Source organism: Conger conger, chromosome 17 (assembly GCF_963514075.1).
Source record: "Conger conger chromosome 17, fConCon1.1, whole genome shotgun sequence".
Taxonomy (NCBI): domain Eukaryota; kingdom Metazoa; phylum Chordata; class Actinopteri; order Anguilliformes; family Congridae; genus Conger; species Conger conger.
In genome coordinates, this window is record NC_083776.1 from 15,119,060 (window position 1) to 15,186,549 (window position 67,490).

Genomic DNA, 67,490 nt, shown 5'->3' on the forward strand with positions numbered 1-67,490 from the left:
GCACTTTTCAGATGGCCTAAAAATTACAATTCGTTGCGAACATATAAATATTGTTTAAGAATAAATAATGTGCCTAATGGGTAACTGAAATATTATGCCTTAATGTTGTACAGTCCCACATCATAACGCGGTTGTTCTGGAATGTGTTACCATTGTCATTTTGAAGCTATTGACGAAATATATTGTTGAATTAAAATTGCGATGAAAAAAGCGTTGCGCCGCGTCCTCTGGGCTCCATAGATTAACGAACAGAACATCAGGCACATACGCTTAAACATTAGCGTTCAACCATTCCAACTAACACGACTGTTTAGATACAAAAAAATAGCCTACACATGCACAGAAACACATTGAAAACGTACTGTCAATGTGTAAATGTGATAGCCAGCGCCCAGTTATAGCAGTGAAGTAAGTTCCACACCTTATAAGTTCGTATGTATATACAAAACTAGTGCACACACAGACCGTCAATAGGAACTGGAGCGGGAGGGAGGGTCCAGGTGGTGAAGTATGGAAAGAGAAATGTGTTCCTTAACCTTGTGAACATTTCAGGAAAATACTCTGTGCTGTTATAAATAGTAAATGATTACCAATAACCTTAATACACCAAGGGTACAATACTTTGGTTTTTGTTAAGAAATCTGGGAAAGCTGAACTGCTAAAATAATATCAAGGTTTAGTAATGGTGAAAGAGACAACTGAGTATAACCAAACAGTTCAATGAAAGTGAAAAAACATAAAAATACTAAAATACAAAAAAGGCAACAGTCTAATCTAAATCAGTGTAATTTTATTTATTTCCCAGCTGCAGTTACATGTACATCAGAGTCAAAACATATGTGAAAGTGTGATAATGATGCCTCCCAACAAAGTTCTTATTCTCATGGTTTTCAAAATAAAAATCTCAAGGAGCTCTGCTTTCAAGCATGGAAAATCAAGTGCTGACCATAGCTTATTGTGGATCTCAACCAAGATGGACGTCAGTATACAGTACATGAGAACCACATGAGAACAATGAATAAGACATCAAAGCAAGGAGGACAAGAATAAAAAAAAAAATATATAAATAAAGTAAAAACACACCAAAAACACCACATTACAGTCACTCCAAATGCACAAAATGTTAACCAGATTTTAGCTGAAATGAATTAAGTTATTCTTATCTCAAGATGTCCACATATAATGTCCTTAGGGATTGCTTACTATCCTATTAGCTGAATTTAACGTTTAAAGCTATATGAAGAAAATAACCTTCACCTTTTTAGGAGCCTAGACTCTGACAAAAAAGCTTGCTAAAATTGTGAGAGTGAGTTCAATGTTTAAAAAAGAAGTATATTGCTGTTTTTGTGAATTACAATGATTTAAAAACAAAACAAAATTACACACAAATGAGCTACAGCTCATTACATAATCAGTGAACGGGAACCGCATTTTGCTAAATAGGCTGATATTAAACCGCGCAGTTAAAACACGTGTTTAGTGCTTTGAATATTATCACTGCGTGTGGTGATAACCATTTATCGTAAAAGCGTACATTCTGCATGTATCTTTGCAATGAGCTTCACTATTGCCGGGATAGAATGGCAACGTCGTGTGGGAGGCTCCACTCCATTTTTTATTTCTCCCAGAATTGTAATTATTTGTATGGCTGGGTGTTTGTCATGGAAGTCACAGGTGACTTTCTATTTTTTTGGCGGTCCCTTTAATTCCCAGTTTCTTCTCCGCGATTGTTTTCGAGGGTAACTAATCAAAACAAACGCACGCTCTTTCTGTGATGGACATTGATTTATTTTTACTTAAGTTACTGTCACTACAGTTGAGCACGTTATTCCAGTCGCTTCCAATTGCTTTGCATGTGATATTGCTTAATTTAATAAATTATTTGGTAAATATTTTCTGTGACAAACACCCAGCCTTAATTATTGCTTGGCTGACATCATTAAATGATATTTACTATTAATAATCTGTTTGATGATTTCTCGCTCGGGGGGTTGAAATAGTGGTCTTGCTGCAAAGATTATTTCAGTATATCTTCACAGCCTAGATCTGTGTTTCTGTCTTGTGTCTCAGTTTACGTTTGCTCTTTAGAGGTGGAGAAATTTCAGGTACAATTGGTTAACTTTTGTAAATTCAACGGAATACAGAATCAGCCACACTTATAATACCTCCTCCCTTTATTTGCGGGATCCATCACTGAACGCATACGCACTAACATAAGCTCAGCTTGCAATGAGTCACCTAGATCACATGCGTACTGCGGTTCTAGTCCCGTGCGGCAGTTTGATACATATGGCACATGTTTCCTTGGCAGAATGCGTCATATGTCGCTTAATACATTTTCTTTATAATCTTCCCTTTAGTTTATGAACAGCCATCTCCCATCTGAACACCACCACCTGCTATATAGAAGAGTTTTACTTTTGCAGTCAAGGCACTATTCCCCAAAAAACACAAATATATATGTAAATAAGATGCCCCCTCAGACGACCACCTTCATCTTCATCATCATCTCAGCACTCCATCAGCTTCAGGCCAGGCACATCTACATCCTAAACGAGTGACAAAATGTCAGTGAGGGATGCAATTATTCTACTGCATTAAACTAAATGACTGTTATATGATTCACATCCCTCATACTAGCATTTTTCCAGGACAGCCTTGTCAAGCATCTCCCAATACAATTTCTGTTGCCCAACTAAGGCTGCTTCAAAAATGCATTGATCTTCAAAGAGTTTACAAAGATGCATTCATGGATTTGAACACAGATACTACAAGTCAAACAACAGGCAAGGCTCCCATTCAATAAATCACCAATGTGAGTGTTGTGTCACGGAAACAGGCTATTCATCAGAGTGATGTCATATCTTCAAGGGAATTAAGAAGCTACTCTGTCATTGGTCGTGATGTACAGCCGACCAATCTGAAACTATCCATCCATCCATCCATCCATTATCTGAACCCGCTTATCCTGATCAGGGTCGGAGGGGGGCTGGAGCCTATCCCAGCATACATTGGGCGAAAGGCAGGAATACACCCTGGACAGGTCACCAGTCTATCGCAGGGCACACACACCATTCACTCACACACTCATACCTATGGGCAATTTAGACTCTCCAATCAGCCTAACGTGCATGTCTTTGGACTGTGGGAGGAAACCGGAGTACCCGGAGGAAACCCACGCAGACACAGGGAGAACATGCAAACTCCGCACAGAGAGGCCCCGGCCGACGGGGATTCGAACCCAGGACCTCCTTGCTTGTTCAGGATATGCAGGTTAAGATAATGGATGGATGGAATTTTATTTATTATGTTTTTTTCAAATGATAATCTGTGGATAAGGCACCAGATTGGTGGGGAAAAGGGCTGTGCTAGAGGATGGATGTTTACCCTTCGCTCAAGCGGGGACGTTTACACCACTCCTCAAAGCAGATCTTGGCTGCCTGAAAGTTTATGTCATCAGTCTTCTTGCAGTAGACCCGGATCAGTTGTTCAGCAAACGTCTTCGGAAGGAGCTGGGACACCTGTGGGCAAGACGGTCCACTGCCAGGCATCAGGAAATGCAAAAATGATGGACGGACATGATTCAAGGAAAATAGGATTCATCCTGTACTTCCTGTCTATCCAAAAATTTTCCGTAATTATACAGAAGCCCAAATAACCTCCTACCTCGTCTTCGTTGATGATTCTGGCATTTGTGGGGTCATTCTTGGTGTAAAAATACACGTTCTTGATCAGGTTATGGTTCTTCATCCCATAATCCATGTTAATAATCTGCAGGAGTAAAAAGGGAACAAAAGAGCACACACAGAAAGCATGCCAAAATTACTAAAAATTGTGTTATTAGCATGAAACGGAGACTATTATGCCAAGGCTGGCTCTAGCTGCATTGTGAACAAACAACATTCTCAAAAAAGAAAACCAGAGGACAGATAAGGAATTGACTCTGTATATATGACTCTGTCTCTGTAACAATAACATTGCCAAGAACAATGAAATCACTCGGATGAAAACAGAGAGTGAGACTTCACCCAATTATAAGACAAAGAAATATGGCTGGTAGGTGAACATTAAAAAGATATGGGATACTATAGCACAAAAAAAGCATAATTGGCAAGATGTGACAGACATGCGCTGAACTGAAAATCTGCTCTCACTCCACAATTTGGCAGTTTAATGACAAAGAGATTATACACACATATACAAACTCCTAATCTCATCCTCATGGAGATCTAGTGTCTTCTCCTCATCCTTCTCCTTCTTCTCTTTTTAATTTCATGCGGTTTCTGTTACTTTCCCATGCAAACTCTTTATTATTGTTGTTTATCGCCCCCCGGGTCCTTTGGGGAGCTTCTTGGATGAGATGGACATCCTCCTTAGCTCCTCACCAGTCAATGGCACTCCCCTGATCCTCCTGGGTGACTTCAACCTGGGGTGAGTCCCCCAGTCTTCTCTTTTGACCTTACCCTCACACTTTCCCCTCCCACCACAAAGCAGGCAACCTTCTTGACCTCATCTTCACAAGCTGCACTACAACCAACCTCTCTGTAACACCATTCCATATATCTGACCACTCCTTCATCTCTTTTTCTCTTCCACTCTCCTCTAACACCCATCCATCTCTCCCACCATCCACTATCACCTGTTGGCGGAACCTATGCCACCTGTCTACGTCCACCCTCTCATCTACGATCCTCTCCTCACTACCATCCGCGGAGTCTTTCTCTCGACTGTCTCCCGACGATGCTGCTACAACCCTGCTGCTACACCGCCCTCTGTTCCGGCACCATGCCCTCTTCCCTGAAGAGGGCCAGAGTCACTCCCCTGCTAAAAAAACCTACTCTTGACCCCTCTGCTCTGAGCAACTACCAGCTTGTCTCTCTTCTTCCCTTTCTTGCTAAAACTCTGGAAAGGGCGGTCTGCTCCAAACTGTCCACTTATCTTCTTCACAACAATCTCCACAATCCCAACCAGTCCGGCTTCAAGAGTGGCCACTCCACTGAGACCGCCCTGCTCGCGGTCACTGAGGCACTCCACTCTGCTAAAGCCAAATCCCTCTCCTCTGTCCTCATCTTCCTCGACCTGTCGGCTGCCTTCGATACAGCCAACCATGAGATTCTGCTCTCATCGATGTCTGGGATGGTTGTCACAGGATCTGTACTTGTTTGGTTTTCCTACTACCTCTCTGGTCGCTCCTACCAGGTGACTTGGAGGGGCTCAGTCTCTGACCCTCAACCCCTACAAACTGGAGTCCCAGAGGGCTCAGTTCTTGGTCCTCTCTTCTTCTCGCTATACACTCTGTCTCTTCCCATGGCTTTTCTTATCACTCTTACGCCGATGACACCCAACTCTTTATTTTCTTCCCCCCCGATACCCAGGTCACCACACAGATCTCTGCCTGCTTGGCTGATATCTCTCCGTGGATGACTTCCCACCACCTGAAGCTTAACCTTGCCAAAACTGAGCTTCTCTACATCCCTGCTAAGTCCTCTCTGACAATCGTCCTCTCACTGACTGTTGAGGACTTTTTAGTTACCTCCTCCCGTAAGGCAAAGAATCTTGGAGTGACTCTTGAACTGCCTCACCCTGGCTCCACAAGTATCCTCCACTGCCAGAACCTGCAGGTTCTTTCTCTACAATATACGCCGTATCCGTCATATCCTGGTGGAGAAAGCCACCCAGCTCCTAGTCCAGGCACTCGTCATTTCCCGCCTGGATTACTGCAACTCCCTCCTAGCCGGTCTCCCAGCTAATGCCATCAAGCCCCTCCAGCTGGTCCAAAATGCTGCAGCCCGCCTGATGACCAGTCAGCCCAGGTCGGCTCATGTCACCCCGCTCCTCATTGGCCTCCACTGGCTTCCTATTGCCGCACGCATCTGATTCAAGGCCCTAGTGTTGGCATTTCAGGCTGCTAAGGGGACTGCCCCACCTTTCATACAATCCTTAATCACTCCCTACTCCCCAGCTAGACCACTAGTCCCCAAGTCCCCAGTTGCCAGCTCTGGTCGCCTTATGGTTCCCTCACTACGAGCTCCTGGTGGTCGAGCTGCATGTTCACGCCTGTTTTCCGTTCTGGTTCCTCAGTAGTGGAATGACTTGCCTACCACTGTCAGGACAGCACAATCCCTCCCCCTATTTCGACGCAGACAAAAAACACACCTTTTCAAACTGTACCTTAGTCCTCCCTCCTGATTTCCCCCGCCCCCCTTTCTGATATCCCTATCCCTCTTGTCTACGCCCCCCCCCCCAAAAAACAAAACAAAAACAATTGCACTTCAATGATGACTATATGTTTAGAACAACTTCTAAACTTCATGTGTATTTTACTAGTTATGGATGTGATGCTTTAACTTGTGGAAGAACCTATGCACTTGTAAATTGCTTTGGAATAAAAGCGTCTGCCAAATGAGAAAAATAATTTAAAAAATAAAAACAGGGCTGGGTTTGGATTACAGCCCAGTTTTGCAATGTGGTGTGGCTGTGAGTATCTGAACCTTGAAAAGAGTATGCCATGAAATCAATTCTCAATGTAAACATTGTTTCTCACCTTGCCATATGACCAAGTATGCTCAAAGCCAACTCTAATCCAACAGAGATGAAATGTGTGCTTCACCATGCTTGATAAATATATTGTGATAAATTTAGCATAGCATCTTAGCATATTGACTGGTAACCACAGTCAAGGCTGACAAACATGAACATTTCAAAACATGGTTAAACGCAGGCCAAGCAGAAATGTAAAAGTAAATGGTTTCCAGGTATTCGCATTGTTAAATACAATAGTGCCATGATGTAGTATGAAGTATTTGGAAATGGAATTCTTATAATAATTATAACTGACCTGCATGGTGTACATAAGGTTTCAATCAGAGAACAGTTGCAAAGAGGCATTATTGTAGACATTTGACTCACAGTGACTTCGAAATCTTCAGCCTGAAGTGTTACACTTCTTCTGCTGTCAGGCAAGGCTTGAGCAATGCTGGCTGCCATCCTGGTGCACTCATCCTGAAGAAAAATGGACCACCCGAGTCAGAGTGATGAAAGACCTACTACAGAACAGTGACGCAAAGTAGACAGAGGTATAAAGGCACTGATTGTGTTAGAAATGCTCTGTCAAGGCTCCCTGTCATTCCCACCATCTCCTTCTTTCACTCTCTCCCCAATTTTACAGTGTCTACAGACTGGTTCATCTAGTCTCACCGATGTGTCTGCCACAGGATTCTTGGGTCGGATCTTGCCCAAAAACTTGTAGAGCTTGCGACAATTGATGTTTTGCAGGATGGCCCGAGCCTCAGCCAGCTCTGGAGACGAGGAGTTCAGGATCTCCTGGAAGATGTGGTCTGAAAAGGGAATGGGGGGGGGGGGGGGGGGTTCTTCTTCTTATTATTATTATCAGGTGTAGTCTTAATTCTTAAGCCTAAACGTTCTCAAGAGCTAAACAATTTTCAAAAACTTGGGCTGCATATAGGTGATGCAGATAGCACCTGCACTTTAGTAAATTTGATACCATTGTGTTTTAAAGGGCACTTAATTTGCTGCTCTTCCATTAAATCTCAGCAATATGAGAGCCTTCCATCACTAAATAACAGGTAAGTAAAGTGCCTAACCGGTGAGTTTGGTGTAAGCCTCCATATCCTCAATGGCAGTGGAGAGGGAGAAAGTCTTGCCATCAGAGCCTATGATCTTAAAGTGTTTGTCAGCCTTCACAAAAGCCTCTGTTATCCTGTAGACAAGAGAAGCCATCACTGTTTACATTTATATCATTATGGCAAAGCAATATTGGACATGGTTCCCCAGTATGAGCTGGGGTCTTTTTGGAAAAGTGTGAAGGTACTCACATTGTTGCGATGATGTTTCCCACTTTGTGCTGGCAGGCCCGGCGATGAAGGCTATACCGTGTGTAGAACATGTCGTACAAATTTCCCACTTCCTGGAACCAACAGAAATTGGCAAGGTGCTCACAAAACCATACGATTAACATACGCATCATAATGGCAAAACAAAAGTCCTAATAATATCAAAATAATAAATCATATCAGCAAAAGGGAAGTTTGGTGCAAGTATAATCCATGTGCAATGCATGAGACTTGTTTGATTCTAAAATACAAAGATACTTAAACTAGGTCTTCAGCTTCTGATGGGAATGGTGAGTATCTGTCCCAGTGAAAGTAATTTGCTTCGACCCCCCTGATAAAATCCTATCAAAAATCAAAGCAGGCCTTTGATTTTTGATAGGATTTTATCAGGGGGGTCGAAGCAAATTACTTTCACTGGGACAGATACTCACCATTCCCATCAGAAGCTGAAGACCTAGTTTAAGTATGTGCTTTTGTTTAGTGTCGTTTTTATATACTGGAGAATGTAGTCAGATTCCCAGGCACATAATGCATGTAGATTTTGTTGTGGTGTCTATAGCCAGACCCACATAGTGCGTATAGCCTTTGTCAGGTATGACTTTTAAGACAATTTGGTTTCTCTTGTAAAACTTTTATTTATATTTAATTTGGAATTGAATGTGATTAAGTAAGTAACCTGCCTGATAAAATACATTGTTGGTTACTCCCTAGAGTTGGTCTAGGGAGGTTGCAAATTTACGCTTAATGTATCATGGCATATTGCACCCGTAGGCCTCTGACAGTAAATCAATCGCCTCCGCTAGTCAGTTCATTCATGTCAAGAACAGTCATAGCTAATGTTGGTCTTCTTGGGTCCCTGAGCTGCCATCGCCTACACCCAAAAGCAGTTATTCCTGCGACCTCTGTAATGACTGGAGATATCTAGCCAGCTTGTGAGACATGCTGTAGCGTGGGAAGCTAAGCGGAGAGCCAGCTTGTAAGACATGCAGAGGACTATTCAGGGAGTCTGTTACGGTACAGGATTCCTTTAGCGATCAAGTCTAAATTATAAATAAGAAATCTACCAAACCTAGATAACTCATCTAAATTGTTATTAAAATGGAGTCAGATAATAAATACAAAGGTAGATTTATTGGCCCTATTGTGGAGATGCCCGGACCAGTAGAAAGCGGAAGGCAGAGTGTTGTTGAAATTATATATTCATGTGATTATTTTATTATTAATTACTTATCCTATTATTGTTGCTTATGCTGGAGTGATCCAGATCATACATAATTGTTAAAGTACCATAACTTTCTTTGTGCTAATGAATATTATTTTCTGTAACTGTGTGAGTGGAGATGTCTCTCCCTGTCTGTACCATGGGCCTCCAAGGCCACGGCCATTAACTGTGTGTTCTGGACTATCTTGTCTTGGTGCCTGAGAGCCTGCAGAACCAAAAACATAAGACCTCATGACGGAAGCTACCATGGGGATTATCTTCCTGGAAATAGGGAGTTAAAACAAGATAAGATAGATTTCTCAGACGCGCAGTTAATTGCACAGGCCCCTGCGTATACATCATGCTGGAATGTTTTGAGAACATGTATCTGCATAGACAGTACCTTGAAGGGGGAGATATGAATAAACAATCTGTTGTAAGGAGAAGAGTGGTGGATCGTCTTTGAATATTGATCATTGGGAATATTAATATTCAAAGGGGGCGTACATTTGTTGTGCTCTGCACATACAAATATCCAGACAAAGGAGAAAAACCTTTGTCCTTGTTTTTGCATGTAACTTGGACCCTATGCGCATAATACAGATTGGATTTTATGTACTGTCTCTGTCTCTGAGTGTTTTCTTACAGGAATAAATTAAAATTCCCACCACATAGAGTGGTACTACTGTCTTTGTAACTTGGTTTATTTATTGGCTGATGTAGTCATTAACCATTAACATTTAACCCTACTAACCTCATTCAGGTCAGAAGGACAAGCACACAGATACCTTCACCCTCGCTAAATTCTGTTGCTGGGTTCGTGCAAGGCTTATTCCAGATACAATAGATTCCATTTCACAATGTGGTGTGTGGGGTCCTAGTCTCTGCATGGTGGCACCAGTACCTTGTCTCTAGGGCAGATGTGCTTCAATCCGTCCACCTCACACACACGTAAAAATTTCAGGTAGCGTCGGTGGTCAAAGCTATTTTGCATGCCCAGGTAGTAGGAGTCTCTAATGGCAAAGAGAGAAGTTTGTAAAGATTATGGAAATTGGATATTGGTTAAAAAAATTTAATTAAATTAATCATTAACTGGCAAACAGACCCAACTGTCATGACATGCACGTTGCTTGTTCTGAGTAATTGACTCATTCATTGAAAGGGGCATGTTCAAAATAATAGCAGTGTGGATTTAAATAAAAACAGATGTCATTAATTGTCCTTTATTAAGGAAGAAGGGAAGCAAATGTTTCGCACATTGTCATAAAATATATTTCCTTCTGAATTGCTAAGAAACATTGTTTGGAGGACCAACGTCATTTTATTAAAAAGTTGGAGAGGGGAAAACGTATAAAGAAGTGCAGCAAATTATAGGATGCTTGGCTAAAATTATCTCAAATGCTTTAACATAGCAACAAAAACCCGAAACACATGGAAGAAAACGAGCAACTACTGTTAAAACGGATCGAAGAGTAGTCAGAATGGCGAAGATTCAGCCATTCATCAGTTCCAGAAAGATCAAAGATGATCTACAATTACAAGTGCTGTTAGTCAGGATGATCGAAGCTAAGCTATTAGCAAGAAGCCGCCCGTAAAGCACCATTGTTGAAAAAACCGCATGTGCACAATCGGTAAAAAATAGCCAAGGAACACATCGATTGGCCCAAAGGGAAATGGCGTAACATTCTGTGGACTGATGAGAGTAAAATTGTTATTTTCTGGTCTAGTGTTCATCGACAGTACTTCAGAAATGGGTGTTTCAACAAGACAACAACCCCAAACACATGAGTAAGTGAGCAACATCTTGGTTCCAGACAAAAAGGATTGAGATAATGGACTGGCCAGCTCAATCCCCCAACCTCAACCCCATTGAAAACTTGTGGGGTGACATTAAAAATGCAGTTTCTGAAGCAAAACCCAAAAATTCACAGGAACTGTGGAATGTAGTTTGTTCATCCTGGGCTGAAATACCTGTTTCTAGGTGGCAGAAGTTGGTTGACTCGATGCAACGCAGATGCACAGCAGTTATCAAAAACAATGGTTATGCAACTAAATATTAGTTCAGTCATTTAAAGTGAAGTTAAATCTTGAATGATTTCTTCAATTTATACAGTAAGTGGTTGAGTTTGAAGAGAAAAATGTAGACAGATTAATATTCCTTTTCTTTGCTTCCTGTAAAAGAATAATGCATACTTTTGAAATATGGGACTAAAAGCTATTTAAAAATATCTGCACTTTATTCACTTTTTTTAATGAACTGCTATTTATTTGGACACAACTGTATATATATATTTTAAGTGAGGACTGTAAACAGGCAGTTCTAAAGTGGTCATCAACTGATTATTCTGGGATGGATAAAACTATAGTTTATAATTGAATATTACTGTCAGAGAAATAACCAAAAAAGTACTAGTTCCATATGAATAAAAAATAATCTAAATTGGGGATGAACAATAACATCATCATTGAATAGTTATGAACTGATAATAGCTTAATAATCATTTAGTTTCAAGCTATATTTTTGTTAAAACACAGCAAGTACTTTTTGTGTAATTTCTCAGAGACCCACCAAGTATAAACTATGTAGAGTGAGGTCTGTAAGTATTTGGACAGTGGCACAATTGATTTTCTTTTGGCTCTGCAGCACATTGGATTTAAAATGAAACAATGAATAAAATGAGATTAAAATACAGACTGTCACCTTCAATTTGAAGGTACTGTATGTACGTCATCAGGTGATCTATATAGGAATTGCATCCTTTTTTATACATAGTTCCCCCATTTTAGGAAACCAAATGTAATTGGACAGTTGGCTTCTCAGCTGTTCTGATGTGATAGGTGTATTCAATCGCTTCCTTAGTGCAGGTATAAGAAAGATTTCAGTATCAAGTCTTGATTATAGGCTTTGGATTGCCTTTGGAGTCTGTCATTGGAATTTGTCAACATGAGGACCAGAGTTGTCAGTGACAGTTGACAGTCAAAGAAGCAATTATGAAGCTGAGAAATAGGAAAAGTCCAACAGAGATATATTAGGCTTACCAAAATAAACTAGTTGGAACATAATTAAGAACTGGTGAGCTCAGTAAAAGGAGCTGCCGAAGAAGAAAGGGGTGTACAGTTGATGACCAAATAAAGAAAAACCAAAAAAACACCTGTCTAGCAGATCAGAAACACTCTTCATCATGCAGGTGTGGATGTGACTACTGTCTGCAGAAGATAACAGAAATACAGAGGCCACACTGCAAGATGCAAACCATTAGTAAGCAGGAAAAACAGGATGGCCAGATTACAGCTTCCTAATAAGAACCTAAAGGAGACTGCAGAGTTCTGGAAAAAGGTATTTTGGAAAGATAAGATCAAGATTGACTTGTAACAGTGTGATGGCAAAAAGGGAGTAGGCCAAAAGTGGCCACCATCTGCCCACGATCCAAAGCAAACCCCCTCATCTGTGAAACATGGTGGTGGCGGTGTTACCATTTAGGCATGCATGGCTGCCACGTGTGCTGGCTCATTAACTCTGGTCCTCATGGTCACTCCAGTGGCAATCCTAGAATCAGGACTAGATACTGACCGATTTCACTGAGGAAGTGATTGAACACACAAGTAATCAGAAGAAGCGGAGAAGCCAAAACCTGGCATAAAGTTAAATAGTATCTATTTATAAATCCTGCCCTTCAAAACCTGGCTCCACTACACTATGTCCTGGCAAGCTATTCCACGCACTCTCTGCGTGAAATATATATTATCCTTTTCTAATTTCCAATTATGCCCCCTCATTCTGCTAACCAAACTCCTGAATAATTGCCTGTACTTCACTTAGTTAATCCCTTTAAGAAATGTAAAAGCCTCAATCAAATCACCCCTAAGTCTCATGATCTAGCTTATTAGTCCCCATGAAGTCTGAGTAATGGGTCCTTATTACACCCCTAAGTCTCCTTTTACCAATCTTAAAGAGATTAGGCATCTTGAATCTTTCTGATGTCAATCTTTCTTTAAGTCAATTGGGTAGCCGTTCTTTGAACCTTTTCAAGCACCACTATATCTTTCTTGTAGTGCAGAAGGTGGTGGGAACTTTGTTGTAGGAAATCAGCGTCTGAGAAGATATTGATATCAGCCCCAGAATTTCCATAAAGTGCACTTCTACCAAAATCACTCACCTAGCAAGATAATCGAACTTGTCCACATCAATTCCATTGTTGTTGTTGGCCACAATCTCATACAAGAAAGATTTTTCTTCCTGTCTTCCTTGATATGGCCACTGTAGAGATGAGAAAAAACAATATTTGGAACCTAGCACAGAAAAAGCCCATAGAGAAGAGATATGTCAGAATAAAGAGCAGGCCTATGTGTTTGGGTTACATTACATTACATTTGGCAGGCGCTCTTATCCAGAGCGACGTACAGTTGATTAGACTAAGCAGGAGACAATCCTCCCCTGGAGCAATGGAGGGTTAAGGGCTTTGCTCAAGGGCCCAACGGCTGTACGGATCTTATGGTGGCTACCTTGCCTATCCCAGTCATTTACCTTAACCACTACGCCACAGGCCGCCCCGGGTTATCGTAGAGACGCACCTGGCCGGGAGGAACATGGTTCCGCAGGGGTCCGGCGATCTGTTCCTTAATAAACACCAAATCCTCAGGCAGTTTCAGCCCATGATCCGGCAGCTTTGTCCTCAGATTGTTTTTGTCGAGCAGGTGATCTAACATTTGCACAGATGCAGTCTCATGCTAGAGCATGCACAGACAGACGGACAGACAGCATTAAGGATAAGCATAAGCATAAGCACCAGCATGAACCGATACGCATTGTGTGGTTTATAGAGTAATGTAAAAGCCAAAATACAGGCAACAAAAGAACAGGACACAAAAGAGTAGAAGTTGAAAAATACCTTCCACCCCAAACCCGGGCGTGCTTTTGGGATGAACATTCCATCGAACGTGTGGGAAAAAGGGCCATGTCCTGACCACAGCAAGAGAGATGAAAGAGGGGATAAGAACTGTCACTCAGAATAAAAATATATACGATAACAATTGGGGAAAAATAAAACCGAAAAAATAATAAAATATATTACAATAGGGAAGATGACGCTCCTTATAGCAGACCTTTAAAAATAGCAACAAAATCAACCAATAACGTGACTACATTATCCTCCAACTTCAATAAGGAAAGAGATGCAAATCAACAGACAGTGTAGGCTAATTAGTGTTCCGTTTCAACCTGACAGAAGATGCATGTTATGGCTCAGACACGGACACAGATTTGAGGACGTCTAGACAGATAACCGCACCCAGCACCAACAGGGCTGTTTCGACTGGACAGGATTCTGAATGCTTCAGGATTCTTCAGACAATATTGATGAACTCACATACTGTATGTGGTTTACAGTTGCTTTTTGTGAGGATGCTGTGATTTCTTCAAAACTAGCGAAGATTTATCCCAACAATAAGCCTTAGGTTAATAAGTCACTGGAGGGTTTATTGGCCAAAGAGAATTCCAATGATGAGGCTGCCGAAAGAGAAACCATCAATGTAAAAGGAAAAAATTGAGGGTAGGCTTGGTTCAAATTTGAGATTGGCTTGGAATGGAATGAAAACTATGGTTGGGCTGCAGGAGATGAAAATTGAGAATGTGGTGAACAGTAAGCTTGAGGTCCGTCCAACTTGGCGTGGATTCAGGGTACCCAAGCTCAAGTATAAGAGAACCATTAATCTGCCGAACAAGCACAAGTAATCATACTTTTTATTTATTTCATTATTTTATTTATTGATAATGCACCCTACATATTATATAAACTTAATATTAACTTGTGCATATTCAGTTTATTAACTTTATGGCTATAGGTCTACACTCACTGAGCACTTTATACAGTATTTATTAGACTTATTTTTTAGACTTCTACTGCTGTAGCCTATTCACTTAGTGCTGTGTGTTCAGAGATGCTCTTCTGCATACCACTGTTATAATGTGTGGTTATTTGCATTACTGTCACATTCCTGTCAGCTTTGACCAGTCTGGCCATTCTCCTCTCATTAACAAGGCATTTATGTCTGCAGAACTGCTCCTCACTGGATTATTTTTTTTTGCACCATTCTTTGCAAACTCTAGAGACTAGTGTGTGTGAAAATCCAAGGAGATCAGCAGTTTTTGAGATACTCAAACCACCCTGTCTGCCACCAATAATTCCACAGTCAAAGTCATTTAGATCACATTGTATATCATTCTGATGGTTGATGTGAACATTACCTGATGCTCCTGATCCATATCTACATGATTATATGCATTGCACTGCTGCCACACAATTGGCTGATCAGATAATCGCATGAGTATGTAGGTGTAATAAAGTAACGATGTTCCTAATAAAGTGCTTGGTGAGTGAATGTATTGCTGACTACCTTAGACCTGTCATTTTAAGTGTTCTTTCAACTTGTGTGTTCTGTGTTCTTTTAAATCTTTCTGCAAATTGCCCTTCGAGGGACAATAACAGAATTGTATTGCAGTGCATTCCCTGTACTGGTGAGGGAAACTGACTTGCATTATATTTACTTACCTGTCAGGTTCTCTGTTTTTCATTGTCAGTTTTTGTCTAAGTTGTTAGCTTTTCCATAGCTTTACCTTAGTCTGTTTCCTGGTTGTTCCATTCATTCATTAATTTCATCTGTGTTTTATTTAGTGTCTCCGCCTTCCCAGTCCTTATATGTACTTTTTTTTTGTATCCTGTCATTCCACTCACCTGTTCCTCATTATCATGCTTGTTATGTCCATGTATTAAACTCCCTTTGTTTCTGTCCTTTGTTGCCAGATTGTTGTGTGTCCTGACCATACTTTCTCATTTCTGATTGATCGCCATTACGGCCTGTTTTGTCTCCAGCTCTAGATTTATCCTCCAAAGTTTTTCGCCCCTGTTTGGCTTCTTGGTTTTTGTTTCCGGATTCTGTTTTTGTTTGGACTGCCCATGTGTTATCAACCCGTTCCCTGTGACTTTGACTTCATATTGGATTACTCCTGATATATCGGTTTGCTGGTGTACCAACCCATTGCATGGACTCTCGTTTACAAACTGCCTGTTCTCTGTTGCTACCGACCTTCGCCTGTTTACTCTGCTGCAAAGAAAATTAAGACTTGAAAGCTTACTCCTGTGGTCTCGCGACTGGGTTACTGTTCTGGTCCCTGACAATACCAACTGTTTAGGGTAAGAGGAAGATGTATTGACGGAGGGCCTGTGAAACATACCAAGGTCATGGCACAGTCCTGCTATCTGGACACACAGTATGTCGTTCTTAGTAATATTCAGCTCAGTCTGGCGCAGTTTCAGGGCATTCATCAGTTCTTCTGCCAGGTAGCACACCCTGCCAGAAAGACCACATTCTTTTACATTGTTTACAGTACATTATTTGGTAAGTGGATACCCAGAGGCAAATTGGATCCACCCAGTGGATCCACCCAATTTACACAGCTAGATGCCAATTTTCAATGATAGGATTTTAGAGGCCCACCCTGGGAATCAAATCATTTGGTTACAAACTCACCTTCTTGACAACTAGCACACACTGCTACTCTGTGCTATAAGCTCTTGACCCACACTCAAAAATATACTTACTGTGACACTTTTAAGAGCTGCCAAATCATACCCTGCTTTTATTTTTCAATGCATAATTGTTATGTTTTATGCTTCATTCGCGACTGTCGTAAAAATGCTATTAATTGAACATTTCCGAAATAATAAAATATTAAAATTGGTTAAGGTAATAAAAACCTTTGCCATGCAAGACCTAAATGGCACTTGAGCCCTTTTAAAGGGAACATGACGTACCCAATAGAGTGTTCAAAGCGGGTGTGGCAGGCTCCTGGATAAACAAAGTCTGTGGCTCCCAGCTGCTTGAGGTGGCGCAGACGCTGGAACTGAGGTGTGTCAATAATGCTCACCAGCAAAGGGTGCAATTCAATATGGCCGTGGATAGGGTCATTGAACACCTATAAGGATGTGAGGAATCATAGCAAAGGAAAATGCTGAAGACCAATCCATATTGAGTTCAACTTGAGTTTTCTTTATTGGCATGAATACAGTAGTGTGCTAAAGCCTAGATTAATGTTTTCTACATTTTGTCAGTAGAAAATAACAAATTTGAGACAGACATTAATTATTCAAAAGATTAAATGTTACGGAGGTTGCTAAAAACAACCTACCAGCCAATTTTCTGATTCAAGCACAAGACAGTTTACCTAAGAGATTTGATGTGGTTTTAAAGGTTAATGGTGGTCAAAATATATATTGATTTAGTTTAACTGTTTACTACTGTTTATAATACATTTTTCAATATTTAGAAACTTTTAATTTCATTATTCTGAAAGCATCTTCGCTTTACAGACTTTTTTTTACAAGTGCATAAGACTTTTGCACAACACTGTACATACAGCAAATATAGAGAAAGGGTAACACACAAGTAGTGCTGTAGAAGGTCATGAATACAGTAGTGTGCAGTGATGATTATACACTTAACACAATGAAGATAAATCATAAACCAAGGACGATTCAAGTATTTATTTCATGTAACATTGGTTCATGTAGAAGAAAATAAGTAAACAGATAAGACAATATATTAGTCTCTTTTGGAGAAAAAATTCAATATCTAGTGTGGCCAAAACCCTTTGCTTTGCATTTAATCGTTCACATATTTTTTATATGTCTTCACTTGTTAAACCATTCCATATGGTTTGAAGCTCATTCCAAAGAGATTCTTTCGATGTTACAACAGATGTATTTATCCAGCAAATCCCAGATTTGCTCAATTGGATTAAGGTCTGCACTTTGAGTGGGCCAAGTCATAACATTTATGTCATCAGAAGATTATTTTCATCAAGTGACCAACCGGCATCATGTAAGGCTACAATGCGGCTACGAACAATCTCAGAGAGCTCCTTCCGTCGTGCCATCGTGTTTAACACTGTGACACTGCTCAAAGTTTGTGTTACCTTAAATACAGGGACAGCTGACCATCAGAAGTAATATTGCAGAATAATGTTTCTTCAAGCCAGTTTAAACAAGTTGTTTAGCATCAACAATCATGGAATGAGCCTTCATTCATGCTATGCAAAAGTCAAAAAAGAAAAATGTAAATTAAAAAAATATATAATAATTTTCAGTGTTTCTGTTTATTAGCCATACTTTTACCCCAATGTAAATGGTAAATGGTTGGAATTTATATAGCGCCTTTATCCAAAGCGCTGTACAATTGAAGCTTTCTCGACTGCTCTTACCACCTGAGCCAGTGTCGCCCCCAATGTAATTGTGGGAATGAATTTTTTTGTTCTGTTTGCCCACAATAGTATTGATCAATACATTTTCACCAAAACATTTTAAAGAAGAAATATATTAGGACCCATTTTAGACAAACGTGGTGGTGTATAATCATCACTGCACATTACTGTACATTTGAACCATTTCAAACACAATAAACAATCACTCTCCTCTCTTGTGTATTCAATGTCTGCTCATCTGAGCAAAAAGTGCAGTTTTACCTTGCTGTCTTGCATCTTGATTGTCGATTGCCAAGGAATGCAGAAAGTAACTCACATACAGTAACACGACTTTGTCCGTGGCAGCCGAATCCAATGCTTGGGTTTTGTAGAACAAGTCTTGTCGAATTTATAAAGTCTTCCCACCGGCTTTTTAAACGCTGTGTAATCTGTCTTCCTGTTGGTCGACTGGTGAGCAACCGTCGAAAGATGCTGCGTCCCTTGTCAACTCAAGCTTTCAAGGGTGTGGCTGAAAGTCCCAACAGAGTATATATTATTTCCATAGAAACATATTTCCAAAGCAACACAAAATAAATATATTATTTCCATATATATTATTTCCAAATAAATAAGACGGTCCTACACAGGGGCATCACAGGAGCAAGATCCTACCGCCCTGCTATGAGTTATGAGCATTCAGCAGGCCTCACTTTCTGCTGGAGGAGAAAACACAATGTTATTCTTCTTCTGCACAAAAGCTCCAGAGAGAGCCAGCAGTGTCCATGGTGTGCAAACCCCCTCTATTGGGAAAGGACAATGTCAGGAGCCAGAGCTGCACATATGCATGCAGGGCAGGGATTCCATAGCAACACGGAATATTATCTATATCTTATGTTGGGGAAAGCTATATCCTTTTATTTCAACACATTTGCTCTCATGTTTTCTGAATCTCATGTTTTCTGAATACCACAGGTATAAGGTTGGCACCCCTAACAATTTTTGTAAATAAAATCAAACAAAGTGAAAACCTATTTTGGCAATACAATTTTACTTAATTTAGCTCATCTCAGTCTAATGGAACTATATTGTATCATTCTATCACTTCCTGTTTCACTAGAGTACAAAAATGAGGTAACATGTATGCAAAATCCCTTTGTCATCCATCAGCATGGGGAAAGCCAAAGAACGGTCAATTCATAACAGAAACGAGGTGCTTGACCATCACAAGTCTGGTAATTAGTACATTGTTTTTATTTTTATTTTTTTTCATTTTCTGTTTTGGAAGGGCGGGGGGGGTTACTGCTGATGCCTGTGACAGTCAGACCAATATCAACTCTCAGAAACCTGTAATATTGCAGTTCAAGCTAGGATGTGCCCAACAGACCAAAAGTTCAAAATGCAATTTATATCACCATCTGGTGGCTGTTTTGAAGAATTGCAATGTCATTTCCTCAACTCTGCTGGTGTCTGAATAATTTAAATAGATATGTGTAACAGATAATTCAGACATTGATTGATCTATGAAAAAAACAGTTATGCCTGTATGAGGCCACATAGTGAACCATCAACATTTTTGGCAACAAAACGGAATGCATACAAGGAGAAGCACCTCATACCTGTCAAATACAATGGATGTTTTTTGCAGGGGCACTAATGAATTTTGCAGGGGCACCTTATAATTGTGACTTGTGACGGCTAATTGCCATCTGTCTGTGATGGAATGACATTCATTCCTCATTAAAAAACATTGAAACATGAGAATACATGTATTGAAATAGCTTGAACATAAAATACAGTATGGATTATTATCTGAGTTGTTCACTAAATTTTGAATGGATCTCTATGGCAATTGGGGGGTGGGACTAGATTCAGCTGTAAATTATGCTGATACAGCATGGAACACATTTGTTGGCTAAATGGCTTTAAGTAATCATGAAGTGGCTGTTCCTCCAGTTCTGTTCTATGTTGTGCCTGAATTGTGACCTCACCCTCCCTAGGGGTGATCGCCGCGGTGATACTGGTGCTGATCTGCCTGGCTGTCGTGCTCCTCTGTTACATACACCAGCGCAAGGGAACCTACCGTACCAACAAAGCCAAAGGCACAGAGCGCCCAGAGACTCCTGACGCCGCACTGAAGAGAGAGCCAGGACTGGAAGGTTCCATGGACGACGGCAACAAGGAGTACTTCATTTAAATGGCGTGTCCGTGCCAGGTCTAAGCTAGAGACTCAACCTGTGCCTCAATCCATAGCACAAAGAAAACAGAACATTCTAAAATTAATTTAAAATTCCTATATATTAACTTCAGAAACTGACAAGTGTTCAAGCATGTAGCTCCTTCCACTCATATGTGAGGCATTGGGATGGCTCTTTTGACACCTACAAAAATGCAACACACACACACACGCACACACACACACACACACACACACAATTGTGCAAACAGTGAGACATATACACTCAGTGAGCACTTTATAAGGTATTTATTACTTTCTGCTGCTGCAGCCTTCTCTATTGACCTCTCTAATTAAGGCATTTTTGCCTGCAGAACTGCTGCTCATTGGATATTTTTAGTTTTCACTCCATTCTCTGCAAAGTCTAGAGACTGTTGTGTGTGAAAATCCCAGTAGATCAGAAGTTTCTCAGATATTCAAATCACCCTGTCTGGCACCAACAATTATTGTCAAAAGTCAAAAAGTCACCTTAAATTACATTTCTCCCCCATTCTGACATTTGGTCTTAAAAACAGCTGAACCTCTTGACTACATCAGCATGCTTTTATGCATTTAGCTGGTGTACAGGTAGACATAATAAAGTGCTCACTGAGTACATACAAACACACACACAAAACTGTGCAGACAGTGAGGCATCCACACACACACACACACACACACACACACACACACACACACTGTGCACAGTCGGAGACACTGCTGCCCCACTACCACAGTGTTGGCAATGGATATTCATGAGGGACAAAGGGTGCCAAAAACATGACCAACAGATGTAATGTCTGTGACTTTGTAGTAGGATATTTTTTGTTTTGTGATTTATTTCCTGAGAAATGTGAAGTGATGCCTGTTTTTGAAATCATCATCATCATCATCATCAATTCTATCACAACATTAGAATTCCCTCACTGGCTGATATTCTGCAGTATGTCAGGCATGCCTGTGTCCTGCAGTGCAGATCAATCAAATGCACATCACATTGTGCCAAGATTTGGGTTGCAAAGGAAATTTGACATTTGCCGTCATTTAGCTGACACTTTTATGCGAAGCGACTTACAGCTGATTAGACAAAGCAGGGGGGTAAACTAAGTTTGGGGCCTTGTTCATTGGCCCGACAGCTGCACTGATCTTGTTGTGGCTACACTGGGGCTTGTACCGAAATTTGGAGATAAGATGAAAATAGGCAAGCTGTCAACCAGCAAGACAATGCCTGGAAGCATTTGCTTTCAGTCGGGGTTACACAAGATGCTTTACTTCAATCAGCTTGCTGAAATATTATTATTTCCCTTTAAATAAAACATAAAGATGCACAGACTGACAATAGAAAGCGGTGTACCCTATGTGGCATTAATAGTTGAATTAATTGGCATTGGTTTGGAGTCAATTGGTTATGTGACTTTTAAGCTATTGGAATATTAATATAATACTTGAAACATCTGTAAAAACTCAAACATGAACTCCTGGGGGGATCCTCTTGATCCTAAATACATTGTCTGAACACTCTCAGCCCTGTGGTTCCCTGTGGATTATTTTATAATTTTACTTGATAACCATTTTTCAGACAACAAAGCACTTTTCAGATGGCCTAAAAATGACAATTCGTTGCGAACATATAAATATTGTTTAAGAATAAATAATATGCCTAATGTGTAACTGAAATGTTATGCCTTAATGTTGTACGGTCCCACATCATAACGCAGTTGTTCTGGAATGTGTTACCATTGTCATTTTGAAGCTATTGACGAAATATATTGTTGAATTAAAAGTGCGATGAAAAAAGCGTTGCGCCGCGTCCTCTGGGCTCCATTGATTAACAAACAGTTATTTTGAGCACTGTGCACAGTGTTTTGTGGAAGAGCTTAATAGCTTCAGTCCGAAAATTGAATATTAAACTTTACCGCACTTAAACGGCATCAGGCACATACGCTTAGACATTAGCGTTCAACCATTCCAACTAACACGACTGTTTAGATACAAAAAAATAGCCTACACGTGCACAGAAACACATTGAAAACGTACTGTCAATGTGTAAATGTGATAGCCAGCGTCCAGTTATAGCAGTGAAGTAAGTTCCACACCTTATAAGTTCGTATGTATATACAAAACTAGTGCACACACAGACCGCCAATTGGAACTGGAGAGGGAGGGAAGGTCCAGGTGGTGAAGTATGGAAAGAGAAATGTGTTCCACATTTCAGGAAAATACTCTGTGCTGTTATAAATAGTAAATGATTACCAATAATTATGAAACCTTAATACACCAAGGGTACAATACTTTAGAAATCTGGGAAAGCTGAACTGCTAAAATAATATCAAAGTTCAGTAATGGTGAAAGAGACAACTGAGTATAACCAAACAGCAGTCAGGCATTCAATGAAAGTGAAAAAACATAAAAATACAGGCAACAGTCGAATCTAAATCAGTGTAATTGTATTTATTTCCCAGCTGCAGTTACATGTACATCAGAGTCAAAACAGACAGACATATATGAAAGTGTGATAATGATACATTTTCTTTGTAATCTTCCCTTTAGTTTATGAACAGCCATCTCCCATCTGAACACCACCACCTGCTATATAGAAGAGTTTTACTTTTGCAGTCAAGGCACTATTCCCCAAAAAACACAAATAAATGTAAATAAGATGCCCCCAACAAAGTTCTTATTCTCATGGTTTTCAAAATAAAAATCTCAAGGAGCTTTGCTTTCAAGCATGAAAAATCAAGTGCTGACCATAGCTTATTGTGGATCTCAACCAAGATGGATATCAGTAGCAACTACATGAGAACCACATGAGAACAATGAATAAGACATCAAAGCAAGAATAAATAAATAAATATATAAATAAAATAAAAACACACCAAAAACACCACATTACGGTCACTCCAAATGCACAAAATGTAAACCAGATTTTAGCTGAAATTTATTAAGTTATCCTTATCTCAAGATGCCCACACATAATGTCCTTAGGGATTGCTTACTATCCTATTAGCTGAATTTAAAGTTTAAAGCTGATATGTAGAAAAGAACCTTCACCTTTTTCGGAGCCTAGACTCAAAAAAGCTTGCTATAATTGTGAGAGTGAGTTGAATGTTTAAAAAAGAAGAAGTATATTGCTGTTTTTGTGAATTACAATGATTTAAAAACAAAACAAAATTACACACAAATGAGCAACAGCTCATTACGTAATCAGTGAACGGAACTGCCCAGGAACCGCATTTTGCAAAATAGGCAGATCTTAAACCGCGCAGTTAAAACACGTGTTTAGTGCTTTGAATATTTTCACTGCGTGTGGTGATAACCATTTATCGTAAAAGCGTATATTCTGCATGTATCTTTGCAATGAGCTTCACTATTGCCGGGATAGAATGGGAACGTCGTGTGAGAGACTCCACTACATCTTTTATTTCTCACAGAAGTGTAATTATTTGTATGGCTGGGTGTTTGTCATGGAAGTCACAGGTGATTTTCGGACCCTTTAATTCCCAGTTTCTTCTCCGCGATTGTTTTCGAGGATAACTAATCAAAACAAACTCACGCTCTTTCTGTGATGGACATTTATTTATGGATTTATTTTTACTTCAGTTACTGTCACTACAGTTGAGCACGTTATTCCAGTCGCTTCCAATTGCCTTGCATGAGATATTGGTCAATTTAATAAAATATTTTCTGTGACAAACACCCAGCCTTAATTATTGCTTGGCTGACATCATTAAATAATATTTACTATTACTAATCTGTTTGATGATTTCTTGCTCTGGGGGTTGAAATAGTGTTCTTGCTGTGAAGATTATTTCAGTATATCTTCGCAGCCTATATCTATGTTTCTGTCTTGTGTCTCAGTTTACACCTGCTCTTTAGAGGTGGAGAAATTTCAGGTACAATTCGCTAATTTGCGTGAATTTTTGTAAATTCAACGGAATACATAATCAGCCACACGTATAATATCTCCTCCCTTTATTCGCGGGACACACCATTGAATGCATACACACTAACATAAGCGCAGTTGACAGTGAGTCACCTAGCTCACATGCATACTGCGGTTCTAGCCCCGTGCGGCAGTTTGATACATACGGCACATGTTTCCTGGGCAGAATGCATCATATGTCGCTTAGCACATCTTCTTTATAATCTTCCCTTTAGTTTATGAACAGCCATCTCCCATCTGAACACCACCACCTGCTATATAGAAGAGTTTTACTTTTGCAGTCAAGGCACTATTCCCCAAAAAACACAAATAAATATATATGTAAATAAGATGCCCCCTCAGACTACCACCTTCATCTTCATCATCATCTCAGCTCTCCATCAGCTCCAGGCCAAGCTGATCCTAAACGAGTGACAAAATGTCAGTGAGGGATGCAATTATTCTACTGCATTAAACTAAATGACTGTTATATGATTCACATTCCTAATACTAGCATTTTTCCAGGACAGCCTTGTCAAGCGTCTACCAATACAATTTATGTTGCCCAATTAAGGCTGCTTCAAAAATGCATTGATTTTCAAAGAGTTTACAAAGATGCATTCATGGATTTGGACACAGATACTACAAGTCAAACAACAGGCCTCCCTCCGCCTGCCTGAGAGACATCCAGAGTTGGATGGGCAACCACCATCTAAAGCTCAACCCAGGTAAAACGGAGGTCATCTTCATCCCTGCTTTTACCTCTCCCTTCTTTGATTTCTCCATCTCACTAGGGGATACCACAGTGACCTCATCCCCTAGTGCAATAAACCTTGGAGTGGTGATGGACAACAGGCTATCCTTCTCTGAGAACATCGCTACGGTGACCCGGGCATGCAGGTTCTTCCTGTACAACATCTGGAGAATCCGACCCTTTCTCACCACCTACTCCACTCAGCTCCTTGTTCAAGCAATGGTCCTGTCCCGTGTGGACTATTGCAATTCTCTGCTGGCTGGCCTTCCAGCATCTGCCATCAGAGCCCTACAACTCATCCAGAATGCTGCAGCCCGTCTGGTATTCAATGTTCCCAGACATTCACATGTCACCCCCCTGCTCCGCAACCTCCACTGGCTGCCTGTTATGGCTCGCATCAAATTTAAAACTTTGGTGCTCGCATACCAGGCAGTTAAACGATCAGCCCCTGTATATATTCAATCCCTTATCAAGACTTATACACAACACGACAAGACCCCTCCGTTCTGCCACTTCGTGCCGTCTGGCACCTCCTCCTTGCCACACCTGCACCTCGCGCTCACGACTGCTGTCTGTCCTGGTCCCACGGTGGTGGAATGACCTCCCGGTGGATGTCAGAATGACAGAGTCTCTGACCTCCTTCAAGTGCAGACTGAAGACCCATCTCTTCAGGCTACACCTTTCCCTCCCCAACTCACCACCATGATTAGCCTTAGACTGTAATGGCACTTATGTATAGATTGTATAGATATTGTTACTTGTATAGGTATTGTTATTTTTTGTATTCTAGCTGCAATAGGACTCGGAACTACACTGTCCTCTCAGGTCCTCTTTGCACTTGTTCTTGTGTTTAATTTGCACTTTGTTGTACGTCGCTCTGGATAAGAGCTCCTGCTAAATGCCATGTAATGTAATGTAACAGGCAAGGCTCCCATTCAATAAATCACCATTGTGAGTGCTGTGTCACGCAAACAGGCTATTCATCAGAGTGATGTCATATCTTCAAGGGAATTAAGAAGCCCGGTCTACTCTGTCATTGGTCGTGATGTACAGCCGACCAATCTGAAACTTCATTCCCCCAAAAGGAATACATAAGATAATTATATTTATTTTATTATTTTCAAATGATAATCTGTGGATAAAACACATATTGGTGGGGAAAAGGGCTGTGCAAGAGGGTGGATGTTTACCATTAGCTCAAAGGGGGGACGCCACTCCTTAAAGTAGATCTTGGCTGCCTCAAAGCTTGGTTCGTCAGTCTTCTTGCAGTAGACCCGGACCAGTTGTTCAGCAAACGTCTCCGGAAGGAGCAGGGACACCTGTGGGCAAGACGGTCCACTGCCAGGCATCAGGAAATGCACAAATGATGGACGGACATGATTTAAGGAAAATAGGATTCATCCTCAGAGTACTTCCTGTCGATCCAAAGTTTTTCATCTTGATTCTAAAACCGTAATTATACAGAAGCCCAAATAACCTCCTACCTGCTCTTTGCTGATCTTTGTGGCATTTGTGGGGTCATTCTTGGTGTAAAAATACACGTTATTGACCGGGTTATCCTTTTTCTTCCCATAATCCATGTTAATAATCTGCAGGAGTAAAAAGGGAACAAAAGAGCACAAGCAGAAAGCATGCCAAGGTTACTAAGACTTGTCTGAGTTTCACACAAGTCATTTTTACATTACATTAATGGCATTTGGCAGACGCTCTTATCCAGAGCGACATACAGTTGATTAGACAATCCTCCCCTGGAGCAATGCAGGGTTAAGGGCCTTGCTCAAGGGCCCAACGGCTGTGCGGTTCTTATTGTGGCTACACTGGGGATCGAACCACCGACCTTGCGAGTCCCAGTCATCTACCTTGACCACTACACTACAGACCCCGTCCACAAACCACAGACTATCATTTGCAGCAACAAATTCCTTTGTGACATCACTAGGTGTCTCTGGCCTCCGGAGGGAAAATAGTGTTATTAGCATGAAACGGAGACTATAAGGAATAAGGAATTTTTCAGTCTCTGTAAAAATAACACTACCAAGAACAGTGACCAATAATATATATAAAAAAACAAAAAACTATAGGACTGAAAAAAACTAAATCTCAAGAAGTTCTAAAAAGGTGGTTCTAAAAGCTTTATATATGGTAGCATTGTTGTTCTGATACTTGGAAAGAATTTGAATTTTGCTTCAAATTAAAAAAATTATAGAACACACTTGTCATGCCTCCCATTCACATTGACATGGTATCAAATTTTTTTACAATGTACATTATTGCTGGATTACTCGATGTTGTAATTGTTTTCAGTTACATTGGTGAATGGACAGGTATTAGTACAGGTATTGATGAATGCCCTCACATGCAAAGAGCATATGGGACAGCCATAATTACAGTATTTCATGTGTGGGCATGTTCTTTGAGCATTTCTTCACCTCTTCATATTAACTTCTTCAGCACCTTTAGGTTTTTTCCACAGTAAAATGTAAACACTTTCAAGTTTCCATGATTATTCAAAATGGAAACTTCACATACATCAGGTGCTAGAAATATGGCTGGTAGGTGAACATTAAAAAGATATGGGATACTATAGCACAAAATAAGCATAATTGGCAAGATGTGACAGACAGAACTAAAAATCTGCTCTCACTCCACAATTTGGCAGTTTAATGACGAAGCGATTATACACACACATTTGGACCACTTTGTCACAGATTTTAATATTTATCATACTGATTTGGCATTATAAGAAAGCCCTTGGAACCAAAATTACACATTTATTCCAGTTACAATAGACCTCATTTCACAATGTTGTGTGTGGGGTCCTGGTCTCTGCACTTGTCTCTAGGGCAGGGAATTTGACAAGCCCTACTTCCATTACAGTAGGACGAAGAGAGATAGTTATTTGATCAATGTATTTTAGGTTGTCACCAGCTCTATCATTTATGTTGTCCCCAAAATGAAAAAAACAATTAAATTGTGACCAAACTTAGGTTATAATGTCAACACCATCTCCAGAAAATTTGGTGTTGGATATTTGAGTCAATGCAGAGATATCATTACTGAAGCAGCATCAGACAGTTTTGGATTACCAATTCCTGGGTTTCCTTCCTTTACCTGGGAATCATGTGTGAAGACAGTCTGGCCAATCAGTAGCACTAATTAACCACGAGAAAAGAAAACCAGGGCTGGATTTGGATTACAGCCCAGTTTTACAATGTGGTGTGGCTGTGTTCATGCAGAAAATAACCTACCCTTCACAGCACAGAGTATCTGAACCTTGAAAAGAGTATGCCATGAAATCAATTCTCAATGTAAACATTGTTTCTCACCTTGCCATACTCTAATCCAACAGAGATGAAATGTGTGCTTCACAATGCTTGATAAACATATCTTGATAAACTTAGAATAGCATCTTAGCATCTTGACTGGTAACCACAGTCAAGGCTGACAAACATGAACATTTCAAAACATGGTTAAACGCAGGCCAAGCAGAAATGTAAAAGTAAATGGTTGACAGGTATTTGCATTGTTAAATACAATAGTGCCATGATGCTGTTACTTTGTATAAGGCAGGGGATGGTGGTTTTGTTTCATGAACATTTGTAGGTTGAATACAGTGGTCATTACGTGTGTATGGCATCATGAACAGTTGTTTATTCCAATGTCACACAATTAGGATCCAAGTTAATGTCACTGATATGACAAAGTATTTGTAATAATGATAATAATAATAATAATAATAATAATAATAATAATAATAATTTGACTTGCATGGTGTACATAAGGTTTCAATCAGAGAACAGTTGCAAAGAGGCATTATTGTAGACATTTGACTCACAGTGACTTCGAAATCTTCAGCCTGAAGTGTTACACCTGTTCTGCCGTCAGGCAAGGCTTGAGCAATGCTGGCTGCCATCCTGGTGCACTCATCCTGAAGAAAAATGGACCACCCGAGTCAGAGTGATGAAAGACCTACTACAGAACAGTGACACAAAGTAGACAGTGGTATAAAGGCACTGATTGTGTTAGAAATGCTCGACTCATATGCTCCGTCAAGGGTCCCTGTCATTCCCACCATCTGCTTCTTTCACTCTCTCCCCCTTTTTACAGCGTCTACAGACTGGTTAATCTCACCAATGTGTCTGCCACAGGATCCTTGGGCCGGACCTGGCCCAAATATTTGTAGAGTTTGCGATCAATGATGTTCTCCAGGATGGCCCGAGCCTCTGGAGACGAGGAGTACAGGATCTGCTGGAAGATGTAGTCTGAAAAGGGATTGGCGGGGAGGGGGGGGGGGGGGTTCTTATTATTATTATTATTATTATTATTATTATTATTATTATTATCAGGTGTACTCTTAAGCCTAAACATTCTCAAAAGCTACACAACTTTCAACAACTTGGGCTGCATATAGCCGATGCAGATAGCACCTGCTCTTTAGTAAATTAGCTACCATTGTGTTTTAACAGGCACTTAATTTGCAGCTCTTCCGTTAAATCTCGGCAATATGAGAGCCTTCCATCACTATATAACAGGTATGTAAAGTGCCTAACCGGTGAGTTTTGTATAAGCCTCCATATCGTCAATGGCAGTGGAGATGGTGAAAATCTGGCCATTGGAGCCTATGATCTGAATGTGGTTGTCAGCCATCACAAAAGCCTCTGTTATCCTGTAGACAAGAGAAGCCATCACTGTTTGCATTCATATCATTATGGCAAAGCAATATTGGACATGGTTCCCCAGTATGAGCTGGGGTCTTTTTGGAAAAGTGTGAAGGTACTCACATTGTTGCGATGATGTTTCCCACTTTGTGCTGGTAGGCCCGCCGATGAAGGCTATACCGTGTGTGAAACATGTCGTACAAATTTCCCACTTCCTGGAACCAACAGAAATGATTAACATACGCATCATAATGGCAAATCAGCAAAAGGGAGGTTTGGTGCAAGTATGGCGAGTATCTGTCCCAGTGAAAGTAATTTGCCTCGACCCCCCTGATCAAATCCTATCAAAAATCAAAGGCCAGGTTTGTGCTTTTATTTAGTGTAGTTTTTATATACTGGAGAATGTAGTCAGACTCCCATGCACATAATGCATGTAGATTTTTGTTGTGGTGTCTATAGCCAGACCCACATAGTGCATATAGCCTTTGACAGGTATGACTTTTAAGACTCTGCAATTTGGTTTCTCTTGTAAAACTTTTATTTATATTTAATTTGGAATTTAATGTGATTAAGTAAGTAACCTGCCTGGTAAAATACATTGTTGGTTACTCCCTAGAGTTGGTCTAGGGAGGTTGCAAATTTACGCTTAATGTATCATGGCATATTGCACCCGTAGGCCTCTGACAGTAAATCAATCGCCTCCGCTAGTCAGTTCATTCATGTCAAGAACAGTCATAGCTAATGTTGGTCTTCTTGGGTCCCTGAGCTGCCATCGCCTACACCCAAAAGCAGTTATTCCTGCGACCTCTGTAATGACTGTAGATATCTAGCCAGCTTGTGACACATGCACATAACGGCCGATGTGACAGGTGGCGGGACCAACAGAGGACTGTTCAGGGAGTATGTTACGGGACAGGATTCCTTTAGCCATCAAGTCTAAATTATAAATAAGAAATCTACCAAAGCTAGATAACTAATATAAATTATTATTAAAATGGAGTCAGATAATAAATACAAAGGTAGATTTGCCGTATTGTGGAGATGCCCAGACCAGTAGAAAGCGGAAGGCAGAGTGGTACTACTGTCTTGGTAACTTGGTTTATTTATTGGCTGATCTAGTTATTAACCATTAACATTTAACCCTACTAACCTCATTCAGATCAGAAGGACAAGCACACAGATACCTTCACCCTCGCTAAATTCTGTCGTTGGGTTCGTGCAAGGCTTACACATTTATTCCAGATACAATAGATCCCCTCGCACAATGTGGTGTGTGGGGTCGTTCTCTGCACGGTGGCACCAGTACCTTGTCTCTAGAGCAGATGTGCTTCATTCCGCCCGCCTTACACACACGTGAAAACTTCAGGAAGCGTTGGTGGTCAAAGCTATTTTGCATGCCCAGGTAGTAGGAGTCTCTAATGACAAAAAGAGAAGTTTGTAAAGATTCGATATTGGTTAAAAAAATGTAATAAAATTAATCAGTAACTGGCAAACAGACCCAACTGTCATGACATGCACACTGCATGTTCTGAGTAATTGACTCATTCATTGAAAGGGGCATGTTCAAAATAATAGCAGTGTGGATTTTAATAAAAACAGATGTCATTAATTGTCCTTTATTAAGGAAGAAGGGAAGAAAATGTTTCGCACATTGTTATAAAATATATTTCCTTCTGAATTGCAAAGAAACATTGTTCGCAGGACCAACGTCATTTAATTAAAAAGAGAGGGGAAAACATATAAAGAAGTGCAGCAAATTATAGGATGCTCAGCTAAAATTATCTCAAATGCTTTAAAATGGCAACAAAAACCTGAAACACGTGGAAGAAAACGAGCAACTACTGTTAAAATGGATTGAAGTGTAGTCAGAATAGCGAAGATTCAGCCATTCATCAGTTCCAGAAAGATCAAAGATGATCTACAATTACAAGTGCTGTTAGTCAGAAGACGTATGATCGAAGCTAAGCTATCAGCAAGAAGCCCCCTGTAAAGCACCATTGTTGAAAAAACCGCATGTGCAGAATCGGTAAAAATTTGCCAAGGAACACATCGATTGGCCCAAAGGGAAATGGGGTAACATTCTGTGGACTGATGAGACTAAAATAGTTATTTTCTGGTCTAGTGGTCATCGACAGTACTTCAGAAATGGGTGTTTCAACAAGACAACAACCCCAAACACATGAGTAAGTGAGCAACATCTTGGTTCCAGACAAAAAGGATTGAGGTAATGGCCAGCTCAATCCTCAACTCCATTGAAAACTTGTGGTGTGACATTAAAAATGCAGTTTCTGAAGCAAAACCCAAAAATTCACAGGAACTGTGGAATGTAGTTTGTTCATCCTGGGCTGAAATACCTGTTTCTAGGTGCCAGAAGTTGGTTGACTCGATGCAACGCAGATGGACAGCAGTTATCAAAAACAACGGTGATGCAACTAAATATTAGTTCAGTCATTTAAAGTGAAGTTAAATCTTGAAAAGTTTATTCTGTTTATACAGTAAGTGGTTGAGTTTGAAGAGAAAAATGTTGAGATTAATATTCCTTTTCTTTGCTTCCTGTAAAAGAATAATGCAGATTTTGTTTGTTAATGCTTTGATTTGGAAATATGGGACTAAAAGCTATTTAAAAATATCTGCACTTTATTCACTTTTTTTAATTAACTGCTATTTATTTGGACACAACTGTATATATATTTTAAGTGAGGACTGTAAACAGGCGGTACCATTTAGGCATGCATGGCTGCCAAGCGTGCTGGCTCATTAACTCTGGTCCTCATGGTCACTCCAATGGCAATCCTAGAATCAGGACTAGATACTGCCAGATTTCTTATACCTGCACTTAGGAAGTGATTGAACACACAAGTAATCAGAAAAAGCGGAGAAGCCAACTGTCCAATTACTTTTGGTCTTTTAAAATGGGGGGAATGTGTATGATGGACCATGATGATATGAGTAGTCCAATCATTGTCATTTCACAAGCAACTCCAGACTGCCAGTAAATAGTACCACTAAATAGTATCTATTTATAAATCCTGGCCTTCAAAACCCTGTGTTTCTGGCTCCACTACACTATGTCATGGCAAGCTATTCCACACACTCTCTGTGTGAAAAAAAAATATATTTTTTCAAATTATTTTCTAATTTCCAATTATGCCCCCTCGTTCTGCTAACCAAACTCCTGAATAATTGCCTGTACTTCACTTAGTTAATCCCTTTACGGAATGTAAAAGCCTCAATCAAATCACCCCTAAGTCTCATGATCTAGCTTTCCTTATTAGTCCCCATGAAGTCTGAGTAATGGGTCCTTATTACACCCCTAAGTCTCCAATTTTACCAATCTTAAAGAGATTAAGCATCTTGAATCTTTCTGATGTCAATCTTTCTTTAAGTCAATCTGGTTGCCCTTCTTTGAACCTTTTCGAGCACCACTATATCTTTCTTGTAGTGCAGAAGGTGGGAACTTTGTTGCAGGAAATCAGCCTCGTGTATGAGAAGATATTGATATCAGCCCCAGAATTTCCATAAAGTGCACTTCCATCCAAATCACTCACCGAGCAAGATAAGCAAATTTGTCCACATCAATGCCACTGTTTTTGTTGGCCACAATCTCATACAAGAAAGATTTTTCTTCCTGTCTTCCTTGATATGGCCACTGCAGAGATGAGAAAGTTGATTAGACTAAGCAGGAGACAATCCTCCCCTGTAGGGTCAAGGGCCTTGCTCAAGGGTCCAATGGCTGTGTGGATCTTATGGTGGCTAGACTGGGATTAGAACCACCTTAGATTAAAACCTTGCCTATCCCAGTCATTTACCTTAACCACTACGCCACAGGCCGCCCCGGGTTATCGTAGAGACGCACCTGGCCGGGAGGAACATGGTTCCGCAGGGGTCCGGCAATCTGTTCCTTAATAAACACCAAATCCTCAGGCAGTTTCAGCCCATGATCCGGCAGCTTTGTCCTCAGATTGTTTTTGTCGAGCAGGTGATCTAACATTTGCACAGATGCAGTCTCATGCTAGAGCACGCACAGACAGACGGACAGACAGCATTAAGGATAAGCATAAGCATAAGCACCAGCATGAACCGATACGCATTGTGTGGTTTATAGAGTAATGTAAAAGCAAAAATACAGGCAACAAAAGAACAGGACACAAAAGAGTAGAAGTTGAAAAATACCTTCCACCCCAAACCCGGGCGTGCTTTTGGGATGAACATTCCATCGAACGTGTGGGAAAAAGGGCCATGTCCTGACCACAGCAAGAGGGATGAAAGAGGGGATGAGAACTGTCACTCAGAATAAAAATATATACTATAACAATTGGGGAAAAATAAAACCCAAAGAATAATAAAATATATTACAATAGGGAAGATGACCCTCCTTATAGCACTTTTTTCAACTTTTAAAGATAGCAACAAAATCATAACGTGACTACATTATCCTCCAACCGAAAGAGATGCAAATCGACAGACAGTGTAGGCTAATTAGTGTTCTGTTTCAACCTGACAGAAGATGCATGTTATGGCTCAGACACGGACACAGATTTGAGGACGTCTGGATAGATGACCGCACCCAGCACCAACAGGGCTGTTTCGACTGGACAGGATTCTGAATGCGTCAGGATTCTTCTGACAATATTGATGAACTCACATATTGTATGTGGTTTACAGTTGCTTTTTGTGAGGATGATGTGATTCCTTCAAAACTAGAGAAGATTTAATCCCAACAATAAGCCTTAGGTTAATAAGTCACTGGAGGGTTTATTGGCCAAAGAGCATTCTAATGATGAGGCTGCCGAAAGAGAAACCATGAATGTATAAGGAAAAAATTGAGGGTAGGCTTGGTTCAAATTTGAGATTGGCTTGGAATGGAATGAAAACTATGGTTGGGCTGCAGGAGATGAAAATTGAGAATGTGGTGAACAGTAAGCTTGAGGTCCTTCCAACTTGGCGTGGATTCAGGGTACCCAAGCTCAAGTACAAGAGAACCAATTAACTCTATGGCTATAGCTCTACACTCACCGAGCACTTTATATGGTATTTAATAGACTTATTTTTTAGACTTCTACTGCTGTAGCCTATTCACTTAGTGCTGTGTGTTCAGAGATGCTCTTCTGCATACCACTGTTATAATGTGTGGTTATTTGCATTACTGTCACCTTCCTGTCAGCTTTGACCAGTCTGGCCATTCTCTTCTCATTAACAAGGCATTTATGTCTGCAGAACTGCTGCTCACTGGATTATTATTATTTTTGCACCATTCTTTGCAAACTCTAGAGACTAGTGTGTGTGAAAATCCAAGGAGATCAGCAGTTTTTGAGATACTCAAACCACCCTGTCTGCCATCAACAATTCCACGGTCAAAGTCATTTAGATAACATTTTTTATCATTCTGATGGTTGATGTGAACATTACCTGAAGCTCTTGATCCATATCTACATGATTATATGCATTGCACTGCTGCCACACGATTGGCTGATCAGATAATCGCATGAGTATGTAGGTGTAATAAAGTAACAATGTTCCTAATAAAGTGCTCGGTGAGTGTATGTATTGTTGACTACCTTAGACCTGTCATTTTAGGTGTTCTTTTAACTTGTGTGTTCTGTGTTCTTTTAAACCTTTCTACAAATTGCCCTTCGAGGGACAATAACAGAATTGTATTGCAGTGCATTCCCTGTACTGGTGAGGGCAACTGACTTGCATTATATTTACTTATGGCTAAAGCCAATACCTGTCAGGTTCTGTGTTTTTCATTGTCAGTTTTTGTCGAAGTTGTTAGCTTTTCTGTGTATTCATTCCCTCTGTATTTACCATAGTCTGTTTCCTAGTTATTCCATTCATTCATTCATTTCATCTGTGTTTTATTTCGTGTCTCCGCCTTCCCAGTCCTTATATGTATTTCCTTTCTGTCTCCTGTCATTCCACTAACTTCCTGGTTATCATGCTTGTTATGTCCATGTATTAAACTCCCTTTGTTTCTGTCTTTCATTGCCAGATTGTTATGTGTCCTGACCATACTCTCTTATTTCTGATTGATTGCCATTGCGGCCTGTTTTGTCTTAGACCTCCAGCTCGAGATTTATCCTTCTGTACTGATTTGACCCAAAGTTTTTCGGCCCTGTTTGGCTTCTCGGTTTTTGTTTCCGGATTCTGTTTTTGTTTGGACTGCCCATGTGTTATCAGCCCTTTGCCTGTGACTTTGACGTCATATTGGATTATCCATGATATACCGGCTTGCTGGTGTACCAACCCATTGCCTGTTCTCTGTTGCTACCTTTTGCTGGCTATCGACCTTCGCCTGATTATTCTGCTGCAAAGAAAATTAAGACTTGAAAGCTTACTCCTGTGGTCTCGCTACTGGGTTACTGTTCTGGTCCCTGACAATACCAACTGTTTAGGGTAAGAGGAAGATGTATTGACGGAGGGGCTGTGAAACATACCAAGGTCATGGCACAGTCCTGCTATCTTGACACACAGTACGTCGTTCTCAGTAATATTCAGCTCAGCCTGGCGCTGTTTCAGGGCATTGATCAGTTTGCCTGCCAGGTAGCACACCCTGCCAGAAAGACCACATTCTTTGACATTGTTTACAGTACATTATTTGGTAAGTGGATACCCAGAGCCAAATCAAACCCTACTTTTATTTTTCAATGCATAATTGTTATGTTTCATGCTTCATTCACGGCTGTCTTAAAAATGCTATTAATTGAACATTTCCAAACTAATAAAATGTTAAAATTGGTTCAGGTAATAAAAACCTTTGCCATGCAAGACCCAAATGGCACTTGAGACCTTTTAAAGGGAACATGACGTACCCAATAGAGTGTTCAAAGCGGGTGTGGCAGGCTCCCGGGAAAACAAAGTCTGTGGCTCCCAGCTGCTTGAGGTGGCGCAGACGCTGGAACTGAGGTGTGTCAATAATGCTCACCAGCAAAGGGTGCAATTCAATAGAGCCGTGGATAGGGTCATTGAACACCTATAAGGATGTGAGGAATCAAAGCAAAGGAAAATGCTGAAGACCAATCCATATTGAGTTCAACTTGAGTTTGCTTTATTGGCAAGAAATACAGTAGTGTGCAAAAGCCTAGATTAAAAAAAAAAAGTCTTATTAATTTTACTGTTTTCTACATTAGTTTGTCAGTAGAAAATACAAATTTGAGACAAACATTAATTATCCAAAAGATTAAATGTTCTGAGGTTGCTCAAAACAACCGACCAGCCAATTTTCTGATAAGACAGTTTACCTAAGAGATTTGATGTGGGTTTTAAAGGTTAATGGTCATCAAAATAAATATTGCTTTAGTTTAATTGTTTAATACTCTTTATAATACATTCAATATTTAGAAACTTTTAATTTCATTATTCTGAAAGCATCTTCGCTTTACATGCTTCTTTTTACAAGTGCATAAGACTTTTGCACAACATTGTACATACAGCAAATATAGAGAAAGGGTAACACACAAGTAGTAAATCATAAACCAAGTACTATTCAAGTATTTATTTCATGTAATATTGGGTCATGTGGATGAAAATAAGTAAACAGATAACAATATATTGTGAAAATAAAAAATAGTCTCTTTTGGAGAAAAAAGTCAATACCTAGTGTGGCCAAAACCCTTTGCTTTGCATTTAATCATTCACATATTTTTTATATTTCTTCACTTGTTAAACCATTCCATATGAAATGTTTTACACCAAATGAAACACCAAAGCTCAGAGCAATGCCAGGAAGAGACTTACAGTGCATCTAGAAAGTATTCACAGCGCTTCACTTTTCCCACATTTTGTTATGTTACAGCCTTATTCCAAAATGGAATAAATTCATTTTTTCCCTCAAAATTCTACACACAACACCCCGTAATGACAACATGAAAGAAGATTTTTTGAAATTTTTGCAAATTTATAAAAAAAAACAACAACTAAGAAATCACATGTACATAAGTATTCAATTTCTCCCCCATTCTGACATTTGGTCTGAAAAACAGCTGAACCTCTTGACCACATCAACATGCTTTTATGCATTTAGCTGGTGTACAGGTCTACCTAATAAAGTGCTCACTGAGTACATACAAACACACACACTGTGCAGACAGTGAGGCATACACATACACACACACACACACACACACACACAAACGTACTGTGCAGACAGTGAGGCATACACACACACACACACACACACACACACACACTGTGCAGAGAGTGGGAGACACTGCTGCCCCACTACCACAGTGTTGGCAATGGATATTCATGAGGTACAAAGGGTGCCAAAAACATGACCAACAGATCATATCTGTGACTTTGTAGTAGGATATTTTTGTTTTGTGATTTATTTCCTGAGAAATGTTAAGTGATGCCTGTTTTTGAAATCATCATCATCATCATCATCATCATCATCATCATCATCATCATCATCATCATCATCATAATCAATTCTATCACAAAAATAGAATTCCCTCACTGGCTGATATTCTGCAGTATGCCAGGCATACCTGTCTCCTGCAGTGCAGATCAATAAAATGCACATCACATTGTGCCAAGATCTGGGTTGCAAAGGAAATTTGACGTTTGCCGTCATTTAGCTGACACTTTTATGCAAAGCGGCTTACAGCTGATTAGACTAAGCATTCATAGGCCCAACAGATGCACTGATCTTGTTGTGGCTATACTGGGGCTTGAACCAACAACCATCCACCGACATTTGGAGATAAGATGAAAATAGGCAAGCCGTCAACCAGCAAGACAATGCCTGGAAGCATTTGCTTTCAGTTGGGGTTACACAAGATGCTTTACTTCAAAAGGTTGTGTGTGTTTGAAACTTCTGGCTGCTATAATAAAGGCCACCAACCAGCTTGCTGAAATACTATTTTTTCCCTTTAAATAAAACATAAAGACGCACAGACTGACAATATAAAGGGGTGTACCCTGTGTGGCATTAATAGTTGAATTAATTGGCATTGGTTTGGAGTCAATTGGTTATGTGACCCTTAAGCTATTGAAATATTACTATAATACTTTTAATATCTGTAAAAACTCAAACATGAACTCCTGGGGGGATCCTCTTGATCCTAAATACATTGTCTGAACACTCTCAGCCCTGTGGTTAAAAAGCGATTATTTTATTATTTTACTTGATAACATTTCAGACAACAAAGCACTTTTCAGATGGCCTAAAAATGACAATTCGTTGCGAACATATAAATATTGTTTAAGAATAAATTATGTGCCTAATGGGTAGCTGAAATATTATGCCTTAATGTTGTTCGGTCCCACATCATAACGCGGTTGTTCTGGAATGTGTTACCATTGTCATTTTGAAGCTATTGACGAAATATATTGTTGAATTAAAATTGCGATGAAAAAAGCGTTGCGCCGCGTCCTCTGGGCTCCATTGATTAACGAACAGTTATTTTGAGCACTGTGCACAGTGTTTTGTTGAAGAGCTTAATAGCTCAAGTCCGAAAATCGAATATTAAACTTTACCGCACTTAAACGGCATCAGGCACATACGCTTAAACATTAGCGTTCAACCATTCCAACTAACACGACTGTTTAGATACAAAAAAATAGCCTACACATGCACAGAAACACATTGAAAACGTACTGTCAATGTGTAAATGTGATATCCAGCGCCCAGTTATAGCAGTGAAGTAAGTTCCACACCTTATAAGTTCGTATGTATATACAAAACTAGTGCACACACAGACCGTCAGTAGGAACTGGAGCGGGAGGGAGGGTCCAGGTGGTGAAGTATGGAAAGAGAAATGTGTTCCTTAACCTTGTGAACATTTCAGGAAAATACTCTGTGCTGTTATAAATAGTAAATGATTACCAATAACCTTAATACACCAAGGGTACAATACTTTGGTTTTTGTTAAGAAATCTGGGAAAGCTGAACTGCTAAAATAATATCAAGGTTTAGTAATGGTGAAAGAGACAACTGAGTATAACCAAACAGTTCAATGAAAGTGAAAAAACATAAAAATACAAAAATACAAAAAAGGCAACAGTCTAATCTAAATCAGTGTAATTTTATTTATTTCCCAGCTGCAGTTACATGTACATCAGAGTCAAAACATATGTGAAAGTGTGATAATGATGCCTCCCAACAAAGTTCTTATTCTCATGGTTTTCAAAATAAAAATCTCAAGGAGCTCTGCTTTCAAGCATGGAAAATCAAGTGCTGACCATAGCTTATTGTGGATCTCAACCAAGATGGACGTCAGTATACAGTACATGAGAACCACATGAGAACAATGAATAAGACCTCAAAGCAAGGAGGACAAGAATAAAAAAAAATATATATATAAATAAAGTAAAAACACACCAAAAACACCACATTACGGTCACTCCAAATGCACAAAATGTTAACCAGATTTTAGCTGAAATGAATTAAGTTATTCTTATCTCAAGATGCCCACATATAATGTCCTTAGGGATTGCTTACTATCCTATTAGCTGAATTTAACGTTTAAAGCTATATGAAGAAAATAACCTTCACCTTTTTAGGAGCCTAGACTCTGACAAAAAAGCTTGCTAAAATTGTGAGAGTGAGTTCAATGTTTAAAAAAGAAGTATATTGCTGTTTTTGTGAATTACAATGATTTAAAAACAAAACAAAATTACACACAAATGAGCTACAGCTCATTACATAATCAGTGAACGGGAACCGCATTTTGCTAAATAGGCTGATATTAAACCGCGCAGTTAAAACACGTGTTTAGTGCTTTGAATATTATCACTGCGTGTGGTGATAACCATTTATCGTAAAGGCGTACATTCTGCATGTATCTTTGCATTGAGCTTCACTATTGCCGGGATAGAATGGCAACGTCGTGTGGGAGGCTCCACTCCATTTTTTATTTCTCCCAGAATTGTAATTATTTGTATGGCAGGGTGTTTGTCATGGAAGTCACAGGTGATTTTCTATTTTTTTGGCGGTCCCTTTAATTCCCAGTTTCTTCTCCGCGATTGTTTTCGAGGATAACTAATCAAAACAAACGCACGTTCTTTCTGTGATGGACATTGATTTATTTTTACTTCAGTTACTGTCACTACAGTTGAGCACGTTATTCCAGTCGCTTCCAATTGCTTTGCATGTGATATTGCTTAATTTAATAAATTATTTGGTAAATATTTTCTGTGACAAACACCCAGCCTTAATTATTGCTTGGCTGACATCATTAAATGATATTTACTATTAATAATCTGTTTGATGATTTCTCGCTCTGGGGGTTGAAATAGTGGTCTTGCTGCAAAGATTATTTCAGTATATCTTCACAGCCTAGATCTGTGTTTCTGTCTTGTGTCTCAGTTTACGTTTGCTCTTTAGAGGTGGAGAAATTTCAGGTACAATTGGTTAACTTTTGTAAATTCAACGGAATACAGAATCAGCCACACTTATAATACCTCCTCCCTTTATTTGCGGGATCCATCACTGACATAAGCATAAGCTCAGCTTGGAGTGAGTCACCTAGATCACATGCGTACTGCGGTTCTAGTCCCGTGCGGCAGTTTGATACATACGCCACATGTTTCCTGGGCAGAATGCGTCATATGTCGCTTAATACATTTTCTTTATAATCTTCCCTTTAGTTTATGAACAGCCATCTCCCATCTGAACACCACCACCTGCTATATAGAAGAGTTTTACTTTTGTAGTCAAGGCACTATTCCCCAAAAAACACAAATATATATGTAAATAAGATGCCCCCTCAGACGACCACCTTCATCTTCATCATCATCTCAGCACTCCATCAGCTTCAGGCCAGGCACATCTACATCCTAAACGAGTGACAAAATGTCAGTGAGGGATGCAATTATTCTACTGCATTAAACTAAATGACTGTTATATGATTCACATCCCTCATACTAGCATTTTTCCAGGACAGCCTTGTCAAGCATCTCCCAATACAATTTCTGTTGCCCAACTAAGGCTGCTTCAAAAATGCATTGATCTTCAAAGAGTTTACAAAGATGCATTCATGGATTTGAACACAGATACTACAAGTCAAACAACAGGCAAGGCTCCCATTCAATAAATCACCAATGTGAGTGCTGTGTCACGCAAACAGGCTATTCATCAGAGTGATGTCATATCTTCAAGGGAATTAAGAAGCTACTCTGTCATTGGTCGTGATGTACAGCCGACCAATCTGAAACTAGCACTAGTTAAAAAACTAAAAACACTTCATTCCCCCAAAAGTAATACATAAGATAATTATATTTATTAGGCGGCACGGATGGTGCAGTGGGTAGCACTGCCACCTCACAGCAAGGAGGTCCTGGGTTCGAATCCCCGTCAGCCTCTCTGTGCGGAGTTTGCATGTTCTCCCTGTGTCTGCGTGGGTTTCCTCCGGGTACTCAGGTTTCCTCCCACAGTCCAAAGACATGCAGGTTAGGCTGATTGGAGAGTCTAAATTGCCAGTGGGTATAAGTGTGTGAGTGAATGGTGTGTGTGCCCTGTGATGGACTGGCGACCTGTCCAGGGTGTATTCCTGCCTTTCGCCCAATGTATGCTTGGATAGGCTCCAGCCCCCCTGCGACCCTGTTCAGGATATGCGGGTTAAGATAATGGATGGATGGATGGAATTATGTTTATTATGTTGTTTTCAAATGATAATCTGTGGATAAGGCACCATATTGGTGGGGAAAAGGGCTGTGCTAGAGGATGGATGTTTAACCTTTGCTCAAGCAGGGACGTTTACGCCACTCCTCAAAGTAGCTCTTGGCTGCCTGAAAGTTTATGTCATCAGTCTTCTTGCAGTAGACCCGGACCAGTTGTTCAGCAAACGTCTTCGGAAGGAGCTGGGACACCTGTGGGCAAGACGGTCCACTGCCAGGCATCAGGAAATGCACAAATGATGGACGGACATGATTCAAGGAAAATAGGATTCATCCTGTACTTCCTGTCTATCCAAAAATTTTCCAGAATTATACAGAAGCCCAAATAACCTCCTACCTCGTCTTCGTTGATGATTCTGGCATTTGTGGGGTCATTATTGGTGTAAAAATACACGTTATTGATCAGGTTATGGTTTTTCATCCCATAATCCATGTTAATAATCTGCAGGAGTAAAAAGGGAAAAAAAGAGCACACACAGAAAGCATGCCAAAATTACTAAAAATTGTGTTATTAGCATGAAACGGAGACTATTATGCCAAGGCTGGCTCTAGCAGCATTGTGAACAAACAACATTCTCAAAAAAGAAAACCAGAGGACAGATAAGGAATTGACTCTGTATATTGTCAGTCTCTGTAAAAATAACATTGCCAAGAACAGTGAAATCACTCGGATGAAAACAGAGAGTGAGACTTCACCCAATTATAAAACAAAGAAATATGGCTGGTAGGTGAACATTAAAAAGATATGGGATACTATAGCACAAAAAAAGCATAATTGGCAAGATGTGACAGACATGCGCTGAACTGAAAATCTGCTCTCACGCCACAATTTGGCAGTTTAATGACAAAGAGATTATACACACACATACACACATTCGCGCCAACATGGCCGGAATATCTTGAACCTCATCTTCCCTCCCAGATCCGCTGGTGTTGATCTCTGTGTGGCTGGTAGCCTCTGGAACTGCCAGTCCGCCGTTCAGAAAGCAGACTTCATATCAGCCTATGCCTCCCACCTCAACCTTGACTTTCTTGCTTTAACTGAAATGTGGCTCTCACCAGAGAACACAGCCATCTCGGCTGCCCTTTGCTCTGCCTTCTGTGTTTCCCACACACCCAGAACCTCTGGCAGAGGAGGTGGCACAGGTCTCCTAATCTCATCCTCATGGAGATCTAGTGTCTTCTCCTCATCCTTCTCCTTCTTCTCTTTTTAATTTCATGCGGTTTCTGTTACTTTCCCATGCAAACTCTTTATTATTGTTGTTTATCGCCCCCCGGGTCCTTTGGGGAGCTTCTTGGATGAGATGGACATCCTCCTTAGCTCCTCACCAGTCAATGGCACTCCCCTGATCCTCCTGGGTGACTTCAACCTGGGGCCAGTCCCCCAGTCCACCTTTCTCTTTTGACCTTACCCTCACACTTTCCCCTCCCACCCACAAAGCAGGCAACCTTCTTGACCTCATCTTCACAAGCTGCACAACAACCAACCTCTCTGTAACACCATTCCATATATCTGACCACTCCTTCATCTCTTTTTCTCTTCCACTCTCCTCTAACACCCATCCATCTCTCCCACCATCCACTATCACCTGTTGGCGGAACCTATGCCACCTGTCTACCTCCACCCTCTCATCTACAATCCTCTGCTCACTACCATCCGCGGAGTCTTTCTCTCGACTGTCTCCCGACGATGCTGCTACAACCCTGCTGCTACACCGCCCTCTGTTCCGGCACCATGCCCTCTTCCCTGAAGAGGGCCAGAGTCACTCCCCTGCTAAAAAAACCTACTCTTGACCCCTCTGCTCTGGATTTCCTCCTACCTCTCTGGTCGCTCCTACCAGGTGACTTGGAGGGCTCAGAGGGCCAGAGGGCTCAGTCCCAGAGGGCTCAGTTCTTGGTCCTCTCTTCTTCTCGCTATACACTGTCTCTTCCCATGGCTTTTCTTATCACTCTTACGCCGATGACACCCAACTCTTGATTTTCTTCCCCCCCGATACCCAGGTCACCACACAGATCTCTGCCTGCTTGGCTGATATCTCTCCGTGGATGACTTCCCACCACCTGAAGCTTAACCTTGCCAAAACTGAGCTTCTCTACATCCCTGCTAAGTCCTCTCTGACAATCGTCCTCTCACTGACTGTTGAGGACTTTTTAGTTACCTCCTCCCGTACGGCAAAGAATCTTGGAGTGACTCTTGAACTGCCTCACCCTGGCTCCACAAGTATCCTCCACTGCCAGAACCTGCAGGTTCTTTCTCTACAATATACGCCGTATCCGTCATATCCTGGCGGAGAAAGCCACCCAGCTCCTAGTCCAGGCACTCGTCATTTCCCGCCTGGATTACTGTAACTCCCTCCTAGCCGGTCTCTCAGTTTATGCCATCAAGCCCCTCCAGCTGGTCCAAAATGCTGCAGCCCGCCTGATGACCAGTCAGCCCAGGTCGGCTCATGTCACCCCGCTCCTCATTGGCCTCCACTGGCTTCCTATTGCCGCACGCATCTGATTCAAGGCCCTAGTATTGGCATTTCAGGCTGCTAAGGGGACTGCCCCACCTTTCATACAATGCTTAATCACTCCCTACTCCCCAGCTAGACCACTAGTCCCCAAGTCCCCAGTTGCCAGCTCTGGTCGCCTTATGGCTCCCTCACTACGAGCTCCTGGTGGTCGAGCTGCATGTTCACGCCTGTTTTCCGTTCTGGTTCCTCAGTAGTGGAATGACTTGCCTACCACTGTCAGGACAGCAGAATCCCTCCCCCTATTTCGATGCAGACAAAAAACACACCTTTTCAAAATGTACCTTAGTCCTCCCTCCTGATTTCCCCCGCCCCCGTTTCTGATATCCCTATCCCTCTTGTCTACACCCCCGCCCCCCAAAAACAAAACAAAAACAATTGCACTTCAATGATGACTATATGTTTAGAACAACTTCTAAAATTCATGTGTATTTTACTAGTTATGGATGTGATGCTTTATCTTGTGGAAGAACCTATGCACTTGTAAATTGCTTTGGAATAAAAGCGTCTGCCAAATGAGAAAAATAATTAAAAAAATAAAAACAGGGCTGGGTTTGGATTACAGCCCAGTTTTGCAATGTGGTGTGGCTGTGAGTATCTGAACCTTGAAAAGAGTATGCCATGAAATCAATTCTCAATGTAAACATTGTTTCTCACCTTGCCATATGACCAAGTATGCTCAAAGCCAACTCTAATCCAACAGAGATGAAATGTGTGCTTCACAATGCTTGATAAATATATTGTGATAAATTTAGCATAGCATCTTAGCATCTTGACTGGTAACCACAGTCAAGGCTGACAAACATGAACATTTCAAAACATGGTTAAACGCAGGCCAAGCAGAAATGTAAAAGTAAATGGTTTCCAGGTATTCGCATTGTTAAATACAATAGTGCCATGATGTAGTATGAAGTATTTGGAAATGGAATTCTTATAATAATTATAACTGACCTGCATGGTGTACATAAGGTTTCAATCAGAGAACAGTTGCAAAGAGGCATTATTGTAGACATTTGACTCACAGTGACTTCGAAATCTTCAGCCTGAAGTGTTACACCTGTGCTGCTGTCAGGCAAGGCTTGAGCAATGCTTTCTGCTATCGCGGCGCGCACATCCTGAAGAAAAATGGACCACCCGAGTCAGAGTGATGAAAGACCTACTACAGAACAGTGACACAAAGTAGACAGAGGTATAAAGGCACTGATTGTGTTAGAAATGCTCTGTCAAGGCTCCCTGTCATTCCCACCATCTGATTCTTTCACTCTCTCCCCCATTTTACAGCGTCTACAGACTGGTTCATCTAGTCTCACCAATGTGTCTGCCACAGGATTCTTGAATCGGATCTTGCCCAAAAACTTGTAGATCTTGCGACAATTGATGTTTTGCAGGATGGCCCGAGCCACAGCCAGTTCTCGAGACGAGGAGTACAGGATCTGCTGGAAGATGTGGTCTGAACAGGGAATGGGGGGGGGGGGGGGTTTCTTCTTATTATTATTATTATCAGGTGTAGTCTTAATTCTTAAGCCTAAACGTTCTCAAGAGCTACACAATTTTCAAAAACTTGGGCTGCATATAGGTGATGCAGATAGCACCTGCACTTTAGTAAATTTGATACCATTGTGTTTTAAAGGGCACTTAATTTGCTGCTCTTCCATTAAATCTCAGCAATATGAGAGCCTTCCATCACTAAATAACAGGTAAGTAAAGTGCCTAACCGGTGAGTTTGGTATAAGCCTCCATATCCTCAATGGCAGTGGAGATGGAGAAAGTCTTGCCATCAGAGCCTATGATCTCAATGTGTTTGTCAGCCTTCACAAAAGCCTCTGTTATCCTGTAGACAAGAGAAGCCATCACTGTTTACATTCATATCATTATGCCAAAGCAATATTCGACATGGCTCCCCAGTATGAGCTGGGGTCTTTTTGGAGTGTGAAGGTACTCACATTGTTGCGATGATGTTTCCCACTTTGTGCCGGCAGGCCCGGCGATGAAGGCTATACCGTGTGTAGAACATGTCGTACAAATTTTCCATTTCCTGGAACCAACAGAAATTGGCACGGTGCTCACAAAACCATACGATTAACATACGCATCATAATGGCAAAACAAAAGTCCTAATAATATCAAAATAATAAATCATATCAGCAAAAGGGAAGTTTGGTGCAAGTATAATCCATGTGCAATGCATGAGACTTGTTTGATTCTAAAATACAAAGATACTTAAACTAGGTCTTCAGCTTCTGATGGGAATGGCGAGTATCTGTCCCAGTGAAAGTAATTTGCTTCGACCCCCCTGATCAAATCCTATCAAAAATCAAAGGCCTGGTTTGTGCTTTTATTTAGTGTAGTTTTTATATACTGGAGAATGTAGTCAGACTCCCATGCACATAATGCATGTAGATTTTGTTGTGGTGTCTATAGCCAGACCCACATAGTGCGTATAGCCTTTGTCAGGTATGACTTTTAAGACAATTTGGTTTCTCTTGTAAAACTTTTATTTATATTTAATTTGGAATTGAATGTGATTAAGTAAGTAACCTGCCTGGTAAAATACATTGTTGGTTACTCCCTAGAGTTGGTCTAGGGAGGTTGCAAATTTACGCTTAATGTATCATGGCATATTGCACCCGTAGGCAGTAAATCAATCGCCTCCGCTAGTCAGTTCATTCATGTCAAGAACAGTCATAGCTAATGTTGGTCTTCTTGGGTCCCTGAGCCGCCATCGGCTACACCCAATAGCAGTTATTTCTGCGACCTCTGTAATGACTGTAGATATCTAGCCAGCTTGTGAGACATGCAGAGGACTATTCAGGGAGTCTGTTACGGTACAGGATTCCTTTAGCGATCAAGTCTAAATTATAAATAAGAAATCTACCAAAGCTAGATAACTCATCTAAATTGTTATTAAAATGGAGTCAGATAATAAATACAAAGGTAGATTTATTGGCCCTATTGTGGAGATGCCCGGACCAGTAGAAAGCGGAAGGCAGAGTGTTGTTGAAATTATATATTCATGTGATTATTTTATGATGAATTACTTATCCTATTATTGTTGCTTATGCTGGAGTGATCCAGATCATACATAATTGTTAAAGTACCATAACTTTCTTTGTGCTAATGAATATTATTTTCTGTAACTGTGTGAGTGGAGATGTCTCTCCTTGTCTGTACCATGGGCCTCCAAGGCCACGGCCATTAACTGTGTGTTCTGGACTATCTTGTCTTGGTGCCTGAGAGCCTGCAGAACCAAAAACATAAGACCACATGACGGAAGCTACCATGGGGATTATCTTCCTGGAAATAGGGAGTTAAAACAAGATAAGATAGATTTCTCAGACGCGCAGTTAATTGCACAGGCCCCTGCGTATACATCATGCTGGAATGTTTTGAGAACATGTATCTGCATAGACAGTACCTTGAAGGGGGAGATATGAATAAACAATCTGTTGTAAGGAGAAGAGTGGTGGATTGTCTTTGAATATTGATCATTGGGAATATTAATATTCAAAGGGGGCGTACATTTGTTGCGCTCTGCACATACATATATCCAGACAAAGGAGAAAAACCTTTGTCCTTGTTTTTGCATGTAACTTGGACCCTATGTGCATAGTAAAAATTGGATTTTATGTACTGTCTCTGTCTCTGAGTGTTTTCTTAAAGGAATAAATTAAAATTCCCACCACATAGAGTGGTACTACTGTCTTTGTAACTTGGTTTATTTATTGGCTGATCTAGTCATTAACCATTAACATTTAACCCTACTAACCTCATTCAGGTCAGAAGGACAAGCACACAGATACCTTCACCCTCGCTAAATTCTGTAGTTGGGTTCGTGCAAGGCTTATTCCAGATACAATAGATTCCATTTCACAATGTGTTGTGTGGGGTCCTAGTCTCTGCACGGTGGCACCAGTACCTTGTCTCTAGGGCAGATGTGCTTCAATCCCTTCACCTCACACACACGTAAAAATTTCAGGTAGCGTCGGTGGTCAAAGCTATTTTTCATGCCCAGGTAGTAGGAGTCTCTAATGGCAAAGAGAGAAGTTTGTAAAGATTATGGAAATTGGATATTGGTTAAAAAAATTAAATTAAATTAATCATTAACCTGCAAACAGACCCAACTGTCATGACATGCACGTTGCTTGTTCTGAGTAATTGACTCATTCATTGAAAGGGGCATGTTCAAAATAATAGCAGTGTGGATTTAAATAAAAACAGATGTCATTAATTGTCCTTTATTAAGGAAGAAGGGAAGCAAATGTTTCGCACATTGTCATAAAATATATTTCCTTCTGAATTGCTAAGAAACATTGTTCGGAGGACCAACGTCATTTTATTAAAAAGTTGGAGAGGGGAAAACGTATAAAGAAGTGCAGCAAATTATAGGATGCTTGGCTAAAATTATCTCAAATGCTTTAAAATAGCAACAAAAACCCGAAACACATGGAAGAAAACGAGCAACTACTGTTAAAACGGATCGAAGAGTAGTCAGAATGGCGAAGATTCAGCCATTCATCAGTTCCAGAAAGATCAAAGATGATCTACAATTACAAGTGCTGTTAGTCAGGATGATCGAAGCTAAGCTATCAGCAAGAAGCCGCCCGTAAAGCACCATTGTTGAAAAAACCGCATGTGCACAATCGGTAAAAAATTGCCAAGGAACACATCGATTGGCCCAAAGGGAAATGGCGTAACATTCTGTGGACTGATGAGAGTAAAATTGTTATTTTCTGGTCTAGTGGTCATCGACAGTACTTCAGAAATGGGTGTTTCAACAAGACAACAACCCCAAACACATGAGTAAGTGAGCAACATCTTGGTTCCAGACAAAAAGGATTGAGATAATGGACTGGCCAGCTCAATCCCCCAACCTCAACCCCATTGAAAACTTGTGGGGTGACATTAAAAATGCAGTTTCTGAAGCAAAACCCAAAAATTCACAGGAACTGTGGAATGTAGTTTGTTCATCCTGGACTGAAATACCTGTTTCTAGGTGGCAGAAGTTGGTTGACTCGATGCAACGTAGATGCACAGCAGTTATCAAAAACAATGGTTATGCAACTAAATATTAGTTCAGTCATTTAAAGTGAAGTTAAATCTTGAATGATTTCTTCAATTTATACAGTAAGTGGTTGAGTTTGAAGAGAAAAATGTAGACAGATTAATATTCCTTTTCTTTGCTTCCTGTAAAAGAATAATGCATACATTTGAAATATGGGACTAAAAGCTATTTAAAAATATCTGCACTTTATTCACTTTTTTTAATGAACTGCTATTTATTTGGACACAACTGTATATATATATTTTAAGTGAGGACTGTAAACAGGCGGTTCTAAAGTGGTCATCAACTGATTATTCTGGGATGGATAGAACTATAGTTTATAATTGAATATTACTGTCAGAGAAATAACCAAAAAAGTACTAGTTCCATATGAATAAAAAATAATCTAAATTGGGGATGAACAATAACATCATCATTGAATAGTTATGAACTGATAATAGCTTAATAATCATTTAGTTTCATCCATCCATCCATCCATCCATCCATTATCTGAACCCGCTTATCCTGATCAGGGTCGCAGGGGGCTGGAGCCTATCCCAGCATACATTGGGCGAAAGGCAGGAATACACCCTGGACAGGTCGCCAGTCTATCGCAGGGCACACACACCATTCACTCACACACTCATACCTGCGGGCAATTTAGACTCTCCAATCAGCCTAACATGCATGTCTTTGGACTGTGGGAGGAAACCGGAGTACCCGGAGGAAACCCACGCAGACACGGGGAGAACATGCAAACTCCGCACAGAGAGGCCCCGGCCGACGGGGATTCGAACCCAGGACCTCCTTGCTGTGAGGCGGCAGTGCTACCCACTGCACCATCCGTGCCGCCACCATTTAGTTTCAAGTTATATTTTTGTTAAAACACAGCAAGTACTTTTTGTGTTATTTCTCAGAGACCCACCAAGTATAAACTATGTAGAGTGAGGTCTGTAAGTATTTGGACAGTGGCACAATTGATTTTCTTTTGGCTCTGCAGCACATTGGATTTAAAATGAAACAATGAATAAAATGAGATTAAAATACAGACTGTCACCTTCAATTTGAAGGTACTGTATGTACGTCATCAGGTGATCTATATAGGAATTGTATCCTTTTTTATACATAGTCCCCCCATTTTAGGAAACCAAATGTAATTGGACAGTTGGCTTCTCAGCTGTTCTGATGTGATAGGTGTATTCAATCGCTTCCTTAGTGCAGGTATAAGAAAGATTTCAGTATCAAGTCTTGATTATAGGCTTTGGATTGCCTTTGGAGTCTGTCATTGGAATTTGTCAACATGAGGACCAGAGTTGTCAGTGACAGTTGACAGTCAAAGAAGCAATTATGAAGCTGAGAAATAGGAAAAGTCCATCAGCGATATATTCGGCTTACCAAAATAAACAAGTTGGAACATAATTAAGAACTGGTGAGCTCAGTAAAAGGAGCTGCCGAAGAAGAAAGAGGTGTACAGTTGATGACCAAATAAAGAAAAACCAAAAAAACACCTGTCTAGCAGATCAGAAACACTCTTCATCATACAGGTGTGGATGTGACTACTGTCTGCAGAAGATAACAGAAATACAGAGGCCACACTGCAAGATGCAAACCATTAGTAAGCAGGAAAAACAGGATGGCCAGATTACAGCTTCCTAATAAGAACCTAAAGGAGACTGCAGAGTTCTGGAAAAAGGTATTTTGGAAAGACAAGATCAAGATTGACTTGTAACAATGTGATGGCAAAAAGGGAGTAGGCCAAAAGTGGCCACCATCTGCCCATGATCCAAAGCAAACCCCTTCATCTGTGTAACATGGTGGTGGCGGTGTTACCATTTAGGCTCATTAACTCTGGTCCTCATGGTCACTCCAATGGCAATCCTAGAATCAGGACTAGATACTGACCGATTTCACTAAGGACGTGATTGAACACACAAATAATCAGAAGAAGCAGAGAAGCCAAAACATGGCATAAAATTAAATAGTATCTATTTATAAATCCTGCCCTTCAAAACCTGGCTCCACTACACTATGTCTTGGCAAGCTATTCCACACACTCTCTGTGTGAAAATATATATATTTTTTTCAAATTCTTTTCTAAAAGACTCCTTTTCTAATTTCCAATTATGCCCCCTAGTTCACTTAGTTAATCCCTTTAAGAAATGTAAAAGCCTCAATCAAATCACCCCTAAGTCTCATGCTCTAGCTTTCCTTATTAGTCCCCATGAAGTCTGAGTAATGGGTCCTTATTACACCCCTAAGTCTCCTTTTACCAATCTTAAAGAGATTAAGCATCTTGAATCTTTCTGATGTCAATCTTTCTTTAAGTCAATTGGGTAGCCGTTCTTTGAACCTTTTCAAGCGCCACTATATCTTTCTTGTAGTGCAGAAGGTGGGAACTTTGTTGTAGGAAATCAGCCTTGCGTATGAGAAGATATTGATATCAGCCCCAGAATTTCCATAAAGTGCACTTCTCCCAAAATCACTCACCGAGCAAGATAATCGAACTTGTCCACATCAATTCCATTCTTGTGGTTGGCCACAATCTCATACAAGAAAGATTTGTCTTTCTCTCTTCCTTCATATGACCACTGGAGAGATGAGAAAGTAAGAACAATATTTGGAACTTAGAACAGAAAAAGCCCCTAGAGAAGAGATATGTAAGAATAGAGAGCAGGCCTGTGTGTTTGGGTTACATTACATTATCGGCATTTGGCAGACGCTCTTATCCAGAATGACGTACAGTTGATTAGACTAAGCAGGAGACAATCCTCTCCTGGAGCAATGCAGGGTTAAGGGCTTTGCTCAAAGGTCCAATGGCTGTGTGGAACTTATGGTGGCTACACTGGGATTAGAACCACCAACCTTGCCTATCCCAGTCATTTACCTCAACCACTTTGCTACAGTCTGCCCCAGGTTCTACCTCGCTGGAAGAGTCCACCTCGCTGGAAGGTTCCACTTCGCTGGAAGAGTCCACCTCGCTGGAAGGTTCCACCTCGTCGGAAGAGTCCACCCTGGGTCCGGCGATCAGTTCCTCAATAAACACCAAATCGGAAGGCTCCGTCTCGGTGATCTGTTCCTCAGACAGCTTCAGCCCATGACGCTTCATCACTGGCTCCAGTTTGTTTACCTCGATCAGGTAATTAAACATTTTCACAGACGCATCCTCATGCTAGGGCACGCACAGACAGACAGACAGACAGACAGACAGACGGACAGACAGACGGACAGACAGCATTAAGGATAAGCATAAGCATAAGCACCAGCATAAACCGATACGCATTGTGTGGTTTGTAGAATAATGTAAAAGCAAAAATACAGGCAACAAAAGAACAGGACACAAAAGAGTAGAAGTTGAAAAATACCGTCCATCTGAAATCCGGGCGTGCTCTTGGGATGAACATTCCATCGAACGTGTGGGAGAAAGGGCCATGTCCTGACCACAGCAAGAGAGATGAAAGAGGGGATAAGAACTGTCACTCAGAATAAAAATATATACGATAACAATTGGGGAAAAATAAAACCGAAAGAATAATAAAATATATTACAATAGGGAAGATGACCCTCCTTATAGCACTTTTTTCAACTTTTAAAGATAGCAACAAAATCATAACGTGACTACATTATCCTCCAACCGAAGGAGATGCAAATCGACAGACAGTGTAGGCTAATTAGTGTTCCGTTTCAACCTGACAGAAGATGCATGTTATGGCTCAGACACGGACACAGATTTGAGGACGTCTGGATAGATGACCGCACCCAGCACCAACAGGGCTGTTTCGACTGGACAGGATTCTGAATGCGTCAGGATTCTTCTGACAATATTGATGAACTCACATATTGTATGTGGTTTACAGTTGCTTTTTGTGAGGATGCTGTGATTCCTTCAAAACTAGAGAAGATTTATCCCAACAATAAGCCTTAGGTTAATAAGTCACTGGAGGGTTTATTGGCCAAAGAGCATTCCAATGATGAGGCTGCCGAAAGAGAAACCACGAATGTATAAGGAAAAAATTGAGGGTAGGCTTGGTTCAAATTTGAGATTGGCTTGGAATGGAATGAAAACTATGGTTGGGCTGCAGGAGATGAAAATTGAGAATGTGGTGAACAGTAAGCTTGAGGTCCTTCCAACTTGGCGTGGATTCAGGGTACCCAAGCTCAAGTACAAGAGAACCATTAATCCGCCGAACAAGCACAAGCAATCATATATTTTTTTAAATTTAAACCTGATAATGCACCCTACATATTATATAAACTTAATATTAACTTTTAGAACTGGTGCATATTCAGTTTATTAACTCTATGGCTATAGCTCTACACTCACCGAGCACTTTATATGGTATTTAATAGACTTATTTTTTAGACTTCTACTGCTGTAGCCTATTCACTTAGTGCTGTGTGTTCAGAGATGCTCTTCTGCATACCACTGTTATAATGTGTGATTATTTGCATTACTGTCACCTTCCTGTCAGCTTTGACCAGTCTGGCCATTCTCTTCTCATTAACAAGGCATTTATGTCTGCAGAACTGCTGCTCACTGGATTATTATTATTTTTGCACCATTCTTTGCAAACTCTAGAGACTAGTGTGTGTGAAAATCCAAGGAGATCAGCAGTTTTTGAGATACTCAAACCACCCTGTCTGCCATCAACAATTCCACAGTCAAAGTCATTTAGATCACATTTTTTATCATTCTGATGGTTGATGTGAACATTACCTGAAGCTCCTGATCCATATCTACATGATTATATGCATTGCACTGCTACCACACGATTGGCTGATCAGATAATCGCACGAGTATGAAGGTGTAATAAAGTAACAATGTTCCTAATAAAGTGCTCGGTGAGTGTAAGTATTGTTGACTACCTTAGACCTGTCATTTTAGGTGTTCTTTTAACTTGTGTGTTCTGTGTTCTTTTAAACCTTTCTGCAAATTGCCCTTTGAGGGACAATAACAGAATTGTATTGCAGTGCATTCCCTGTACTGGTGAGGGCAACTGACTTGCATTATATTTACTTATGGCTAAAGCCAATACCTGTCAGGTTCTGTGTTTTTCATTGTCAGTTTCTGTCGAAGTTGTTAGCTTTTCCGTGTATTCATTCCCTCTGTATTTACCATAGTCTGTTTCCTAGTTATTCCATTCATTCATTCATTTCATCGGTGTTTCATTTCGTGTCTCCGCCTTCCCAGTCCTTATATGTATTTCCTTTCTGTCTCCTGTCATTCCACTAACTTCCTGGTTATCATGCTTGTTATGTCCATGTATTAAACTCCCTTTGTTTCTGTCTTTCATTGCCAGATTGTTATGTGTCCTGACCATACTCTCTTATTTCTGATTGATTGCCATTACGGCCTGTTTTGTCTTAGACCTCCAGCTCGAGATTTATCCTTCTGTACTGATTTGACCCAAAGTTTTTCGGCCCTGTTTGGCTTCTCGGTTTTTGTTTCCGGATTCTGTTTTTGTTTGGACTGCCCATGTGTTATCAGCCCTTTGCCTGTGACTTTGACGTCATATTGGATTATCCATGATATACCGGCTTGCTGGTGTACCGACCCACTGCCGGTTCTCTGTTGCTACCTTTTGCTGGCTATCGACCTTCGCCTGTTTATTCTGCTGCAAAGAAAATTAAGACTTGAAAGCTTACTCCTGTGGTCTCGCTACTGGGTTACTGTTCTGGTCCCTGACAATACCAACTGTTTAGGGTAAGAGGAAGATGTATTGACAGAGGCGCTGTGAAACATACCAAGGTCATGGCACAGTCCTGCTATCTGGACACACAGTATGTCATTCTCAGTAATATTCAGCTCAGGCTGGCGCTGTTTCAGGGCTTTGATCAGTTCTCCTGCCAGGTAGCACACCCTGCCAGAAAGACCACATTCTTTTACATTGTTTACAGTACATTATTTGGGAAGTGGATACCCAGAGGCAAATTAGATCAAATCATTTGGTTACAAACTCACCTTCTTGACAACTAGCACACACTGCTACTCTGTGCTATAAGCTCTTGACCCACACTCAAAAATATACTTACTGTGACACTATTAAGAGCTACCAAATCATATCCTGCTTTTATTTTTCAATGCATAATTGTTATGTTTTATGCTTCATTCACGACTGTCTTAAAAATGCTATTAATTGAACATTTCCAAAGTAATAAAATGTTAAAATTGGTTAAGGTAATAAAAACCTTTGTCATGCAAGACCCAAATGGCACTTGAGACCTTTTAAAGGGAACATGACGTACCCAATAGAGTGTTCAAAGCGGGTATGGCAGGCTCCTGGGAAAACAAAGTCTGTGGCTCCCAGCTGCTTGAGGTGGCGCAGACGCTGGAACTGAGGTGTGTCAATAATGCTCACCAGCAAAGGGTGCAATTCAATACAGCCGTGGATAGGGTCATTGAACACCTATAAGGATGTGAGGAATCAGAGCAAAGGAAAATGCTGAAGACCAATCCATATTGAGTTCAACTTGAGTTTGCTTTATTGGCATGAAATACAGTAGTGTGCAAAAGCCTAGATTAAAAAAAAAAGTCTAATTTATTTTCTTGTTTTCTACATTAGTTTGTCAGTAGAAAATAACTAATTTGAGACAAACATTAATTATCCAAAAGATTAAATGTTACGGAGGTTGCTCAAAACAACCTACCAGCCAATTTTCTGATAAGACAGTTTACCTAAGAGATTTGATGTGGGTTTTAAGGTTATTGGTGGTCAAAATAAATATTGATTTAGTTTAACTGTTTACTACTCTTTATAATACATTTTTCTATATTTTTTCAACTTTTAATTTAATTATTCTAAAACCATCTTCGCTTTACATATGTTTTTTTACAAGTGCATAAGACTTTTGCACAACACTGTACATACAGCAAATATAGAGAAAGGGTAACACACAAGTAGTGCTGTAGAAGGTCATGAATACAGTAGTGTGCAGTGATGATTATACACTTAACACAATGAAGATAAATCATAAACCAAGTACTATTCAAGTATTTATTTAATGTAATATTGGTTCATGTAGATGAAAACAAGTAAACAGATAACAATATATTGTGAAAACAAAAAATAGTCTCTTTTGGAGAAAAAAGTCAATATCTAGTGTGGCCAAAACCCTTGCATTTACCCTTGCTTTGCATTTAATCGTTCACATATTTTTTATATTTCTTCCCTTGTTAAACCATTCCATATGGTTTGAAGTTAATTCCAAAGAGATTCTTTCGATGTTACAACAGATGTATTTATCTTGGTATCCAGCAAATCCCAGATTTGCTCAATCGGATTAAGGTCTGGACTGGGGGCCACGTCATAACTTTTGTCACCAGATGATTTGTTTCATCAAGTCACCAACCGGCATCATGTAAGGCTACAATGCAGCTACGAACAATCTCAGAGAGCTCCTTCCATCGTGCCATCGTGTTTAACACTGTGACACTGCTCAAAGTTTGTGTTACCTTAAAAGAAGTAATATTGCAGAATAATGTTGCTTCAAACCAGTTTAAACACATTGTTTAGCATCAACAATCATGGAATGAGCCTTCACACATGCATTCATGCAATTCATTTTTCTTAAAAAATTTAATTTTCAGTGTTTCTTTTTATTAGTCGTACTTTTACCCCAATGGTTGGCATTCATATAGCGCCTTTATCCAAAGCGCTGTACAATTGAAGCTCTCATTCACTCAGTCATACACCAACGGCAATTGGCTGCCATGCAAGGCACCAACCAGCTCATCAGCTTTGACATGCCCAAGGTGGGAATTGAACCGGCAACCCTCCGACTGCCAGACGACTGCTGACGACCACCTGAGCCAATGTCGCCCCCAATGTAATTGTGGGAATGATTTTTTTGTTCTCATTGCCTACAATAGTATTGTTCAATACATTTTCACCAAAACATTTTAAAGAAGTAATATATTTGGACCCATTTTAGACAAATGTGGAGGTGTATAATCATCACTGCACATTTGAACCATTTCAAACACAATAAACACAATCACTCTCCCCCTGTGTATTAAATGTCTGCTCATTTGAGCAAAAAGTGCAGTTTTACCTTGCTGTCTTGCATCTTGATTGTCGATTGCCAAGGAATGCAGAAGCTAACTAACTAATTCACATACAGTAACACGACTTCGTCCGTGGCAGCCGAATTCAATGCTTGGGCTTTGTAGATCAAGTCTTGTCGAATTTATAATGTCTTCCCACCGGCTATTTAAATGCTGTGTAATCCGTCCTCCTGTTTGTCGACGGGTGAGTAACCGTCGAAAGATGCTGCGCCCAATGTCAACTCAAGCTTTCCACTAGTTAACTCATACCAGGCATGCTGCTCAACCAGCTTCTTTGCATTGTATGGTAACAAGTATAAGAAACATGACAACTGCCACAATAAGACCATTACATTTAGATTTACATTTTAGTCATTTGGCAGACACTTTTAATCCAATGACTTACAAGTGCATAGGTTCTTCCACAAGTCAAAGCATCACATCCATAACTAGGAAAATACATACGAAGTGCTGATTTTTTTTTGGGGGGGGGGTTAGACAAGAGGGATAGGGATATCAGAAAGGGGGGCCGGGGAAATCAGGAGGGAGGGCGAAGGTAGAGTTTGAAAAGGTGTGTTTTTAGTCTGCGTCGAAATAGGGGGAGGGATTCTGCTGTCCTGACAATAGTAGGCAAGTCATTCCACCACTGAGGAACCAGAACGGAAAACAGGCATGAACGTGCAGCTCGACCGCCAGGTGCTCATAGTGAGGGAACCATAAGGCGACCAGAGCTGGCAGACCGGAGTGGTCTAGCTGGGGAGTAGGGAGTGATCAAGGATTGTATGTAAGGTGGGGCAGTCCCCTTAGCAGCCTGAAATGCCAACACTAGGGCCTTGAATCGGATGCATGCGGCAATAGGAAGCCAGTGGAGGCCAATGAGAAGCGGGGTGACATGAGCCGACCTGGGCTGACTGGTGATCAGGCGGGCTGCAGCATTCTGGACCAGCTGGAGGGGCTTGATGGCACACGCTGGGAGATCGGCTAAGAGGGAGTTGCAGTAATCCAGGCGGGAAATGACGAGCGCCTGGACTAGGAGCTGGGTGGCTTTCTCCGCCAGGATATGACGGATACGGCGTATATTGTAGAGAAAGAACCTGCAGGTTCTGGCAGTGGAGGATACTTGTGGAGCCAGGGTGAGGCAGTTATCAAGAGTTACCCCAAGATTCTTTGCCGTATGGGAGGAGGAAACTACAAAGTCCTCAACAGTCAGTGAGAGGTCGATTGACAGAGAGGACTTAGCCGGGATGTAGAGAAGCTCAGTTTTGGCAAGGTTAAGCTTCAGGTGGTGGGAAGTCATCCACGCAGAGATATCAGCCAAGCAGGCAGAGATCTTTGTGGTGACCTGGGTATTGGGGGGGGAAGGAAATACCGAGTTGGCGTAAGAGTGATAAGAAAAGCCATGGGAAGAGAAAACAGAACCAAGAGACATGGTGTATAGCGAGAAGAGGAGAGGACCAAGAACTGAGCCCTGCGGGACTCCAGTTTGTAGGGGGTGAGGGTCAGAGACTGAGTCCCTCCAAGTCACCTGGTAGGAGCGACCAGAGAGGTAGGAGGAAAACCAAGCGAGTGCAGATCCTGTGACACCCATCCCAGTCAACGATGAGAGCAGAATCTCATGGTTGACTGTTTTGAAGGTGGCCGACAGGTCGAGGAAGATGAAAACAGAGGAGAGGGATTTGGCTTTAGCAGAGTGGAATGCCTCAGTGACCGCGAGCAGGGCGGTCTCAGTGGAGTGGCCACTCTTGAAGCCGGACTGGTTGGGGTCAGGGAGATTGCTGTGAAGAAGATAAGTGGACAGTTGGGAGCAGACCGCCCGTTCCAGAGTCTTGGCAAGAAAGGGAAGAAGAGAGACAGGCCGGTAGTTGCTCAGAGCAGAGGGGTCAAGAGTAGGTTTTTTGAGCAGGGGAGTGACTCTGGCCCTCTTCATGGAAGAGGGCATGGTGCCAGAAGAGAGGGAGGTGTTGATTAGAGAGGAGAGAAAAGGGAGAATGTCATTAGATGAGGACTAGAGAGGAGAAGGTTGAAAACAGTTTGCGGGGATTAGAGGCGGCCACGTAAATTTTCGAGTGAAAGAAGGAAGATTTAGCTAGAGAGACAGAGGAGTGAAGGCATGGAAGGAAGCCATATCACTGGGGAGACAGGACCTTTTCCATTTTCTCTCCACTGCCTGCAGTTGGGTTCGGACAGCTCGTAGAGCATCAGAAAGCCAAGGATTGGGGGGGGAGGCCCAAGCTAATTTGGTGGTGAGGGGACACAGAGAGTCAAAGGAAGATGAGAGGGAGGACATGAGGGTTGTAGCAGCATCATCGGGAGACATTTGAGAGAAAGACTCCGCAGATGGCAGGGAGGAGAGGATTGTAGATGAGAGGGTGGAGGTAGACCAATACCGCTGTTGGGCCCTTGAGCCACACCATTGAGCGAACATTGCTCATTTCTGCCAGAGGACCTTGTGTTTATCAAGAAGCAGTATGATGGGATTGGCCCCTGCTTAGCCCAATCAACTGTTATTTACTTGCATTCTCCACCACTGCAGGACTACAGAGGCATGGCACAGACAAAGCAGACGTAGTGCACAAAATACTGTCTTTTTTCAAATGGGGACAAAATGGGGGGAAATTGTGGCAGACGACAAGAATCCTAGTGTTTCAGGGGAGGCAGGGAGGGTAAGTGCAGGTTGTAAGCTGTGCTGAAGTCTTTTCAGTGGCCATTCAGCAGGCCTCACTTTCTGCTGGAGGAGAAAACACGACGTTATTCTTCTGCACAAAAGCTCCAGAGAGAGCCAGCAGTGTCCATGGTGTGCAAACCCCCTTGATTGGGAAAGGACAATGTCAGGAGCCGGATGTGAGGGAGCAGGGGCGGGAGACCAAGAACGACCGGGAAGGGATCACAAAGTTACCAACGATAAGTTGGATAACCACTGAAATAAGTAAGGAAAATAAACAGAAAACGGGAGAGAGACTCCCTGGCGAAATGCCCACTGAAACAAAATCGGTCAAACAGGATAAGTGGCACTAGCACGGAATGCCCGAAGAAGCAGGCGAGTTTTGTTTGAAAAAATTACAGAAAAGGGGAACCAAACTCCCCGGCGATTTGCCAACCAAAACTCTGACTCACCAAAGCTCAGAGCAGTGCCAAAAAGAGACTTAAATAGCTCTTCACGCAGCAACGACTGCAATCGGCCATGATTACACCCAAATTCCACATGCGGGAGGTAATTTTTCCTGCTGAACCTGGCCGGCACACCCTCTCGAGGTCTAAAACCATGACACCGGAGCTGCACATATGCATGCAGGGCGGGGATTCCATAGCAACACAGAAGATTATTTATATTTTATGTTGGGGAAAGCTATATCCTTTTATTTCAATGCATTTGCTCTCATGTTTTCTGAATCTCATGTTTTCTGAAAACCACAGGTATAAGGTTGGCACCCCTAACATTTTTTGTAAATAAAATCAAACAAAGTGAAGACCTATTTTGGCGATACAATTTTACTTAATTTACCTCATCTCAGTCTAATGGAACTATATTGTGTCATTCTATCACTTCCTGTTTCACTAGAGTATAAAAATGAGGTAACATGTATGCAAAATCCCTTTGTCATCCATCAGCATGGGGAAAGCCAAAGAACTGTCAATTCATAACAGAAAGGAGGTGCTTGACCATCACAAGTCTGGTAATTGGTACAATTATTATTATTTTTTTTTCATTTTCTGTTTTGGAGGGGCGGAGGGTTACTGAGGGGGCGGTAATGCTGATGCCTGTGACAGTCAGAAGCAGAGGGTATGGATCTAGAGACAAGCTATTTGAAGGCCAGCTCTCAGAACTCTCAGAAACCTGTAATATTACAGTTCAAGATAGGATGCGCCCAACAGACCAAAACTCAAGTTCAAAATGCAATTTCCATCACCATCTGGTGGCTGTTTTGAGGAATTGCAATCTCATTTCCTCAACTCTGCAGGTGTCTGAATAATTGCAATAGATATGTGTAACAGATAATTCAGACATTGATTGATCTATGAAAAATACTGTTATGCCTGTATGAGGCGGCATAGTGAACCATCAACATTTTGGCAACAAAACGGAATGCATACAAGGAGAAGCACCTCATACCTGTCAAATACAATGGATGTTTTTTGCAGAGGCACTCATGAATTTTGCAGGGGCACCTTATAATTGTGACTTGTGATGGCTAATTGCCATCTGTCTCTTCTTAATTGACAGTTATTTGGCTTTTCCCATGCTGACTGGAATGGGATGGAATGACATGAATTCCTCATTAAAAAACATTGAAATATGAGAATACATGTATTGAAATAGCTTGAACATAAAATATAGTATGGATTATTATCCAAGTTTTTGAATGGATCTCTATGGCAATTGGGGGGTGGGACTAGATTCAGCTTTAAGTCATCAGGGTTCCAAGGTATGAAATGAGCTTCAAACCTGCCTGATAAGCAGTAGTTATGAAATAATTGTGTTGCTTAGGATGTTTTGATTGTTAATCCCTTTAATGAATTTAAATGTTCTTAAATGTAGGCTATATCAATCGTATTTACCAAAAAGCATTCAGTAACCTAAACAGATCATTACTCACCCTGTTTCCAATGCCTTTTTGATGATCGATCATGCAATTAGATGAATGACTGAATAACAAATATCATAAAATTGTGTAACATTTAATATATACAGTAGGCCTAGCCTATGTAGTGGCGGCTAGTGCTGAAAAAGGGGGAAGTAAAGCATTCTCTTTTGGGAGAAATATCAGTGGTTTTATGCCTGAGGACTGTTTGCCAAATGCTAGTGATTTGATTTGTTTATTATTGAGCTTCTATCCAAACCTTCCTGGTCCCAGTCAAGGATCTTACCCACTAGGCTATAGGCTACCCCAGCTCTTGAAGCTGGCTCTTGAAATTCCAAATTCCTCCATCCTCAGTTGAGTTCATGTTCTGTGAGCTCGTGGCTCTGTATCCAACTAGCCTTCTTCATTCCTCGGCAGGTGTTGTTCTGTGAGCTTGTGGCTCTGTATCTGACTAGCTTTCTTCATTCCTTATCAGGTGTGGTTCTGTGAGCTTGTAGCTCTGTATGTGACTAGCTTTCTTCATTCCTCAGCAGGTGTTGTTCTGTGAGCTTGTGGCTCTGTACCTGACTAGCTTTCTTCATTCCTCAGCAGGTGTTGAAGCAGAAGATGGATCCTACAATACCATCCTGGCAGGTGAGTGGAAATAAAACTCCTCATGGCTCATGGCGCCAAAGTCTGCACTGATCATGAGCCCCCAGGTCTACTGTTTATGCACCATGTTGGTGTTTGTTTGTCACTGTAAAAAAGAACATGAATGCTGCCCTCATCGACTCCAGAGGCCCTCATCTACCCCACTTATCCTGGATTACAGGATAAATGGGGATTACAGGGGCCACAAAACCGTGCCGTTCTCTGACCACAATCTTACCACTGATGATGGTACTCCAATCACCATGATCATACCCTCCCCCCATTTTCCCCCATAAAAATAATTTCCACTTCTATCCCTGCCTAGGAGCCCCAGCACAGTCTATATATGATGTTACACACCATGATAACTTGTTAAACTAGCAGAATATGGAATATGTATAATTATTTAGCAATTATTTGAGAGAAACTAGAACATAAATTTGCCCTGGCGTAGCAGTTACAGCATAACGGAAGCTTATTTAAAATGTTTTACATCACCTCCTCATCATGGCCATTTCATGGGGAACAAATAACAATCCTTAAACACAGATAATACTACTCCAGCTCGTCCATGTATTAATCACATCATAAAGTATATGACTAATCACAATATACACCCAGTGAGCACTTTTAGGTATTTATTAGACTTATTTTTTAGACTTCTACTGCTGTGACCTATTCACTTAAAGTTATGATGAGTGTTCAGAGATGTTCTTCTGCATACCACTGTTGTGTGGAACAAGTCATTCTCCTCTGATGTCTCTCATTAACAAGGCGTCTCTCATTAACAAGATACTCAAACCACCCTGTTTGCCACCAACAATTATTAATTCCACGGTCAAAGTCACTTAGATCACATTTCTGCCATTCCCCATTCTGATGGTTGATGTGAAAATTAACTGAAGCTCCTGACTCGTATCTACATGACTGTATGCACTGCGCTGCTGCCACACCATTGACTGATTAGATAGTCACGTGAATACCGTAAATCCTCAAATTTTGTCCGGGATTCTATTTGAAGCTGGGCCTCGGATAATAGCCGGGGGCGTGGTCGATTCGGACAAATAAAGGCCGGCCCCCAAATACAAGCCGGGGTAATATTGCCTACCAGTAGGGCTATCAGTCCATGAGCACTAGAAGACATTGTTTTGATTTAACTCAATGAAATAAAAGAGCTCTTCTTAATATTTTATGTTGTTGGCTGGTTTAATACTGTTGCCAATGAAAGGTCATTGTCCTACACCATGGGTCTCCAACACGTTGCTCTCAAGCTACCAGTCGCTTGCCGCCCCCTTCTGAGTAGCTTGCCAAAGGCTGAAGCAGTATACATTTAAACACAATTGTTGCCGCGCGGCATTCCAGCCTACAAATTTAATAAAAAGTAAATCAGGCAAAATGAATAATTAACTCCATTTAGGCTACTTGGCTACGCAATAAGGTTTCCATGTATTTACAGCACAGCGCACGTTCAATGAATGAATGAAAGCGGCTGCCTTGACTCGCAATAAACAGACGGGTGGAAATCCCGACACTCTTTCAACTACATAAAACTTAACAGTGAACCATCAAATACCCCCCAGATTTCAGTGCCCATCAGTCCTAACATTTAGCAATAGAATCAAACAGTCCAAAAGTAAATTAAATCCCAAACCAAAGCGAAAATCTTTTGATAGCCTACCGGTATGCTGCTCCAAACGAAACGCATGTCTCACAATAAAATGCACTTTAGGAAAAAAAGATCCTTAACTTGCTGTTATCTACGCTAATTTGTTATTGTTTATGAAGGCGTGTCGGGCAAGTTGTTACTTTATGAAGACGCCTCTGTTTTGGCTTTCAGCTTTAGCTACTCAAGTTGCGTTTCTGAACGGTTACAAGAAGTGTTGAACAGTGTTCGTCCACTTTAAGTGTAGCCTTTTACTTTATTTCTAAGAATAAAATTCTACAACAGAAGCCTAATAAGAAATAAAGGCCTGCCTCGAATACAAGCCTGCCCCAAATAAAGGCCTGTGCTTTGTGCAGCCTTAGTAAATAAAAGACCACAATTTGAGGATTGACGGTAAAGAGGTATAATAAAGTAAAAATGTTCCTAATAAAGTGCTTGGTGAGTGTATATATTGAGCAGGTTATATAAATCAGCAGTCGACTGAAGTGGCTGTTCCTCCAGTTCTGTTCAATGTTGAGCCTGAATTGCGACCTCACCCTCCCTAGGGGTGATCGCCGTGGTGATCCTGGTGCTGATCTGCCTGGCTGTCGTGCTCCTCTGTTACATACACCAGCGCAAGGGAACCTACCGCACCAACGAAGCCAAAGGCACAGAGCGCCCAGAGACTCCTGACGCCGCACTGAAGAGAGATCCAGGACTGGAAGGTTCCATGGACGACGGCAACAAGGAGTACTTCATTTAAATGGCGTGTCCGCGCCAGGTCTAAGCTAGAGACTCAACCTGTGCCTCGATCCATAGCACAAAGAAAACAGAACATTCTAAAATTAATTTAACATTGCTATATATTAACTTCAGAAAATGTCAAATGTTCAAGCATGTAGCTCCTTCCACTCATATGCGAGGCATTGGGATGGCTCTTTTGACACCTACAAAAATGCAACACACACACACACACACACAATTGTGCAAACAGTGAGACATTATAAGCACTTTATAAGGTATTTATAACTTTACGTTTCTGCTGCTGCAGCCTATCCACTTAGAGGTTTGACACGTTGTGTGTTCAGAGATGTTCTTCTGCATACAACTGTTGTAATGTTTTGTTATTTGCGTTACTGTCATCTTCCTGTCAGCTTTGGCCCTTCTCCATTGACCTCTCTAATTAAGAAGGCATTTTTGTCTGCAGAAGTGCTGCTCATTGGATATTTTTAGTTTTTCGCTCCATTCTCTGCAAAGTCTAAAGACTGTTGCGTGTGAAAATCCCAGTAGATCAGAAGTTTCTCCGATATTCAAACCACCCTGTCTGGCACCCTCTGATCCTCCTGGGTGACTTCAACCTCAACTCAGAGTCCACCCAGTCTACCTTTCTCTCCCTCCTGACCTCACTCTTTCCCCTCCGACCCACAAAGCAGGCAACCTTCTTGACCTCATCTTCACAAGGAGCTGCACAACAACCAACCTCTCTGTAACACCACTCCATATATCTGACCACTCCTTCATCTCTTTTTCTCCTCCACTCTCCTCTAACACCCATCCATCTCTCCCACCATCCACTGTCACCTGTTGGCAGAACCTACGCCACCTGTCTTCCTCCACCCTCTCATCTACAATCCTCTCCTCCCTACCATCCGCGGAGTCTTTCTCTCGACTGTCTCCCGATGATGCTGCTACAACTCTCATGTCCTCCCTCTCATCTTCCTTTGACTCTCTGTGTCCCCTCACCACCGAACTAGCTCGGGCCTCCCCCCCCAGTCCTTGGCTTTCTGATGCTCTACGAGCTGTCCGAACCGAACTGCAGGCAGCGGAGAGAAAATGGAAAAGGTCCTGTCTCCCCAGTGATATGGCTTCCTTCCATGCCCTCTGATCATCTTTCCATTCCTCTGTCTCTCTAGCTAAATCTTCCTTCTTTCACTCAAAAATTAACGTGGCCGCCTCTAATCCCTGCAAACTGTTTTCAACCGTTTCCTCTCTTCTGGCCCCCCCTCACCCCACCTCCTTCATCACTCACACCTGATGACTTTGTCTCCTTCTTTGAAAAGAAGGTTGATGCCATTCGCAATTCCTTCTCACAACCGTCTCCCCCTGCTGACCCTCCTACCTTCCCCAACTCCCTAGCCTCCTTTTCTCCCCTCTCTGACGCCGACACATTGAAACTCCTTACATCCCACCGCCTGACCACCTGTCCTCTTGACCCCATCCCCTCTCCCCTCCTACAATCTATATCCAATGACATTCTCCCTTTTCTCTCCTCTCTAATCAACACCTCCCTCTCTTCCGGCACCATAGTGGCACCATCTCTGGCCATAATTTATTTCCTGAGAAATGTGAAATGATGCCTGTTTTTGAAATCATCATCATCATCATCATCATCATCATCATCATCATCATCTATTCTATCACAAAATTAGAATTCCCTCACTGGCTGATATTCAGGCATACCTGTCTCCTGCAGTGCAAATCAATGAAATGCACATCACATTGTGCCAAGATTTGGGTTGCAAAGGAAATTTGACGTTTGCTGTCATTTAGCTGACACTTTTATGCGAAGCGACTTACAGCTGATTATG

The 67,490-nt window shown here is 41.1% G+C and overlaps 2 protein-coding genes and 2 pseudogenes across 2 annotated transcripts; all 4 read right to left on the minus strand.

The window, feature by feature from the left end:
* The window catches only part of LOC133116910 (deoxynucleoside triphosphate triphosphohydrolase SAMHD1-like), a 12,506-nt pseudogene extending 12,347 nt beyond the window's left edge, over positions 1 to 159 (minus strand).
* A 3,224-nt stretch (positions 160 to 3,383) lies between these two features.
* Positions 3,384 to 17,986, minus strand: LOC133116911 (deoxynucleoside triphosphate triphosphohydrolase SAMHD1-like). Its single transcript, XM_061226926.1, has 13 exons — positions 17,942 to 17,986; positions 16,866 to 17,026; positions 16,286 to 16,401; positions 13,944 to 14,014; positions 13,627 to 13,782; positions 13,212 to 13,312; positions 9,959 to 10,067; positions 7,836 to 7,927; positions 7,605 to 7,720; positions 7,198 to 7,337; positions 6,910 to 7,002; positions 3,667 to 3,771; positions 3,384 to 3,521 (listed from the first exon to the last, which is right to left on the minus strand). Exons 1-13 carry the CDS (start codon positions 17,984 to 17,986, stop codon positions 3,384 to 3,386), a joined length of 1,443 nt encoding a protein of 480 aa, XP_061082910.1.
* A 6,827-nt stretch (positions 17,987 to 24,813) lies between these two features.
* Positions 24,814 to 39,145, minus strand: LOC133116913 (deoxynucleoside triphosphate triphosphohydrolase SAMHD1-like). The gene is made up of 14 exons (XM_061226927.1): positions 39,137 to 39,145; positions 36,648 to 36,808; positions 36,273 to 36,388; positions 34,009 to 34,079; positions 33,692 to 33,847; positions 33,384 to 33,484; positions 31,142 to 31,250; positions 29,959 to 30,050; positions 29,728 to 29,843; positions 29,309 to 29,439; positions 29,013 to 29,105; positions 26,662 to 26,766; positions 26,368 to 26,496; positions 24,814 to 24,846 (listed from the first exon to the last, which is right to left on the minus strand). Exons 1-14 carry the CDS (start codon positions 39,143 to 39,145, stop codon positions 24,814 to 24,816), a joined length of 1,422 nt encoding a protein of 473 aa, XP_061082911.1.
* A 3,365-nt stretch (positions 39,146 to 42,510) lies between these two features.
* Positions 42,511 to 56,416, minus strand: LOC133116914 (deoxynucleoside triphosphate triphosphohydrolase SAMHD1-like; annotated as a pseudogene).
* Positions 56,417 to 67,490: the final 11,074 nt, after the last annotated feature.

Excerpts from the sequence above, each read along its gene's own strand:
- LOC133116911 (XM_061226926.1), bottom strand. The coding sequence starts at position 17,986 with ATGGCACGACGGAAGGAGCTCTCTGAGATTGTTCGTAGCCGCATT. Across the intron at positions 14,015-16,285 it reads AGGACTGTGCCATGACCTTG|GACATGGCCCTTTTTCCCAC; the intron begins GTATGTTTCACA and ends TGCTGTGGTCAG. Across the intron at positions 13,313-13,626 it reads ACCATGTTCCTCCCGGCCAG|TGGCCATATCAAGGAAGACA; the intron begins GTGCGTCTCTAC and ends TCATCTCTACAG.
- LOC133116913 (XM_061226927.1), bottom strand. Across the intron at positions 34,080-36,272 it reads AGGACTGTGCCATGACCTTG|GACATGGCCCTTTTTCCCAC; the intron begins GTATGTTTCACA and ends TGCTGTGGTCAG. Across the intron at positions 31,251-33,383 it reads AAATTTGCTTATCTTGCTCG|AGACTCCTACTACCTGGGCA; the intron begins GTGAGTGATTTG and ends TTTTGTCATTAG.